This window comes from Panthera onca, chromosome C1 (genome assembly GCF_046562875.1).
Source record: "Panthera onca isolate mPanOnc1 chromosome C1, mPanOnc1 haplotype 2, whole genome shotgun sequence".
In the NCBI taxonomy this organism is placed as follows: Eukaryota; Metazoa; Chordata; class Mammalia; order Carnivora; family Felidae; genus Panthera; species Panthera onca.
This window is the reverse complement of record NC_138346.1, coordinates 134,920,961-134,993,049: the sequence shown is the minus strand read 5'-3', so window position 1 is coordinate 134,993,049 and position 72,089 is coordinate 134,920,961. Positions and strand designations below refer to the sequence as shown.

The following is a 72,089-nucleotide window of genomic DNA, read 5'->3' as shown; positions in this document are numbered from 1 at the left end:
CCCAGAGTGGGGCTGCGCTTGAGATCAGGAAGGGACATGATAGAGGCATTTTCTGACACTGATGATGCTCAATATTTTGACTTTGGTGAATGTTACACAAGGATCCATTTTGCTATAATTGTTAAATGGTGCAGTTTCTTATAATTTATTAAAGTGTATAGCAATATTTCATATATTTTATGCATGTCATATTTCACAATTAAGAAATATTTAAGTAGCTGTGGGATATTGAGGGTATACAAAGAAGGGAAGGGTCAAATGTATGGGAGGAAGGGATGAGGAAAGTCCTCTTAGGAGGTTTCCCCTGAGTTGAGATTTGGAAGTGGCTTAAGGAAAAGGACCTCAGTTTTTAATCCCAGTCATAAATGCTTATTTGTTTGTTAAAATGTCCAGATTGAAAGGACTTGTTCAACTCGGCTATATCTGGAGGTACAAGTTGGGGTGGTGAGATGCTGGTGATAAATACCCTGGCTAAAACATTCAACCAGTATAAGGTCCATAGGCAACAGATACAGTTAAGTGTTGTCCTGGGCAATATGGTTTAGTTGCATGACAATTATTAATCTATTCATTCAAAAAGTTATTTTCTGAACATCCACTATGTGCCATGCACTATTCAAGGTTCTGGGGATATAATGGTATATGAGACTAATGTGGTTTCATTGACCATGATTAGCATGGGTTATTGTGGGCATCTGCCTATTGCCCAGGGTAGGTTGAGTGATTTGTGATCCTAGAATCACTGTAGAGTAGAAGTGTGCTTCTTGATCTCCTCCAAAGTTGCCCAAATAAAATATGTTCTTTGATGTAAGGTCTATTAGATCAAATGGGTTTTCCTCAGCCCAGCACATGCTATCTGAAGCTTCGCCTTGTCCCAGATTTGCAGCCACAGAGCTCAGCTGAGATTGGCCAATGCTTTTAGTTTGGGAGTTTGGGGAAATAAGGTAATACTTATACATAGTACTTCTCCTATGTAAGTACTTAGATTTATCCACCACTTTAGATTCCTTTAGATTTTAACTTTACCTTCAGCAGAGTTCACTGGGACCACAATAGAGGGATTTTTTTTTTGTTTGTAATGGCTTTCTTTACAGAGGATAATTTCAAAAAATAGTGAAAAGTAAAATGAAACTAATCTGAAGACCAACTCTGAAGTAACTGCTGTTTTAAACTGTTGCTTTCATTCTAGAAGTTAGAAAGTGAATTCTCAGAACATTTTACCCTCCAATAGTATAACATTTGTTGTATGTTGGACTTTACCAGATAGACCTGAGGAAGATCCTGAGGTAGAATTCTTGAACAGAAATTGTTTTTGCACATTTAGGTTAAAATATGGATGGTCCTCAACTTATGGTTTGACTTATCATTTAAAACATTTTTTAATGTTTATTTATTCTTGAAAGAGAGAGACATAGAACATGAGTGGGGGAGGGGCAGAGAGAGAGAGAGAAAGAGAGAGAGACGGAGACACACGAATCTGAAGCAGGCTCCAGGCTCTGAGCAGTCAGCACAGAGCCCAACGCGGGGCTCAAACCCACAAACTGTGAGATCATGACCTGAGCCAAAGTCGGACACTCAACCAGATGAGCCACTCAGGAGCCCCTGACTTCTCATTTTTTGACTTTACAATGGTATGAAAGCAATGTGCATGCAGTAGAAGCCATTCTTTGAATTTTGATCTTTTTCCAGGCTAGTGATATGTGGTACGGTACTCTCTCATGATGCTGGGCAGTGGCAGTGAGCCACAGCTCCCAGTCAGCCGCACAATCACGAGGGTAAGCCACGAGTACCTGTGTAGCCATTCTGTTTCTCACTTTCAGTACAGGAGTCAATAAGTTACATGAAGTCTTCAACACTTTATTATAAAATAGAATTTGTGTCAGATGATGTTTCCTGATTAGAAGCTAATGTAAGGGTTTTGAGCATGTTTAAGGTAGGCTAGGTTAAGCTATGATGTTCCATAGGTTAGGTCTACAATTTTCAACTTTCAGTATTTTCAACTTACTATGAGCTTATCAAGATGTAACTCCATCATAAGTTGAGAAAGATCTATATATGTGTATAATGCATGATGTGTCTTTACTTCATATTTCAATGATGTACACTAATTCTTTATTTTAGTTTCAGTAACTTTGGCTTTTATCTGATCAAAAACAGGCCTCTTAGTTTGGTATACTGCTGACCTTCCCAGCATTTGATTGACAAGACAACTGATTCCTTCAGTTTCATGGCATATTCATTTCTCAAAGGTTACAAATACCCTTATCGTATTGGACCATATGTATTAACTAGAAGTGGCAATTTCTGAATTATTTGTCCTGCTATGGCTGTTTGTCTCAGCCTTAAAAGAAAGATCTTTTTCCAAAACCAATGGCTATTTTGTCTCAGCATTCTCTTGAAAGAAAGATCTTTTTCCAAAACTCCTTCTAAGAGACTGTAAACATACTAGCTAATTCAACAGATATTTACTGAGTGCCTGCTGTGTTCCAGACACTATGCTAGTTTTGCAAAAAAAAAAAAAAAAAGACAGGCAAGTAAGATGCAACACCTGACCCCAGGACTTCACAATTAGTTGGGAGATTGACAGACAGAAATTGTCAACAGTGATGCGGTGTGATAAATGTGATGGTTGGAAGAGAATGCTGGTAAGAAAATAGGAAAAACATTTAGCTTAGGTAGGAAGCAAAAATGAAGGTGTTTCTAAGTGGATGTGACCTGAGATGAGAACCGAAGATGGTTTAGGTCTGAGTCACTCAGGTAAAGTTGATGGGATGAATAGTGACCTGGGTGGAAGGAACAGAAGTCGTAAGACCCAGTGTGTGGAGGATGTGGTGAAGTCGGGACTGCAAGTCGTTTATGGTGGCTGAGGTGGCTGTGAAGTATGAAGTGGCTGTGAAGTATGAAGTGGAGAGGGAGCGAGACTAAAGGGGCTGGTAGAATCCAGGAAATCCAGGTAATTAAGGGCCTCATTCTGATGAATATTAACCTTATCCTGAAGATATCAGACAATGCCATGAAACAGTATTAAGTAGAGAAGTGAGAAAACATTTGTATTTTAGACAGATTTCTCTGGTGGTGATTTGGAGAACAGCTAATAGAGTGAAAATCTGGTGTTTGGGGATAAGGCCATCTGACCAGAAGCAAGGTTAAAACACTAAACTGAAGAAATTAAGTAGCATAGAGAGTTAATTTTATCCCAACTATCTACATAGTTCAGATTTATCTTTGAAAAATCTTCAGACCAGGGGCGCCTTGATTTTGGCTCAGGTCATGATCCCAAGGTCACAGGATTGAGCCCCATGTTGAGCTCTGTGCTGAGCATGAAGCCTGTTTGAGATTCTCTCTCTCTCTCACTCTCTCTCTCTCTCCCTGTCTCCCTCTCCCTCTCTCTCCCCCTCTGCCCCTCTCCCGCTCTCGTGTGTGCACATGTTCACACACACATGCACTCTCTATCTCTCTCTCCGTCTCTTGAATAAAAAAAAAAAAGAAAAATTTCCAGGTTATTGCTAACTCAATTTGCCTATAAAAGGTCAGCAGAATTTATGTAAATGAAACAAGATATATTCCTTCTTTGAATAGGGTACAAGATTTCAAAGACAAAAAATCTATAATGCTTTTCTAAGAATGTGAGATATAATGAGAAAAAACACAATGTCAAGAAAGCCCTGGCTTAAATTATTAATAAGCAAAGGTTAGGTGTTACTACAACCTGAATATTGTTTCAATAGTCACCAATATTTGGTAGCTAGTGATTTGTTCAATATTTTTCCAAAGATGAGTTAATGGCAATTTTGTAGATTATGGCAGGTGTTCAATCAGTTCAATCAGATTATGGCAGGTGTTCAATGTTGCAGGTGAGCAACATATAATGTTGCTGGTTCTGTTAGAATTAATGTAGGAAGAGTGAGAAGTTAAGTGAATCTTCAAAATATTCTATCTATTAAAAGAGAGGACTTGAAGAAAGATTCAAGGAGAAGAATTTATGTGTATTTTCAGCTTTATATATATTTGTAAATTAAAAGAGGGAAAGAAATATATATTGCTTATATATATAATATAGAAAGCAATATATATATTTATAAATTGAGAGGGAAAGCAATATATATTGCTTTACAGATATAATATATTTATAATTATAATATAATTAATAATATATTTATAATTATAATATAATTATGTATATAATATAAATATACTATATATAATATAGTATATAAAGCAATATATATATATATATATATATATATATATATATATATATATTATATATATAACAGATCTCCAAAGACAAGTTCCAATGTTTCCTCCTACTCTAGAACCATTAACTATTAACACTAAATTTCATGGTGATAGCTTAGGGTGAGATACCTAAAAGCATGTATATCTTAATTTTTTAAAAATGTTTATTTATTTTGAGAGAGAGAGAGAGAGAGATAGTAAGCAGGGGAGGGGCAGAGAGACAGAGGGAGACAGAAATCCAAACAGGCTCTGCACTGCCAGTGCAGAACCCAACAGGGGGCTTGAACCCACGAACCGTGAGATGATGACCTGAGCTGACATCAAGAGTCGGATGCTTAGCCAACTGAGCCACCCAGACACCCCAAAACATGTATGTTTTAAATGGGTGTCCTAATATGATATCTCTCATTATAAAACACAGAAAATATCAGGATTGTTTGTGAAGGCCTAGATACCACATATCTATGTTTAAGCCCCGTGTTGTCCAGCTCAACTAGTCAAAGCTGGAAAGAACCAAATGCAAGATGTCTTATTTTGAACAAACACTTGATATTGCTATCAGATAAAATTACAAGCTAGAATTCTATACAAAGTCACATTGTAATTAAGCTGTTCTAATTGAATACTTTATCTTTTTTAATAGTTACCCTTGCCTTCAGTTTATTAGTAAACATTATCTAATAAAGTACTCTATTATATAGGAAAGTTTGAGCAAAAGGGAAATTGTTTGGGGAAATGAGTAAGCAATGAATAGAATCTGAAGTGAAATGTTGTCTTGTGGCAGCCAGGCAATTATGTTCCTTCACAGAGTAAGTGCTTAGTATCCATTTTGTTCATGTAGAGGACATCTCTAGTGATTCAGAGGAGATAGAGAAGCAGTTCTTGGGTCGCTCCAGTTCCCTATAAAATGCTGAATTGAAAAGATTAATAGACACATAGTTGGATATTTATAGAATGAAGTGATTTTATTTCCACTGCTGGTGATAAGGTGATGAGTGAATGAATGGGCTGTACTTTGGATATATGGTTTTTGGCCTTTGAAAGACTACCTTAGGGTCAACTCTGTTACATTCTGCTTGACTGGGCTTTCATGTAAGGAGATAGACCAGTCCTTGACTACAATGATTCGCTTCCCCAGTTTATGTATCAGACAAAGTGTGTGGCTTCTAAGAAAGTGGCCTTTATTTCCATCTCAGGAATCAGATGACCTTCTTACACAAACAAAAATCAGGATATGTGTTTTGAAAAGTAAGAATGTATTTAATACTACAATAGAAGTTGCTAGATAATAATTACCTATTGATGTGCAACAAATTATCCCAGAACTTAGTGGCTTACAACAGCAAACATTTATTATCTCAACGCTTATGTGGGTCAGGAATCTGGGTGTGGTGTGGCCGAGTGTCTCTTGCTCAGGGTCTCTCACGAGGCTGAAGTGAGGGTGGTCAAGGTCAGTTATCTCAAGGCTCAATCAGAGGTGGATCTTCCAAGTTCACACAAGTGGTTTTTGGATGGACTCAGTTCCTACTGGATTGTTGGACAGAAGGCTTAAGCTCTTTGCCATATGAGACTCTCCACAGGGCAACTCACAACATGGTCCCTGGCTTCTTCAGAGTGAATGAGCAAAAGAATGAGGGAGTGCCGCCAAAGATGGACGGCCTAATCCCAGAAATGACATCCCATTACTTGTGCTGTAGCATAGTTGTTAGAAACCACTTACTAGGTGCAGCCCACACTCCAGAGGAGGGGTACTCAGAGGCATGAATACTAGGGGATAGGGATCCTTGGGGTCATCTTAGAGGCTGCCTTCTGCAAACTAGAAACCTGGCAAGTGTGAGTTCTTCTTTAAGTCCCCCTCTCTTAGTCAAATTCCTGCAGCCAAGATTCTCGATATTCTTTTTTCATTAGGATCCCTGTCCTGAATCTTCCAATATTTTCACTTTTTATTAGGGGTGTTTCACCTAGACTGTTTTTGAGTATCTGCTCCTTAAAGCCATTAGCAGTGCCTAAAATTAGACTGTTATGACCTCAGAGATGAGTATACTAGCTATGGCCTATGTTCTCTTGACCCAGCAATTTTGAGGATTCAGAAAAGCTTTAGAACCACCTTAGAACATTTAAACATTCATTATCAATTTTAAATTCAGAGGATATGGAATGTGGTTGAGACTCTAGGACAGAGGATTTGGAAGATTTAACCCCGGCTTTGTTTGACTTCTAGGCAAAACTCATTGTCCTTCAGCCTCACATTACTGTTGTTCTTGACCTGCTTTATGGCAGGATTGCACATGAAGAGGAAAAATGTCTTGGACCTGCTACCACCCAGGCTATTACATCTTTCTGATAAATACCAGGCTGCAGTAACTTGTGAACATTTCTCTCATTAGGTTTGGGTAATTAATTGCTGAGTCTCGCTGCTTTCTTTTGAGAAAGGGCCAGTATATAAAACACATTTTGTAAATAAAAATATGCTGCTGCATCTGCTTTGAGAATAAATGCTGCAATTTGGCAATGTGGTCTAAGTTTGTCTATTCTGTTATGAATAGAGCAAGGTCAACGGTTTAATTAGTTCAGCATTTATCAAGCACCAGGGCCGTCAAGCACGATGCCAGGGCCCGGGAGTATGAGGATGAGTTATACACATTCCTGCCCTTGTAGAGTTCTCAGTCTGTTGGGAGGAACGATCAGCTAAACCAATAATAACAACATAATGTGATAAAATAGAGCTGCACATGGAGAGCAAAGAGGGCATACAGAGGGCGTGTCTAACTCTGCCTGGGGATTTGTGTTCTAGAGCATCCCTTGGAATATAAACCTCAGAATATGTGATGTGTTCAGGAGGAGAAGCAGGTATGCTTGTAGGCTGTGCAGGCCTATCTTCAGGGGGAAAGGAGAATTATGTCTTCACTGAATTTTCCAGTGTTTTGTAATTACTAAGGTATTATCTCTAGAAGGTGGAAAATAGTTTAATTTTACTTTGGTGATTGTGTCTTTGAAATCAACTTCTACATGGGAAATGGCAAATTGAGCTTTTCCAAGAAACTATTAGCCAAGAAGCTCTTTCACGGGAGATGCTTTATTTACATCTCTGAAGGGGGTCCTAAAAGAGGGCAGAGGGTAGGTATGAGGAATATTTTGTGTTTAGCAGCATGCACAGTGATGTCAACTGCCTCACAATTTAATGCATTCACGTGTGCCTATAAAGTTTGTACTGACTTTCATGAAAAATAACAGTTATACTAGTATGAGTATAGTGTTACCGCTATGAGTACAGTGCTAGCGTTAGTTTCATAGGACTGCCAAACAAAGTACCATGTACTGAGTGGCTTAAAACAGGGTGTTAACAGAGCCATCCTTCTTCTGAGGTTTCTAGGGGAGAATCCTTCCTTGCCACTTCCAGCTTCTGGTGGCTCCCTGGTGTCTCTTGGTTTGTAAAGCATCACTCCAGTTTCTACCTCCATATTTCCATGGCCTTCTTCCAACCCTGTGTCTCTGTATTTTCTCCTCTTGTTATAAAGGCACCAGTCATTGGATGTAGGACTCACTCTAAATCCAAGATGATTTTGTTCTTGAGGTTATTAATTAATTTTATATCTGCAAAGACTCTTTCAAAATAAGGTCACATTCTCGATTCTGAATGGGTATGAAGTCTGGGGATCACTATTCAACTCAGTATAACTGGATTTATGGAAAAAGCAGAAGACATGTTTGTAGCTCAAGGCTAAAAGCATTATCCTTTTTCACACTTAAAAAAATGTGTATTTTTTCATATTGTTTTATACCTGGTGGTAAAAAGAAAACAAAATAGGGAAAGGCAGACTTTAAGGGCAGTTAGGAAAGATCATATAGAGGCAAGGAGATTTAACATGTGGAAGAATGTAAAATGCTTAGGACTGAAATATAAAGCACGGACTTAGCCTAACTAACCCAATGTTGTCCATCTAAAAATGTTTACAGATGTTTAGAATGAAAGTCAGCAATTTGATTCAAACAGGTAAGTTAGATTACATAGGGATGGGAGGGTAAGGGCCATTGAACTTTCCTAAACCATTGAAACTCTCTGTATTGACTTGGCCTTTTGAAAGTCTGTCCAATTTTTTCTAAGACATAAGTCTAATATGCCATCTGCTCAGTCTTATTTATACCCATATTTAATTAAATCAAACCAAATCAACAATTAGTTATTGAATAACTGCTTGCAAGGGAAGATACCATATTGTGTATAAAGAAATAGGAAATGCAGTGCTTTCTTTAAGAAGCTTAGCTGTAGAGATAATCTAAATACAAATGGAAAGGTAAATGGAGATATAAGCAGTAAATAGCTATGTTAAGGCCTTTATTGCAGTTCAGAGGAATGAAAGCTACTGTGGGTATTTTGAGAAGGAGTTTAATGCAGGAAGTTGGAGGCTCATATAAATAGTGGGAGGGCTGAGGGGTGCTGGCTTTTAGCACACCTGGAGGTGAAGGGGCTGCAGGAAACTACTGCTGAGGAGCTCAGCTGTCTGCAACTTTGGAGTGGTAGGAGTGGCAGGTCTCAGCATTCTCAGTGGTAGGTTTTTATTCATGTGGGGTTCTGAGTCTGCTGGGGGAAATAATCAGGTAAACCAAGAATCAGATACAATGCAATAAGTGATATGATAGAGTTATGTACAGGGTGCAAAAGGGGCCCAGGGAAGGGAGCACCGCTGGCCAAACGCCACATTTGCCAGCCAAGAGTACCCACTCATCTACCTGTAGATGCTGCAGGGGAATGGGGACCCATTCAAATCTGCCTTCTGGTTCTGTCCCTTATTGGTAGAATCCAATGAATCCTGCTGAAAAGAGCCTGGATGTGTAATTTCCAGTGTTTCATCCTCTTCTGTAGAGGAGAGGGCTTAGAAGGGCAGTGGTGTTTCTGAGAGTCAACAGAAATGTCTGCTACAGTGGCCAAGAAAAGCAACCTGGAAGAAGGACATAATGGGAGGCTTGAGGAAAGGTGAGATTTGGATTAAAAAGGAACAATAAATGTATACAGTTTAGGTGGAACTAGGGCTGCAGGTATCCCACAATGTGGTCAGGGCACAGCGATTATGAGAAATTGACTGGAGTGATATGGGAAATATGAGTGAATGACAAAGTTGTAAATGTAGGTTGGATCAGATCAGGGAAAACTCAATGCTGGGTTTGGGGTATTGAAATTGATTTTAAGTCAGTGGAGTCCAGTTTGTGGGCCTGAGATCTCTGGGGACTCTGGAGTTATTACTGTAAGGGGCTCTCTGATCCATATCTATAGCAAGCATAACCTGGACACTGAATAGATGGGTGTATTACATGTATCTGAGCTACTATTTGTACTGGACTATGAGTCACATGAAAAATACAAATTAATTGTATATGTCTAACTGATAGCATTTTATTGTCTATATTTTCACTTAAAGGGGTTAATAGTAAAACTATTATCATGAGGTGATCTGTACAAAATTGTTGATATTGTCAAGGGGCTTTCATACTTCAGAAGTTTAGGATCACTATTCTAGGTGATACGAATCCATTGAAAGCTTTTGAGCAGCGTAAAGACAAAGTGAAATGATGGTTTAGGGAAATCAATCTGATCGCGCACCATAGATTTCAAAGTGGAGACTAAAGGCCACTAAACCAATAAGAAACCTCCTGTGGAAGTTCAGTTTGGGAAAACCAGTGAGCTGAGAATAAGCAATTCCTAAGCATGATGTGATGTGTGACAGTGGGTACACATTAAGAATGGTGCACCCACCATAGATTTATTACTTCTCAGCTACAAATCCACACTGTAGTGTCTGCTCCGTGAGAGAGGAGCTGACTCTGTTTGCCAGCTGACAAGGTGTTACGATTTGTCAGCGAAGGGTGCTGTAGGGACACCAGAGGAAGGACTACCTTTTATTGGTCCCAGTGTGTGTCTCGCTCTGGATTCCTGCGGCACACATGGTTTCTCCAAGGTCTGGCTTTTGTCAGTGTGCAACGTCTCTAGCACCTGGTTCCTGTAGCATGAGTTCCTATAGCATGGTTCTTTTTTTTTTTTTTTTTTTGAAGAGAGAGAGGGTGCGCAAGTGAGTGAGGGGCAGAGAGAGAGAGAGAGAGAGAGAGAGAGCAAGAGAGAGAGACAAGCATGGCTCACTGATGCAGGACTTGAACTCATGAACTGTGAGATCATGACTTGAGCTGAAGTCAGATGCTTAACCGACTAAGCTACCCAGGTACCCGCAATGGCATGGTTCCCTAGGCACCCCTTCAGGTGGCTTTGCAGCACAGCCACCAGTGAAGAACTACCACAAGGATGCTTTCTCTCAAAAACTTCAGAGCGCAATATTCCAGCAAATTCTGCTGGCACAGCACTTCAGCAACTTCTCTACCATCCAACGAGCCGTGACTGCACCTTCTCCAGTGAGGTTTGGATCAGCTCTGGTGGGGAAAATTCTTCAGCGTTGCTAGGTTAGCCCTAAGGGTAGTGACTGCTTCTTTATCTGCTCTGTTTTCCTTAGTGTTTCTTTCTTCTTATTAGTCAATACCCTCTTGAATTTAATAAACATTTATATTAAGTGTCCCCAAATTCCTGTATTTCTGTCTCCTGCTCTGTCCCTGACTGATGTAAATGGTAACTAATTTTGCTGGACACCCATAATTAAGCAACATCTTTCACACCACTCTTTATTTGAAAATACAAAAAGCTATGTGTTATAGTCCAATAAGGTCATGTTATTAGCCATATATTTCTTGCTGCTGGGGAGCAGTAAAAGCAGTATCATATAAGCTTTTTGAAGGCTGCAAACATGATGAGTTTCTTGAACAAGTTCCTTATAAATAGAAAGGAACAAATTAACATTGTTTTTGAAATCTTTTCTATGGTTGATAGCAGGGTAATAGGAATTTTATTTATTAATTCTTCTAGTCATTAATCCATGTCTTCTCAGTTATATTGTGGCACTTTTTATTGTTATTGCGGAAATCCATCTGGGATTATGATGCTCAGGATTTCATCATTAAAACATATTTTTATACCCTCCTACTTTGGAGTTTTAGCAGCAAGGTATCAGGTATTGTATTTTCATATGTTTGATGACATTTATTTATACCTTATGGTCTCAGAAGGCCAAGAGACTTCTGAGTTTAACTCATTCACAGATTTGCACTTAAATACATACTTCTGCTTGAAAATTCCTGTGTAGCTGAGGCTTGTATAGATTGAAAAACACTACATATGAATATATATTGAAAATATCAGTAAATTGAGGTGAGTGTGTGTGTGTTGGGTGGAGGCTGTTTCTTTTGTTACCTGTTACTTTGATGACTAAAAATAGTCCAGATCACAAATTAGCAAACTTAGCGACATTATGCTTTTATTATGAAATAAAATGATACCAGTTCTCTTATGAGGATGAAGGCATGTACATATTATCAAACTTACACAGGTATCTCCTGCTTTCTGAAAGTTCATTGTTGCTCTACTTTGCTTTTATGAAAGACCTTCATTAGTATGGTAGTGGCTTTTTTCATAAAAGCAAAAATCCTCTTCAGATTTCTTTCAGTTAGAGAACACAGGTGCCAATCAATGTAGATCTTCCGTAAAAGGAAAGCGGCTTCACCTAAGGGGCGGAGGGGCACCTGTAGTTAACTGGTGTTCATTCTTTCCCAAGACACCATTCTATACTAGGCCGGATAAAATTGAAATGTGTTTTTTGGCCCTGCCTTTGAAAGGGCTATATATCAGTTTCAGAACGTTAGAAAATCTAAGGAATGCCTGAGTGGGATTTTCAAGACTGACAATGTAGAATTCGAGGACGCTTCACCTTGCTGTGTCAGATGTTATGTTGGTGATGTTACCCAGCATGTTTGCTAGATGGCGCTAGAGTTCATGCCTCTTACCGAGACTTGATTTCACAAGTCCTCTGTCTATGTAGAGGAGTTCCTTAGTTTTACAGTCATTATTGTAGGATTTGAAAACTTACCACCTTAAAAATATTATCCACAGAGTGTTACTTTGTCTAACATCATTTAACATGCTATATTCCTTTATTCTTTACATTAAAAGATCTGACAATACAATATAAAAACGCTTTCTTTGAATATTCATGTTAAGAGGGAGGCCTAAACATGTCCAAAAGGAGCTTTTTCAGAAAATAGTGAAAATTGAGCTTTCTGTATGGTTTATACTTGAAATTGAGTTGGGGAATTAAACAGTTACATGCTTATTTTAAACTTAAAAATATCAATTTTTTGCATCAATTATTTTAATGTTTTAGTTGAAAGGCCCCTATAATCCATATATGCATATAAACACATATAGGGGGATTAGAAATGAAGAAAAAAAATTAATTTTAAGGTGTAGTTTTTGTGTAGTCAAAAATAAATGCCACATTTTTGAAGAGGCAATACCTTACATTTGTTATTTTCTTCATGTTTCGATTTAAAATTATATTATAAAGATATATATATATATATATATATATATATATATATATATATAAAATAAGTCCCCTGCCCATTTATTTCACTTTCCCTCATCTAGGCTGACTTTGTAGAGGTAACTGCTGTTAAAAATTTGATGTCTGTTCTTTAATAAATTTTTTTGAACAAGACATAAATATATGTTTTTTCATATTTGTGGATTATCTCTCTATATCTTTATAGGTTATCTCTGATCTGTCTATAATACAGTTTTAATCTTAGAATACCCAACTTTAACCTTTGTATACCCAGTCTTGCACAAAAATATTCAAACAAGAGAACATTCCCAACACATCGTAAAATTTCTTTCAAAAACTTTTTCCCCTAAGTCCTTATTGTCAATATTGTTCTCACTTACAGCAATAATTTAAAGACTCACTCCATTCTTACCCCAAGCTTTCTAAATTTTTCCACGCAATTCACTCAAGACCAACCCTCTTCTCTGTCTTTTCTCCTCTCTCTGCTGTAGTTCTGTATTATGTCAGTAATTTTTTTTCTCTTTGTTCAATGTCTAGATTTTACAAAACAAATTAGAGTCTTCTAGCTGACTGAGGAAACAAGTCAGTCATTTTCATCTCTCTTGTAATAGAGACGAAAAGGGTAACATATGGTTAACATTATACCATCTTTTCTTTCTATCCCTCTCAACACACACACACATATATGTGCACACACACTGATGCTCACATATCCAGATTTCTTGATCTTTTTTAGTTACATAAATGAAAAATCATACTACACATATTGTTTTGCATTTTGCTTTTTCTGCTCAACAATTTATTATGGGCATTTTTAAATGTCCATATATATACATCTACTTCTTAGAAAACAAGATCATTCCTTAACAAACTAATCCATAGTATTCCGTGCATTGGTAAGTATGGATGCACTTTATGTAACTGTTTCCCTACTGGTATTTGAGTAATCTCTAATTTTATGGTATTATTCTAAGAATACTCTGCTAGACACATTTATGTATTTTCAAAAACACATAATTGGAATGGCTGGTGTGTAAATTTAAAACGTAATTGACGATGCCGTATTGCTTTCCTAAAAGGTCCTACTGATTTATTTGCCCATCAGTAATGCACAAGCATGTTCATTTTCCAGTTGTCTTGCAAACACCGCTTAGCATCAATTCGTAACATTTTCCAATATGAATATTAAAGTTATCTTATTAAATATTTTCTACATTTTAATCAAATTAATGAACGTATACATTTTATAAAGTAAAATAGGACCATAAATTTATATTTAAAAAAAGCATTTTGGGGGCACCTGGCTAGCTCAGTCGGTTAAGTGTCTGACTTTGGCTCAGGTCATGATCTCGCGGTTTGCGGTTTGTGGGTTCCTGCCCCTCATCGGGTTATGTGCTGACAGCTCAGAGCCTGGAGACTGCTTCATATTCTGTCTCCCTAGCTCTCTGCCCCTCCCCCCACTCACGCTCTGTCTCTCCCTCTCAAAAATAAATAAACATTAAAAAAATTTTAAAATAAAAGCATTTCTTCCCCCGTTCTTGTTCTGACATTCCTGCTAGTCAAATGTTGAATCTCCTAGATTGACTTTTACTTGGATAGGCCAGATTTTGCTATGATAAATTTCTGTTGTGAAGTCTCAGTGCTTAAGCCAACAACTGTTTGTTTCATATTCATGTTCAAAGCGAGCTGAGTGAAATTAGATCTGCTCCACATAGTCACACACGTGTCCAGCTGATGGAGGCTCCACCACTTGCTGTCAGTTGGTTATTTTGACAGGAAAGAGGGTGGAGAACTTTCTCTCTCAGCCTAGAGGTAACACATGTTACTCTGCTCACATTTCATTGGCCTGAACTAGTCACATGATCCTGCCTTTTCCCAAGGATTCTGGGCACATAGAGGAATATTTAATGAGTGTAACTATCTTTGCCACAAACCTAGAGGGCTCTCATCCTTTCTATCTAGTTTTTCAAGTCTGATGTTTCTTATGATATAGCCAAAATTTAATCTTTCCGCCTTGAAAAACTAGTTCTTCTAAATTTTTCAGTCACATTTTTAATTTCTAAGAATTCTTTTCTTTCATGGTCTTTGTTTTTTTTTAAACATTTTCTTCTGATTTCATGAATTAATTTTTTTTTCTTATTTCTCAGATTTTAATTTTGGTTTTAACTTCTTTGCTTTTTGCCACCTACCGTGACATTGCCATTGTTTCTTCAAATTCCCCCTTTCTGGTTTGTGGTGGGGGTGGGTTGATGGCGGTTTTTCTTTCCTATGGGAGGCTTTTCTAAAGTGGTGATTCTTGACTCTTTGTATCTAAGTCACTACAAAGATGATTAAAGTCTCCATGCAGCTGGGTGGGAGGGCTGGTGAAGGGGCTTGCTAAATGATGTGCAGGGCAGTCAGATGTGGGATATGTGTGGGAACCCCTGAATATTAAAGCTCTGTATCTGTGTGTCTTTTTTCTCTTGAACTTCTCAGTTCCTCCAGAAGACACTCTTCTAATCCCTGAATGTTTGAAGTGAAAAAGCCTGCCTCCAGTGTTCTGGTAGTTAATTGAAGAAAAAGAGAATGCAAACCTCTCATTCAGTACAAATAGTTTCACTTGACTGTCCTATTTTTAGTCTAGGATTGTGGCAGAATGACCAACTTGCCACCAATATTCATGCTTTCATATCCATGGTATATGGAGTTATTATTAGAAACAGCTTCCCAGCCAGACCTATATTTTCCAGCCCCTGTTATATCTAGGCACCTAGTCCATACAACTCTGCATGGGAGATGCTTTATACTCTTTCTTTTTTTAGTTGCTTGTAGTGGAGCTAAACCTCAGTCAAACTTTCAAATTTACATTTTGAAGATGGCAGTGTTTGCACTTGGACGCCTAGCTGACTCTGCAGAAGGTGTATTTATTAGTTTCTCGTTGCTGCTATAACAAATGACTGCAAATTTAGTGGCTTCAAACACTACAGATTTCTTATCTTACAGTTGTAAAGGTCAGGTGTCTAAAATGGGTCAGTAGGGCTATGTTTCTCTTAAAGGCTCTAGGGGGAGAATCTGTTTCCTTCTTTTTCAGCTTCTAGAATTCCTAGGCTCATAGCCCTTTGCTTGGTGACCTCTGTTTCTGTTGTCACATCTCCTTCTCTCACTCTGATCCCCCCTGCCTCCTTCTTATAAAGACCCTTGTGATTACACTGGGCTGACCTGAATACCAGAATACCCTCTTCATTTCAAGATTTTTAAATTGGTATTATCTACAGAGTCCCTTTTGCCGTGTAGGGTAACCTATGCATAGGTTTTGGGGATTAAAATGTCGATGTGTTTAGAAGGTTATTAGTCTGACTCCCGCAGAACAGGACTGTCTTCTTCACCGTTTATGCACTAACTCCTGTTACATGAGCAAAAAAAACAAAACAAAAAAATCCCAACCAACCAACCAAACAAACAAACAAAAAAACCCCAACATCTATCATGTAAAAGTAACAAAACTGGGGTAATTATCTGCTATAGCTTTTTAGCAATATGTTAACAAATACAGAATTGATGTGGGGTTATATCATAACAAAAACTTAAAATAGTAATATTGAGTTGGGGGTTCAATGGTGAATGGTGAGAAAACACAGATTTTGTGAAACTCTTATCTGTGATAACATGGAAGGCAGTCAGACGCAACTCCTACTGAGTCCATAACTCTGGTGAGAATGGCTGGGAGGAGCAAGAATATTAGTGTGCGTTGATCATTTATTGATGCATTTAGCACAGTGTTTAAAGAAAGAAATGAGTTTTGTGCAGAATTAAAGAGATTAGACAAAGTTCAGAAATTTGTGGCCTTTCAGACGTAAAAGAGGCAACTGCTTCTAGACACGAAACTTTAGGAAATAAAGACTACAAAAGGCTTTGAATGGCAAAAAAACCCATTAAGAGTTCCCAGTTAAACAAATGATTCATCCTGGCAGCAACTATCACATTAAGGATATTACTTTCCCTTTATTTCACATGGCCTCAAGGTAGATCCCATTAAGTTGGTAGAGAAAGAGAAATAGTCCTGAGAAGCAACAAATTATAGGAGGCTTGGATTTATGACTTTGGGGGTGGTTATGGGCACTAGGAATTGATCCGAAACAAATAGATCAGAAGTCTGTTAAGATTTTTGGAGAATTGTATAACTTAAGAAACTCTTATCTTGGCCTAAAAAAAGCATGTGTTGGTAAAACAACCACAGAAACCCCAATATTTCACCTCAGACTGAGAAACTGATGGCCAAAGTACATAATTCCTAGCATCTTTATTTGTATTCACTTGCCTTTGCATGCTACCCATCTTCCTTTGACACCGGTTCCAGTTAGTTTCCTGAGTTAAGGAGATTCAATTGCACTAAACAACTTTTTATTTGGCAAAAAATTACAACAGGCCAGACAAATATAAAACCTTACACTCCATTACATCTAAAAATGTAGGTTCCTCTTTAGCTCCTATGAAAGGTTCCTATGGAGACCTTTCATAGAAGCTAGACTTTGCTACAGAACTTTCATAGAATTAGAGCTTGGAAAGAGCTACAGAACAGATGGTATGTGTTCAGAGGTTGTCTCACTTTTTCAGACTTTATAAGAAATATGTGCCACTTAGGACGACTCTACGTACTTTTTTGCTTTAGAGTTACCTGATCTCTGTAAGACAGATTTCATCACCTGGCACAGGACCACTCCCAATGAGTGAGTGCTACTAAAACATTGCTATACTATATGACAACGCCATAAGGTATTGGGCCAAAAATAGATTAATGGTGGATTCCTAATGACTGGGATTGGACTTGTGTTCTAAAAGTTACTGATTATACCCACAAATTTTGTATAAAACTCTCATCATGAGTATCTGATGACCACCTTCAGAGTATTCCCTGACATTACACAAGGTCCGTCTAGCCCACTGGTTTCTCTACTCAGAAAAAAAGAGAGTTGTTTAGATAGTTAAACTTAAGAATAAGAAAAATTGGAGCCTAGTTTACATTCACACTGTTAGTCATTGAAAGATAATTTTGGACAGTTTTCTCCTATCCCCAACCCTCTTCAATTTATATTTTACAAAAGCCCCCAAAGATGTAAATAATCCTACATGCAGTGGTTCAAAGTATAGCAGAAGGGCTAGACAATGTAACTGAGGCTTGAAACCTACAGGAGAGGCTCCTGAAATTAGACAGGTGGTGGTCCAAAATGTTTAGGATACTGGCGTCTAGAGGTGGAATGTATGTTGTCTTAGGAGAAAAATGTTGTATTTACATCCTGACAGACCTCTCTCTAGGGTCTTTTATATTACTAAAAATATCCAGGAAGCCAAGAAATGATGACATCAGGTAATTTGGCTTTTACTTCCATATCTGGTTTTGTGGGCTTTTTGGTTTGGGGATGGGATCTTTCTCTTGGTATAATTTGGGCAGTCTTGGCTCCTGCATTATTAGTGAATTACACATTCTGATTACTATCCTTCAGCTAGTATTTGTCTGTTTTCAATGCACAAATGTATGGTTTTCAGAGCCTTAAATGCTGTGGAAAAGTCAATGTCCCAGCAAATGATCCAATTAATGCATTGTCCAGCAAAATAATAAGAAAATCTGACATTTATTAGTGTTGGAATGACTACCATAAGAAGTTCTACACAACCAAAACATGTCATTCAACCATGTAGAACTGGATTAATCATGTGTTTATATGATAATGGTCTATCCTTTATCTCAGGAGGCAGAATGATCTAAAGGGGGACTAAATTAGTTCTCTATTGCTATGTAACAATATTGCTATAAACTTAGAGGCTTAAACAAACACACACTTATTACCTCAGCTTCATTGGGTAAGGAATTTAGGAATGGCTTAGTTGGGCCCGTAGTACTTCAGAGTTTCACAGCATTGTAATCAATGTTTCAGCTGGGGCTGCAGTCTCATGTGAGGCTTGACCATGGAAGAACCCATTTCTGAACTCACATGATTGTTGACAGAATTCAGTTCCTGGTGGGTAGTTGGATTGAGGTCCTCAGTTTTGCTGCCTGCCCTCTGGAGGCCGTTGTCTCAGGTCCTTGCTGAGTGGGTTTCTCAACATGGTGGCCTGCTTCCTAAAAGCCAGTAAGGAATAAAATCTAGCAAGAGGGATGTTATAATATTTTTTTTAAGTTTTTTAAAAAAATATTTATTTATTAAATTTTTTTATACATTTATTTTTTTGATAGAGAGAGACAGAGCACAAGTGGGGAGGGGCAGAGAGAGAAGGAGACACAGAATCTGAAGCAGGCTCCAGGCTCTGAGCTGTCAGCACAGAGCCGGAGGCAGGGCTCGAACTCATGAGCTGTAAGATCACGACCTGAGCCAAAGTCGGACGCTTAACCAACTGAGCCACCTAGGTGCCCCCAATCTATTTATTTTGAGAGAGAGAGAGAGCACGCATGCAAGCAGGGAAGGGGCAGAGAGAATCCTAAGCAGAATCCATGCTGTCAGCACATAGCCTGATGCAGGGCTCAAACCCATGAACAATGAGATCATGACCTGAGCTGACACCAAGAGTTGGAAGGTTAACCAACTGAGCCACCCAGGTGCCCAGGATATTATAATCTTATGTAACATAATCACATACATCCCATTGCATTTGCATATTCATTTGATTAGGGGAAAATCATAGGTCATGCCCACACTCAGGAAGAAGAGATCATAAAGGCATGAATACCAGTAGTTAGGGATCATTGAGACCACCTCATAAAACCCAGGGGATGAGAATTAGAACCAATTAATGTCCTGTTTCTGTGTCAACTTAGACTATGATTGAGGATACTTCCTGCCCATGTTTAAGCCATAATAGGACTGGAAATATTTTTCTGCTTCTACCTTACATAAAACTGAGAACAAGTAAAAGTAATTTAACTACTTGATTCAGGAACTACTTGCTCCCGGAAGTTAAAACTCTGAGCCAACTTACTTACCAAAACCAGCAGTTTGTTTATCATGACTCTTAATTACAACCCTCACCTCTTTCTGCCCATGCATCTGGAACTATTATGCCATAAATGTCATTATGTCTCTCTTACTACCAACCAGATTCTATCAAGGTGTGGTTTGCCTTACAGCAGAAAGCCTAATAAACTTAGCTTTGTTTGATCATCTTTGTTCTGGTGGTCTTTTTTGAAGGGTTAATAATCAACATTATAACTTATGGTTGTTTTGGTGTCAAATATAGTATGTATCCCTTGTATTCTAAGAAAAAGACTAATATCAAAGCAATTTTATTTAGTCATACCTTAAAGATAAGGCCTTCTCTTCATGTTATCTTAGACCTTCAGGGTGACTAAGTTCCCTATCTTCTGTTTTGGGAGGAAAGCTTATAAATATTCTGAGATGGGGCATTGCCCTCATAGGAGAGGAATTAGGTCAGTGTCTTGGAATTCTTCCACATTGGTTGTCTGATAAAAGAAAGATCTTCTCATGACTGAGGTCCTTTGTGGGTGGCAACGAGGAGAACTGACTCAGCTCTCACACAGCCTCCCTTGCTGAGAGTGAACTGTGTCCCCGCTCCAGCAGGTGCTTGGTCTTTCACTTTACTTTTCTTAGAGTAATGGGTCTTGCCCTTCTGTGGTCAACTTTTTATCTAGTGCCTCAGACATAAAAGATGTCATTTGGAAAGAGGCATCGGACTACTTTTGCTTGTCTCAGAGTAGCAATGGTGTTTAATAGTCAGATGTTTCTGATGATGCAATGAGTCACTCAGGACTAGCTGTCTAAGTTGGGAAGCAGGATGGGGGACAAGGGAAGAGGCTCCAGGAGGAATGTGCACATTAACATTTCAAAATATTTGACCACACTATTTCCTCTCTACTACACTCCTCCCTCTTTATCGTGGCTGAGCATGTACATTTGAAGTCATGTAAGTTAAATAAATGTTCCATATGACTGTGTAGTTTCTTTTTTCTTTAACTTGAAGACAAATTTTTATTAAAAATTTTTTTAAGTTTATTTATTTATTTTGTGGGGGAGTGGAGAGAGAGGGAGAGAGAGAATCTCAAGTGGACTCTGTGCTGACGGTGCAGAGCCTGATGCAGGGCTCAAACCCACGAACTGCTAGATCATAACCTTAGCTGAAACCAAGGTCTGGATGTTAACCAACTGAGCCACCCAGGCACGCCTGCAGAAAAATTTTTAAACAAACTGCTTACTTAAAAATTTTTTTTTAACGTTTATTTATTTTTGAGACAGAGAGAGACAGAGGGCAAGAGATAGAGGGGCAGAGAGAGAGGGAGACACAGAATCTGAAACAGGCTCCAGACTCTCAACTGTCAGCACAGAGCCCGACACGGGGCTCTAACCCACGAACTGTGAGATCATGACCTGAGCCAAAGTCAGACGCTCAACCGACTGAGCCACCCAGGTGCCCCAACAAACTTCTTATTTTAGAACAATGTTAGGTGTATAGAGAAAGGGTGACACTAATACAGAGAGTTCCATTTATTCCAGACCCAGTTTTCCTTATTATACATTATTATTATGTGAAGTCCATACTTTATTCAGATTTCCTTAGTTTCTCCCTACTGTACCTTTTCTGTTTTGGTGCCCCATCCAGGATACCACATTGTACTTTGTCATCATGTCCCCATCTTCCTTGTTTTTGATGATCTTGACAGTTTTCAGGAGTAGTTGTCAGGTATTTTCTAGAATATTCCTCAATAGGGGTTTGTCTGGGGTTTTTGTCACAATTAGACTGGGCTTGTGAATGTTTTGGAGGAAGACCATAGAAGTAAAATGCCACTTTTAATCATTGAATGAGACAACTGTGTTTGTCAGGTTTCTCTGTTGTAAAGTTACTCTCCCTCATATTTCTATACTGGTTTTTATTTTGTTTTGTTTTTTGTTTTTTTGAGAGAGAGCACAGGTGGGAGAGAGGGGCAGAGGGAGAGAGAAAGAGGATATCAAGCAGGCTCCACACTCAGGGCAGGGACTGACATGGGGCTGAACCCATGACCCTGGGATCATGACCTGAGCTGAAATCAAGAATCAGACACTCAACCCACTGAGTCACCCAGGCACCCCTATGCTGTACTTTTTGGAAAGAAGTCAGTATGCTTAGTCCATTCCAAAAGGATGAGGATTTATGTTCCATCTCCTTAAGGAATACCTACATAAATTATTTGGAATTCTTCTGTCTCTTCTTGCTCATTTATTTATTTATTGAATTAATCATTTATTTCTGTCAGTATGACTCAGGGATATTTATTTTATACTTTGGGTTATCATCCAATGCTACTTAATTCATTTTGTTGCTCAAATGGTTTCGACTTTGGTCATTAGGAACTCTTTCAGTTGACTCTTGTGTCCCTTTGACATACTCCACTATTTTCTTTTTTAAAGCACTTCCTTATTTTCTGCTACTACAAACTACGAAATGCTCCAGGCTCATCTTGTATACTTCCTGTATTTTCTTTTTAATTAAAAAAAAAAAGATACTTGAAAGAGCTATCAAATGAGAGAAATTCAGAAATGCTCATTTTACCCCAACTAAACTATTTACCTTAATACATATACTTTTTCTTGTAGAAATTTTCCTATTCTCTCCATTTTAAACCATTATAATGTGAAATCATTGGTAACATCATAAAAATAATATGATAAATCAAATTCAATTAACTTCAGAATTTAGGAAACTTGGTGGATCTGATATAGTTTCGTGTTGGCTATTGGTGAAGTTGACCAAGCAACTAGCTTTGAGTATTTAAAGTAGTCTGTTCCTGACTATTCATACCCTGATCCCCTGTAACTTTTGGCATAAGGTTTCTACTTTCATATGTACCTAAACTTTCTTGCCAGGCAAACAGGTAGCCTAGGGCTCTGAGTGGCCTGCAGTATTGGGAGAGATGGCTTCTTCTGCTTGAAGGCATGAAACCATGGGAAATTAAAGTCACCATTCTGGGAAGAGACTGGATTAAGATGCTATGTAGGACAAAGAATCAAATCTAAAAAGCAAGACTTCATTCTAAATCAAAATATTTGCAGCAAAACAGTGCAGAAAATAAGGTAGCTCTGGAAGTGAGGACTGGAGATACTCTCAGTCCAACAGTGTGAAGGGACAAAACCTTTTATCAGGTGCTTGATGGCAGGAGATAACTGTTAGAAGAAATAGCCTAGAAATAGCCTGGTTTCAGATCTGGCTATTTCTCTTACTAATTATGCATTGTTGGGAATTCTATATACCCTCTCTGAGCCTCAGTTTTCTCAAATGTAAAAATGAAGCAAATACTGATACCTACCTCATTACATTGTTAAGATAATTAAATGAGATAATATGAAGAACGCTTAACAAGATATCGGACACCTAGGAAGATTTCAGTAAGTCAGCCATTGTTTTATTGTGTATTATGTAGAGTTGGAAGTCTTTTCCAACTAGCCCTTTGTATGATATAGCTCATTAAAAGAAATTGAAGGTGCGAAGATACAAAGGAACAGTTAGCTGAGAGTGCTAAGTAGCTTTTAGCATCTTTTCCATTTCCTACAACTTAGGTCTTGTTTATATGTTGAAAATAAGATGGAAATTCCATCATTCTTTAGTTAATTGATCAGTGTAGATAGGTATACTAGTTTTAGCAGGTTTTTCTGTAGTTGATTTATCTTATATATTATAAAACTTATCTAATTTTAATTTTTAGTTGATATTTTCTTCATTAGAAAGTTTCCTGTTTTCTTTATTAGAATGGTATTTTTTAAAGAAAGAAACATGGATTAAGGTAACATGAAAAATAATGGAGTGTACAAAGGACATTTAGTTTACTAAGCATTTTCATATAAATTACCTTAAGAGAAGCATCTTGGATATATGAGATCCAATGAGTGAAAGAGTGAAACTTCCTTGTTAAATTCCTGATAGCAGCCTAGCTACAAAATACAGAGTTTAATTGTGAATAACCTTTGTGTATTTAGTCAGGGTTCCCTATATATGTGTATGAATATATATGGAGAGAAGGAGAGGGAGAGATGTATTATAAGCAGTTGGCTCACATGGTTATGGAGGCTGAGAGGTCCAGACCCAGGAGAGCCATCTTTTATTCTATTTAGGCCTTTAAAACATTGCATAAGACCTGCCCACACTGGGAAGGGCAATCTGCTTTACTCAGTGTATGGATTCAAATGTTAATTTCATCCGGAAACATCCTCATACACACACTCAGAAATTACGTGTAACCAAATATCTGGCCACCTTGTGGCCCAGTCAAATTAACACATTAAATCAACCATCAAACTCAAGCACCAGCTCTTTCATGCTAGTGCTTTCAACAGAGCTTACTTAGCCTCGAATCTCAAGAGGTCAAGGAAATAATCTGTGGCAAGATGGTAAAGTACTATCATTTGTAAAGGAAAAAACAAATACATAAGCAGTCAACAATTGAAATATCGATGAAGACGTGTGACCCTTCAAAGTCCTGCTTTGGTTTAGCCCAACCCTTTTTCATTATGGGTAGAGAACATACCAACCAAGGCAGCTGACACTTGGTTGACATGGTGCAGGGTTTTGGACAGTATCCTCAATTTCCTCCTGGGGAGTTATGATTGTAAAGTGGGATCCAAAGAATCTTATATAATATGATTTTGGAGTACAATCAATTAATATCAGCTAGGTCTCATATTTCTTCTAGTTTCATTATCTCCCCCACCCCCGATCCCAGGATCCTTCTGTTAATTAGGATAATATAACTCCAGTATGGCTTAAGGACCCTAAGATTTCATGCCTATTTCTTCTCAGTGACTCCTAAATCTGTATCTCCATCTTGGACATCACTTCTCAGCTCAAGACTCTATACCCAATATCTGACCCTTTCTTGTCACACTCACTATGCATCATGTAGGTAATGCAGTGATCCTCAATGAAACTGAATTCTTGATTAGGAAGCTCCTAAAACTATTGTATAAAGTTCCAGGCAGTTCTAGAACACAAGAGACAGAAACTGCCCAAAACTTTGCCTGTGCTTTGGATACTTGAGATTCCTTTAGAAACAACTGTATTTGTGTTCTGGGAAAATGAAGCACAAGTATTGAGCACTTTTAGATATGGTGTTGGATGTGCCCTAATGCAAGCCCCTAGTGATCCCCTCCTCTTGAGTGTGCATGGAGACTGTGACTTGATTGTAACCAGTAGAATATGGCAAAAGCGATGGGAGTTAATTGTATTTCATTCTTTATGAGTCCATTTCAATAGAGTCTGCTGGCCTGGAGGAAATAACTGCCATGTTGTGGGTCACTTGTAGAGAGGGTCACATAGTAGGGAGCTATGAGTTGCCTCTAGAACTAGAGGGGGACTTCCAGATGATAGCCAGTAAGAAATGGACGTTCAGTCCTACAAGAGCAAGAAAATGAAATATGCCAACAACCTGAGAGAGCTTTGAAGTAAATTCCTCATTCAAGCCTCTAGATGAAGATACAGTCCCACCCATACCTTGGTTGCATCCTTGTGAGTCTCTGATGGAAGGACCCAGCTAAGCCATGCTGGACTCTTGATGACACATGAAAGCTGTGAGATAGTAGGTGTGTGTTGTTTGAAGTTGCTAAGTTTATGGTCATTTTGTTACTCATCACTAGAAAACCAATACACACATGTAGCTCTAAAGAAATTTCCTATCTTATGTTCCTGAGAAGATTTTTTTAAAAAAATTTATTGACTTATGAATGCACATCACAAAAATACAGTTCAGTAAAGTTATGCAAACTGAACACATCAGCACCCAAATCCAGAAACGGAACATTACTAGTCCTCCAAAATCCCTTGAGGAAGATTGGAATGCCAGGAACTAACTGGATGCAGGTGTTTCAGATGGAGAAGTTAAGTGCTGTGTGTATCGATGCTAATTGGGTAAAACTTTTAGTCATCTGTGTCTATGGAGTTTATATTTAGGGAAGATATTTTATAATCTGTATTTATTTTTGAGAGATCACAAGGGGGGCAGGGGTAGAGAGAGGGGGAGAGAGGATCTGAAGTGGGCTTTGTGCTGACAGGCTGACAGCAGTGAGCCCAAACCAGGAGATCACGACCTGAACAGAAGTTGGAGGCTCAATCGATTGAGCCACCCAGGTGCCCCAAGGAAGATTTTTTTTTTAAATGAAAATGTAGACTGTGTTGAATCTGAAAGTTGATGCTTGTTTTTGGGAGCTGTATGTGTTTGAGGAGCACTGATTTTAGAGTCTGTATACTCTTCCTTCATCTCTGTAATGCTTTATTAGCATGCCATCCACTTTCTTAGTCATTATTTCATTGTATTCTCCCAACAGCCCTGCTAACTAGGTTTGTCAGATATTCACCCTGTAAGTGAGCCTCAGTTATTCATTAGTGCTTAAACATGTTTGGTATGAATCTCAAAGTCAGTACTGATTCCCACTTGGTAGGTGGGGACATAGGTTAGGTTGGTTTAGGCTGACAGATTGATACCCATACTGCGTATGTTAAATGTTTTGACTACCACTCTTTTTCTACCTAGAATAAATACCTAGAATAAAATAATTTCAATCTGAACGAGTCCGCGGAGATGATGTATTTCACATGTTTTCAGTAGTGTTCCCCAGATTTCATGGAGGAAGCAGTGGTAACAATGAAGGTGAAATGGGAGGTAAAAGAGAACGTTGGAGAGAAGAAAACACCACACTCCATTCAGCTTCAACTTGAGCCATTTCAGTCTTGGCTCTTTTAAATATTGGTTTTGGGTAAGTTTTTACATGAAATAAAGGATTCTATTCCTTAAAAAAAATCGAAAACCACTTAAGTATTGTAGCTCTACCATCTTCCAAATTAAGAAATTGAAACTTACAAAGGTTAAGTGACTATGAGAAAAATTACACAATTATATCATTAGATTGTAGCAAAATTTGGATACGAACTCAGGTTTTTGAATCTCAGACTTTTTCACGTGCTCCATCTTTGATGCCTAGAGAGCACAGGATAAAGAACTATAAACATATAAACATATATGTAAGCATATATAAACATAAGTCTAATATTATCTTAATATGTTTCTTCATGAATATGTATGCATTTTTGCAAATTATTTGTTTATAGTGACCCTTAATTCGTGAAGAATTGACATGGCTTACAACAACAAATTAGGAATTTGTGGGAGGGAAAGAAAGATGGACGTAAAGGCACAAAATACCAGTACTAAGGTCTAGATGGTTGTACGGGTGGGCTATGGGTGGATTGTGAGCTTGGTAGAGGTCTGTGCCTAGGAAACCAATTCTGCACAACCTAGATTGGGTTTCTGGCATCTGGAAAACACATGAGATCAACAACTGACAGAAAAACACTTTCAGAATCTGGACAAACAAAAGTAACTGCTCCAGACTGTCAGCTCTTACCGTTCTTGATGTGCATAAGGCTTACTTATTTCCCTTTGCTCTAACATACTCAGACTCCAAGTGCCTGAACATAATGTGGAGAGTTAAAATAGGAGTGCCTCAATTCCCAAAGTGCCTTACATCTGTCAGTTTAAGAGGAAACCATGGTATTGCTTTAATGTGTGTGTGAGTGTGTGTGTGTATGCGCCTGCACACACTTTTATTAAACATATGCTTCCAGCCACATTCCACTTGGCAATATCACAAGTACATAATAGCTACAAGCTGTAAAGAAAAAAATAAAAGAGAACTTAACCAGTGTTCTTAAAAATAAGATAAATACGACCTCCCCAGCTACTTTAAGCATTCATTTACACATTCTTTGAGTGTGCACACTAGCTTTTCTTCTGTCTCCAAGTCTCTATTTATTCACTCCTGCCCAAAGATGAATATTGCAATTGTACATGGTGCAAACATTGGAAATCTGTGTTTACGTTTGTGTTTCCAACTGAATATGCTAATGGTGTTTAATCAGCAGTGATGTTGCTTTATATCAATGTTTTGTGCCACGTACAGCCTCAGTGATAATGTTGTGATAACCAAAATTTTCCCCACATCAAAACTTGGAGACCATCCCAGTTTTTTTTGAACAGCCATTTGATTTCAAAATGTGATGAAATCCTTTAATCGTCTTCAGGATTATTTCTGTGTTTTCAGGAAGCATTCAATATCCCCTTAGTTTCAGTAAGGGGTGGAGGTGGGGCTTGAAACAGATTTGCCCTTGCAGCAGTTCAGAGATTTTGGTATTCCAAACAAGCTCACCAGCTGTCTCAGAGGACCTGCAGGAGGAGGCTCCAAGGTTGGTGATGCCGTAGAAGGAAATGGCTGCAGGCTACTTGGAGTGCGATTTGGGATACTCTGTGGTGAAATCCAGCAGCACACTGGCCAGAAAAACAAGAATCCAGGGGCAGTTGAGTGCGATGGAGGTGGGAAGTGACAAGCTTTTAGTCACGAATTTACAGAACATATTTCTAATCCTCTAATAATCTAGCTAAGGCATGAGAGGGCCTGCACAAGATTTGATGAGTGTCTGACCCTAGGCAAAGAGCTACTCTGAAGATAAAGTATGTACTCTTTTTTTTTTTTTTTTTTTTTTTTTTGGCAAATATATTCCCTTATTCAATCTGGGCCACAAAGACAGAAGGTACACAGAGTTTTTTTCTTTTGTATCCTAATGCAAACCAAAAGAACAACAGCAAATTATTTAAGGTCTATCAGTAAATGCAGTAAAGGGTCATACTCTTGAGTCTTAAGACACACACATATCCCTCTCCTCTCAAAAAAAAAAAAAAAAAAAAGGAAGAATAGAAACCCCAAACCCCAAACTTCCTTTTATAGAGTAGAAGTATTTCTTATTCTTTGTGTATGTTCAAAGTTGGGACTGCTTTTTTTTTTCCCCCCTCAGTGAGTCTGTGAGAACCCTGCTGGGCTTTTGTTAACAGAAACATGACATACCTTTTAAGGAATACTGTCATCTGGAAAACAACCCACCCTTTGCATTTTAACCTTGTTAAATTGTATCCAGATTCTCTTTAGTGCTGCTTCTCTCACAGGACATAAAACATTTTGGTTCTTAAACACTTATGAGAGGTACACTGCTTGAGATGTACAGATAGCTTTCATTAGCACTAATGGGAGCTATGCTTCTACAGGAGAGAATAGAGCCCGAAGATTTTAAATTATGCTTGATGCAGATCTTCCAAATGGAATAAATTACGAGGGATGCTTAGGGGGAAAAGGTCTAAATATCCCCTAAAGCCATAGTTTAATAGCAAAGCAATACTTCTGAGTAACGGAAGTGAAGTCAACAGTAATGGCTTTGCGCCTATCACCATGCTAAGTAGCTGATATTGACTCTTGAAAATTCTTTATTGGATTAGTACTGCACTTGAATTCCATTATTTTCCAAAGGACCTGAGAGATAGTTGTCTGTCTTGAATAGTCCACTAAAATGGATTCAGTTCAGTGCAGTTTTCAAGGCCATTTATCTTAAAATCAGTAAGTTTCCAATTGGCGAGCATAATACCAAGATCTTTATTTTTGTTTCTTAATGACCCATTCTGAAAATAGTGCTCCCTGAATCTTTCTTTTTGGGGCATATCTTTTATTTTGTTTTTTAAAAAATGTCTACATTTCATTTTTCTTTGAGAACTATTGCCCACATCCCTGAAATCATTGGAATTGTTTCCTATATTGTTCATTTTGTGACATATCTCCTGTCTTCTTATTTTAAAATTTGTCACATTTTCTTTTATTTGAGACTTTTTGTTTTGTGAATTATTACCTCCCTCCCACTCCCAAAATAACTGAAAAATTGGAGTTTTTTTTTGTTTTTTTTAAATTTTATTTTTATTTACTTTTTTTCAATATATGAAGTTTATTGTCAAATTGGTTTCCATACAACACCCAGTGCTCATCCAAAAAGGTGCCCTCCTCAATACCCATCACCCACCCTCCCCTCCCTCCCACTCCTCATCAACCCTCAGTTTGTTCTCAGTTTTTAAGAGTCTCTTATGCTTTGGCTCTCTCCCACTCTAACCTCTTTTTTTTTTTTTTCCTTCCCCTCCCCCATGGGTTTCTGTTAAGTTTCTCAGGATCCACATAAGAGTGAAAACATATGGTATCTGTCTTTCTCTGTATGACTTATTTCACTTAGCATCATACTCTCCAGTTCCATCCACGTTTCTACAAAGGGCCATATTTCATTCTTTCTCATTGCCACGTAGTATTCCATTGTGTATATAAACCACAATTTCTTTATCCATTCATCAGTGGATGGACATTTAGGCTCTTTCCATAATTTGGCTATTGTTGAAAGTGCTGCTATAAACATTGGGGTACAAGTGCCCCTATGCATCAGTACTCCTGTATCCCTTGGGTAAATTCCTAGCAGTGCTATTGCTGGGTCATAGGGTAGGTCTATTTTTAATTTTCTGAGGAACCTCCACACTGTTTTCCAGAGTGGCTGCACCAATTTGCATTCCCACCAACAGTGCAAGAGGGTTCCCGTTTCTCCAGATCCTCTCCAGCATCTATAGTCTCCTGATTTGTTCATTTTGGCCACTCTGACTGGCATGAGGTGATATCTGAGTGTGGTTTTGATTTGTATTTCCCTGATGAGGAGCGACGTTGAGCATCTTTTCATGTGCCTGTTGGCCATCTGGATGTCTTCTTTAGAGAAGTGTCTATTCATGTTTTTTGCCCATTTCTTCACTGGGTTGTTTTTCGGGTGTGGAGTTTGGTGAGCTCTTTATAGATTTTGGATACTAGCCCTTTGTCCGATATGTCATTTGCAAATATCTTTTCCTATTCCGTTGGTTGCCTTTTAGTTTTGTTGGTTGTTTCCTTTGCTGTGCAGAAGCTTTTTATCTTCATAAGGTCCCAGTAGTTCATTTTTGCTTTTAATTCCCTTGCCTTTGGGGATGTGTTAAGTAAGAAATTGCTACGACTGAGGTCAGAGAGGTCTTTTCCTGCTTTCTCCTCTAGGGTTTTGATGGTTTCCTGTCTCACATTCAGGTCCTTTATCCATTTTGAGTTTATTTTTGTGAATAGTGTGAGAAAGTGGTCTAGTTTCAACCTTCTGCATGTTGCCGTCCAGTTCTCCCAGCACCATTTGTTAAAGAGACTGTCTTTTTTCCATTGGATGTTCTTTCCTGCTTTGTCAAAGATGAGTTGGCCATACGTTTGTGGGTCTAGTTCTGGGGTTTCTATTCTATTCCATTGGTCTATGTGTCTGTTTTTGTGCCAATACCATGCTGTCTTGATGATGACAGCTTTGTAGTAGAGGCTAAAGTCTGGGATTGTGATGCCTCCTGCTTTGGTCTTCTTCTTCAAAATTACTTTGGCTATTCGGGGCCTTTTGTGGTTCCATATGAATTTTAGGATTGCTTGTTCTAGTTTCGAGAAGAATGCTGGTGCAATTTTGATTGGGATTGCATTGAATGTGTAGATAGCTTTGGGTAGTATTGACATTTTGACAATATTTATTCTTCCAATTCATGAGCATGGAATGTTTTTCCATTTCTTTATATCTTCTTCAATTTCCTTCATAAGCTTTCTATAGTTTTCAGCATACAAATCTTTTACATCTTTGGTTAGATGTATTCCTAGGTATTTTATGCTTCTTGGTGCAATTGTGAATGGGACCAGTTTCTTTATTTGTCTTTCTGTTGCTTCATTGTTAGTGTATAAGAATGCAACTAATTTCTGTACATTGATTTTGTATCCTGCAACTTTGCTAAATTCATGCATCAGTTCTAGCAGACTTCTGGTGGAGTCTATCGGATTTTCCATGTATAATATCATGTCATCTGCAAAAAGCGAAAGCTTGACTTCATCTTTGCCAATTTTGATGCCTTTGATTTCCTTTTGTTGTCTGATTGCTGATGCTAGAACTTCCAACACTATGTTAAACAACAGCGGTGAGAGTGGGCATCCCTGTCGTGTTCCTGATCTCAGGGAAAAAGCTCTCAGTTTTTCCCCATTGAGGATGATGTTAGCTGTGGGCTTTTCATAAATGGCTTTTATGATCTTTAAGTATGTTCCTTGGAGGAGTTTTTTTCTATGACCCAAAGAGTCATTTCCTTTATTTCATTTCCTGTGACAGCACTGTCTTCACTTGAAAATTTTCTTTTGTCTTCCAGGGGAAATCAAGCATTATTTTAAATCAGTATTGATGACTTTTATGGGTAGGAAAAGGGTAGGGCATAGGGGTAGTGAGAGGAAGACAAGATACCATGCACCAGGAGAAGACGAGGTGACCGACAAAAGACCAAATTGGCTGGTGAATTCATTGTGATTCACATCACCTCTGAGATGTTCAGTATCCCAGCATTCACAGGACTCACATAAGTAATGCCAATCAAACTTAAAAAGACTGAAGTAGAGAACCCAGATAGACAAGTCACGAATATACAACAGGAGATACTATTTTCCAGAGTGGGATGGTGGTGCCTGCTCTTCAGGACACTTCTTTCACCTCTGGAATCAATGTAACCAGAAGCCAAATGAATAACCAGAAAGTTGTTCAGTAAGCATGAAATCAGCATAGAGGAAGAGGAAATAAAGGAAAATGAAGGATAATTCATCCAAGTCAGTTGATGCCCAGTGAATCATACCTTCTCTACAACAGGGTAATCTATGTGAGGGGTTCACATGCTCTGTATTCCTGATCACTCTCCCCAGGGTAGTCTGGAAACTACTACCAATCTCGGGGATGTTGGTTTCTATTTTTTTCTTCCATCTGACCATCTTCCTGTGGTTTATTCAGTCTTTCTTTTTTTAAATACTCAGTCTTTCTTTAGACATGGTACAAATTCAATTGCAATGGCTCTTGCTTGTCAAATTACAGTTACTTTGATTTCACTTTTGAGCTTTTCTAAATTATTTTTTAAACATTTATTTATTTATTTTTGAGAGAGAGAGAGAGAGAGAGAGAGGGAGAGAAGACGGTGGAGGGGCAGAGAGAGAGGGAGAGAGAATCCCAAGCAGGCTCTGCATTGTCAACACAGAGTCTGACAGGGGGCTCGAACTTACAAGCTGTGAGATCATGACCTGAGCTGAAATCAAGAGTCAGACACTTAACCAACTGAGCCACCCAGGAACCCCTAAATTTTTGAGATTAGTTAAAATCTATAGTGAGTGCAACCATCATATGTGCATTTTTCTAGTTCAGAGGCATATTCATTTTCTTCAGTTTTAAGTTCACGGAAAGAGAATGCCTCTCTGTTAATCACTGTATACTGCCACACATCTGCATTATGATACTCTAATAATTTTTTTGAGTGCCTATGATGGACTGGATACTCTGCTGGTGTTCTATGAAGTTCTAAAAGCAGTCTATTTTTATAGGTTAGGAAACCGTGGGTCACAAGAGGCTAAGAAACTTTCCCCCAAACCTTATAGGTATGCAAGAGTGAGAGTTGGGATTCACAGCCAGTTCTTTCTGGCTCTTTTCACTGTGTCCCTCAGCCTCCCATACTTTGTTTTTGATGTTTTGTTTGAAATTACTAAAATGGAAAATGGCATGAAAGGTGGAAGAAGATACTGCTTTACTGTTTTCTTTTTAGTTCTTTTTTGGGAAACCAATGTCATCTATTCCCTGAGCCTTACATTTATTTTAATTTTGTCTAGGATTTGGTTAGTATCCATGTCTGCAATCAAAGAAAACGCAATGGAAAAATTCTGAAAAGATGAGGATGCAAGTTGCATATTTCCAGATGAAGTAGGCCAATCTGGAAAGGCTACAAGCCAAATGATTCCAACTATATAACATTCTCGAAAAAGCAAAATTATGGAGACAGAAAACGATCAGCGGTTGCCAGGGGCAAGTGGGGGAGGAAGGGGTGAACAGGCAGGTAATTTTTAGGGCAGTGAAACTGCTCTGTATGATAATATCATGGTAGATTCATGTCATTATGAATTTGTCAAAATCTATAAAATGTACAATACCAAGAGTAAGCTCTAATGCAAACTACAGACTTCGGATGATAATGATGTAACAATACAGGTTCATAAATTGTGACAAATGTACCATTCTGGTGGGGATGTTGATAAAGGGTGAGGTTCTGCATATATAGGGACAGGAGGTATATGGGAACTCTCTGTACCTTCTGCTCAATTTTGCTGTGAACCCAAAACTGCTCTAAAAATAGAAGTTATTTTTAAAAAGTGCAGTGGAAAGTAGCAAGAGGAAGTGGGTGTTCTTTGGAAATGTTGCCTGCTCCCTCTTTAAGTAGATGTAGCACATTCAGTTACACAATCACTTCTCTACCCTCATGAGCTTCCTTTCTCTTCTTTCACTCACCCATCCTCATCCATTTTCCTCACAAAACCTTCAGCAGAGAGTAAAGCATCTTTGTGTGCGTTTGTGTGTTGATCTGCGGTTGTGGAAAGGAAGGGAAATATGATTAGTGTTTGGTCTGAATAAAGAAAGAATCGTTCTGGTTTCTCCCCTCTCTCCACGTCAAGGTTGCCTTGGTAGAATTGGAGATCATGAGGATGAATTGGAGGGGCTAGTAGCATAAAAATAAAATTCTTGAAATAACTGTGAAGAGCTACTTTCTTGTCACCTGGTATTTTTCTATCTCATAGTATCTGTTATATTTCATAAGCATTAATCATCAAGAAATACAACTCCTAGGAAGGTTTTTTTTTAATCCCCCAAATAACTCAGTCCTAGAATTTAAAGGCTCTATGTGACATTTTATATGTCAAAGATTGCAGCTTCAAAAATCCATCAAATCAGACAGCTCACACTGTTACTGGAAAGGAACATTCGAATATGTGAGCAAGCTTAATGGCCTCTGCTGCCTTTTAAGAATATAAATGGACAATTCTTCACATGCACAGTGCTAAAATTAAATTAGCAGCATGGGATGGCAAATGGGAAAATAATGACATGAAACACCCAGGGTGCCTGCTACTTGCTCAGTGGGGAGGTGAAGACTCCATAGGAGGCAGAAAGAAAAAAAAAATAGGCTGGGCCATCTAGAGCATGTTCTATGGTTGGCATGGGCGAGGCAGTTGGGCAGCACTGACAGCTGGCCTGCAAGTTGAAGAGGATGGGAGAGTAGGAGGAACAGGCAGGCTTGACTTCAAGCTGTTTTGTGTGCATATGGCCACAAGCTGGCTCCCTGTCAATCTACTGCCCACACCCTCCTCTCTTCATCCTGAGTAAGTATCCATTTTGGAATGTAGTCTGTCAGCCAAAGCCACTGGACATTAAGTAGTTGATCTGCTCAGACAGAATTTGTTCCAACTATAGAAAAAAAAAAGACAAAGGATATAGTGCTCTGGCGGTTTTTCCTTTATTGAGATACTATATTTCAGTCTTGTAATAAAACTGACCTCTTAGGTCAAGGCTGGTGAGGGACATTCCAGGATAGACAAGGATGGATTTCAGGAGAGACCTAGAATTTAAATCCATTTTAAATCTGAATTTAAATCTACCCAATCCATTTTAAACTAATTGTTTGCTGCTATTTTGTTAAAGATTATTTCTGAAAGCTATTGAGGAACACTGGGAATCACTAGGAATTCTATCTATCTCTGTGATACTATTTTAACTATGCATAGAATAGTTTCTTAACACTTTAAAAAGAATAGTTGAAGAAGTAAAAAAAAAAATAATTGTTCAAATGGGATTTAACTAAACAGCTACAGACATCTGTACTCCATGAGAAGTATTAGAAAATTTTGTGCACGTGTGTATATGCATGTGTAAGTATGTGTGTGTATTTGTTTTTGGTGGAATGATTGAAAAAGAAGCATGCCAAATAAATATGGTATTTATGTTGGTGACCTGTTTTTTTTTTTTTAATTTTAAATTCCAATATAGTTAACATACAGTGTTGTATTAGTTTCTGGTGGACTGTTTGTTGAAAGGATAATGGCTGTGCACATGTTTGGTAGAAGGCTGTCAACATTTTTACTTGTGGTAATAAGACCACAGATTTGTACATTTTAAAAACATGGCTTTTATCATTTTCTCAGGATCCACATGAAGGAAAAAATTGGGATCATTCACCAGTCATAAGCCAAGTGACTATTCATCTCAGTTCTGAATATATCGGTTTTACAAATTCTCTTTTACACAGGAATGCTACCCAAGAGCAACCCTAACTTTTCCCCGCCACACACTTCCAGAAATTCTTTTGAGATCCATAGAAAAGGGCCTTCTGTATTTACAAATAAACAAATTTACAATATATATTGGAGAAACAATTCAAGCATATATTTTGAAAATGGGGGAATAACAGTAAGCAAAGGTAAATTATGAATCTAACTGGAAATAGATATATATTTTAAAACCAGAGGATCACACTAAACAGGTGCATTTGGTAAGAGAGGGCATGACAATATCAGAAGTTCAAAAGGAGAATGGTATTAAAATTGTAAATCATTAAAGATAACTTTTATTATTTGAACTTTTAAGTTTCAGAATATGTAGCATAAGGTGGGGATGTGCATTTATGTGGATTCCCTTAAACCACCACACTGAACATTTTTAGGCTGGCATAATTTAACTTTATAATTTAAAATAATTTGGTTTATTTTTCTCCCTGTTTCAGATCAATGGATCAACATTACTGCATTTATTTTAAATGGTGGCATGGGGAGCTCAGGTGATCTGTTAGCTGGTTCCAGAAAGAGTATTAGACTTTGAGAGAAGCTATGAATAAAAACTCCATTCTGTTGCCTCAGTGATTAGCTAAGCCATATTGTAATCTCATGGTTTACTACATGTGGGGCTGAGTGCTTACTGCTTAAAAAAATGAGAGTGACTAAAATGTCTTTAGACAAGAACTGATTGGAGGGCACTTGTTGGGATGAGCACATTATGTAAGTGCTGAATCACTAAATTCTACTCCTGAAACCATTATTACACTATATGTTAACTAACTTGGGTTTAAATAAAATGAAAAAATAATAAAAGAACTGATATTTTCAAACATTGTGATCTAATATTTACAAAGTGTTGGACATCCAGGAGGTGGTAGTAGTGAGTAATGATTAAGAGTATGGACACAACCCAGGCCGAGAAGATTGATTACCTTTCCAAAACAGGAGGAACCTAAGTGGTTCAGATGTGGCAGATACACGAAGGCATCTAAACAAATGAGAGACATTTTTCACAGACTGATAATGTTAAAGTCAGCTGGAGGAGGCTACATCTCCTCAAACCCTAGATTGTGTCTTTGATTCATTGGAACAATATGACTATTGTAAAATATGACATCATGGAGACATTTTCTGAAATCTGCAAGAGAGGGGTAAGGCATGATAATAGGATTAGTCAGGCCAGATTAGTCTCATATTGGCCTTACTGGAGTGACTGGTGCAATTTAATTCAATATTGTCAAATGGTCAATCTGATTACACTTGAGTGTGTGTGTGTGTGTGTGTGTGTGTGTGTGTGTGTGTTGCAGGAGCATTTGAAGGGAGATGCTGGCCAATGTATTTATGGGAATTAGCTGGCAGGTAAAAACACTAAAGGAGAGGGTTATATGTGATTGTATGTGTGTTAGTTATCTGTTGCTGTGTAACACATTGCCACCAAATTTAGAAGGTTATAAACAACCTTAACCATTTAGTATCTATCACCTTTTCTGTGGGCTAGAAGTATGGGAACAACTTGACCAAACCGTTATGGCTTGAAGATTCTCATGAGATAGCAGTCAGATGTCAGGTGAGACTACTGGGATATGAAGACTTGACTGAGGCTGGAACATCCTCTACAAAGGTAACTAACTCCTATGATTGGCAAATTGGAGCTGACTATTGGTGGAAGTTCTCAATTCCTCTCCCGGAGTGCCTTTCCATGTGGCTCGTTGACTGTCCTTATGATATGGTGGCTGGGTTCCACCAAAGTGAGCCAATCAAAGAAACTGAAGCTTCAATACCATTGGTAGCCGATCGTTGGAAGTCACACTGTCATGTCTGCCTGTACTTTAGTTATCACATAAGCCAGCTCTGATTCATATAGAAGGAGACTAATATACAGCATGAATACAGAAAGTGAGGATAATCAGGGGCCATTTTGGAGGCTGGCTGTCACAATCCATTAAGAGAAATTCCCTGTCCTTTTTCAAGTAATTGGGATAGAACATGTTTTCACTAGGAAGTCCTTGTGAATACTTGTCATCAGACTGTGATGTTGAATCATGATATTTATTATATGCAGGAGTACTGACAGAAAGTAGAAGTACATTGGAATTACCCTGTGGAGTAATTATGGTAGAACTGGTATCAAATAGTGGTAAGAGAGAGAAAAAAATCTGTCCCCCAGTCAGATTATCACATTAAAAGAACAAACTGAACACAAGCAAACAAAGCAAAAAAACATAATGACTCTGGAATGGATAAAAAAAAAACAAAAAAAAACTGGGCTAACTTTTTGTATTAGAGACCAATCTGAAAAACCTGTCCTTTTTTGAAAAAATATATATTTTCTACCTCAAAAGAGAAAGGAAGAAGCATATAGTCTGCGAACATTCAAGAACATGACACAAGTGGATTGCCAAGAGGCTTTCTTCTGTTTTCTGCCAAGTACCTCAGTGATTGAACTGTACTCCTCATTTGAGTTTACTGTATTATTGAAATTGTCATGTTGTGTTAAATGGAACCATTTGTTTCTCCACACTGGCTGATGAGTGTTTTAGGTTGGCATTGTACTTGGCTGGCCTATATTCCAGTGTACGATGACTAATTAGCCTGAACTTGGGTGACAGAGTTGGGAAGGGAGTAGTGAGTGGTTAGCGAGATGTCAATCCACTATTGCCAACTCCTACCTCAAAATTTCTTGTTCTAGGTCTCCATTTATCATCCATGTCAACTTTTCTGCTCGTTGGCTCCTGCTTGACATCTAAATCACAATTTGGGTGACCAAAGGCATTCTGATACGTAAACATTCCTTTGACCAAGTTGAGTATGTAATAAAAATAAGTCCCATAAGGGATTCTAGCCGCTGTGATTGATTGGAAACTATTCTAGGGCTGTAAAACTTGTGGCATTCAAAATAATTTTTAATATGGGAGGACTTCAGAAATGTTGTAAGAGAACCCTGCAAATTCAAGTTGTATTGATTCATGGGTGAATAACAAACCCAAGGACCATAGTATTTTCTTCCTCTCTACATCTGTGCTGTAATGATATCCAAGTTTCAAAATATTACTTGTCTTGTAATCTACCCAGATTCTTGGCATTTTAGCGGCTGTGGCCTAGATTCGCATTGCCCATCCTAATATCCATCTCCTCTTCTTAGAACTCTAAGGCACGTGATTGGAATAAGGACAACATTTGCAGTTAGATATGGTCGTATGCCTAAAGGTCTAGCCAAAGGCATATAAATGGAAGTGCATGACAGTTTCTGGGAAACTTCTGTAAGATAGATTGTAGGTGTGCTTTAAACCTGCTTCCCCCTTACTTGCTTCCTTCTGTTTAGAACTCAGATGTGATGGTTGGAGCACCATGTTGGACCAAGTATAAGTAATCATGAAATGGAACTGAAAGCCGTCCAAGTCCCAGGTGATGAGGAAGCCACCATATCAGCTCTTGCTTGCCTATCCTGGACGTCACGTGAGAAGGAAATTTCTATTTGGTGAAGGTAAGTTACTTTGGTAGAGCTCCATTGCGGGATCTTTATGAAGTCTTAGATTTAAAAGTGGTCATCTACTATGCTGGTAAACATGTGGCATTGCCAGTCCCTTTGTAAGCTGTGTAGAAATAACAATGGCACTTTCCATGTGATAGTCAGAGATACATCGCTTTAGTAGCATCGCAGGGGAGAATCACAGTACCTCAATGCAGTATGCCTACACAGAAGCTCCAGATGCTGTCACTTCTGTTGCCAAGAAAGCAGCTGCCTCTCCTGATTCCCTGTTGGTTCCAGTGCACATTCCTGGGTGATTCATCTTGGGACACATGTGTTCATTCTGTGCCAGAATGAGGAACACCAATTTCAACTTTTGCAATTCATTAATGTTTTCACACATGTGAGGTCATGGAAAGTTTTTGTAACGGCTGTTTTATGGCATTATGACTTCAGTGATAAAATACTAATTTTTTTTCATATTAGAGGATAAAAAATATGAGAAATTTAGCGTCCTATATGTGGCCAAATGAGTCCAAATTTTTTGCAAATAAAAGATAGAAAACAGACTTGGAAATAAATATTCAAAACATGAAACCTGTAATTATTTAACTCACAAGCTGTAATCCTTTCTGAATTAAAGCTCTGGCTTAATATGCATGTTTCAATAGTATCATACCCTTTAAAGTGAATTCATCCACAGTTTGATTAAAGAATTACATTCGTGTTAACTGTGGCTATTTTTGTAAAGTAATTATGGACTACTTATTATGAATAAAACACTGAATTATACCCTATGAAGGGGGGAACACAAGTGTCTAAAGTAGAGAAAACAGCATGAATATGTTTTACTTAGTATGGTATTAACGGTATACACATATCGTAATTCATTGAAGACCTGAAGGAAATGTGCTGAACTTTTAGCATTAGTTTTGAGTATTGTGCAGGGTATTTGGTGAATCTTTAGTATCCCTTGGTAGCTTCAATAGGTGTTTGATAAAAAGCTAAGTTTTTCAAAATCATGGCTATTATTTGATTATTCATGTTTTCATCACTAGACATTGGATATATGATGTATCTTATAGTCTCTTCCAATTAAAAAAATGCTGCTACTGTAAACATGGCTGGCAACTCCCTTTATGTGCACGTTTTGCAAGTGTGAAGAATGGCTGTTCATTTGCAGCTGTAATCAGTTCACTGAAAACATTTGTTTCTCTATAGCTGACAGTTCTGAAGCCTGTGTTAAAATAGAGTCAAAGTCGTTCCTTAACAGAAGTGCAAGAGACAGTTTTCTACTGTTTCCTATTATCTCTCAAATGTGTTTTCTACTCAGCTTACATGTTCTATACAGGTTTGCAAGAGAGCAGCCGCTTGGGAATCCTGATGCCGAGAGTGATAATAATGCCTATTAGACGTCAGGTATTTTACATATATTTTTTGTAAACTTCATAATAATTTAAAGGGCAGTTATCATAGTTCCCATTTTGTTAATGATAAAACTAAGACACAGAGGGGCACCTGGCTGGCTCAGTCAGTTAAGTGTCCGACTCTTGGTTTCAGCCTCAGGTCATGATCTCAGGATTCATGGGATCGAGTTCTGCGTAGGGCTCTCACTGACAGCGCAGAGCCTGCTTGGGATTCTCTCTCTCTCTCTCTCTCTCTCTCTCTCTCTCTCTGTCCCTCCCACACACACACACACACACACACACTCTCTCTCTCAAAATAAATAAACTTAAAAAAAAAACAAACCTGAGACCCAGAGATTTAAGTTAACCTTTTAAGATCAAAATACTGATTAACGGAAAACGTTGGCTTGAACTCAAGTCTGTCAGCAGCAAGATTGTGGTTTCCACTGTATGATACTACTTCCCATGTGATACTAGACTTTCACTATTACAGTCCCTTTACAGCAGTTGGGATATTGGAATGAATCTGCTTCATTTTTAGTGGGTTGAAATATTTCATGACTTTGTTGTGAAGCCCAGTTGATTTACTGCTTAATGTCAGGTAGTGTCCACTGACAACACAGGTGAAATTACCTAAGAAGCCAAACATACACACCATGATTATGACCGTTTACCATCTCTTTTCCCCAACGATGCTTTTATTGTTAAAGAGGATGTGCTGAAATGTGATGTTTTAAAATTAAGCTCATTGAGGAGAGAGATATATATATATACATACATATATATACTATTTCTAGGAATAATTTATTTCTAGGAATTCCTGGTGATGATATTTTAGGGAGTCTCAATTAAGAGAAGAGGATGAATATTCTAGTCAATGGATGCAAACAGTCCTGTAGAGATGGGTGAAAATGACCACATGATAATAGACTGTCGGGGGATGGTTTGTAATGCATGAACTGGTTTGTGGCACAGGCCGTTCAGCCGGTAATGAGGCAGCAGATACTGCCTGTGGCTTGCACGTTTAAAGCTTTCTGCCTAATTTGCAGAATATTAAAGGGAAAACCTGGTAGAATGTTAGAATAGTATTCCTTTAAAGGCAAACCCCAAAGAAGTCAGATCTACTGCCTGTTGCTCAAGGTATGATTCAGGTCTGTTTAGAGACATGCCCTTTCCAGGCCCCAATTCATTGTATTGTGTTGCAAATATAAGGCAAACGACGTGTTCCTTCCCACTACTAGAGAGCAAACTTCACCCAAAGGCTCCATTTCTCTCTCTTGTATAAAGCCTAAACCTTTTGATACCTCCCTGAGGCTTTTAAACACAGTTAAACAGGTGATCTCATGGTTCCTGAGTTCAAGCCCCCACGTCGAACTCTGTGCTTACAGCTCAGAGCCTGGAGCCTGCTTCAGATTCTGTGTCTCCCTCTCTCTCTCTGCCCCTCCCCGACACATGCTCTGTCTCTCCCTGTCCCCAAAATAAACAAACACTAAAAAAAATTTTTTTTTAAATAAATAAACAACAGTTAAGCATGGCAATGTTGGGAATGGGTTGTCTAATGAGATACTTAGAGATGACAAAATCCTGGGATCCTAGAATTCCTTGAGCTCGGAAAAAGCATCTGAAAGACTGACAGTTTTACATACATAGATTTTTAAATCTCACATTTTGTAAGAGACAAGCCATTTAGCTCTTGTTTTATCGCCAGCAATTTGAAACTATCATTGAGACAGAAAATATGACCCGTGAAGTTTCATGGCATATGTAAAACCTTTCCCATTTTTCAAGTTACTCTCATTTGCTTAGTCATTTACTGAAATAAGATTTCTTGTGAGATAAAACACCACAACCACCACCTACACAAACAAATAAATCAATAACTAACTCTTCCCTCAAATACCTTATCACAAGAAATTCATTTGCTTCTTTCACAAATCAATTATTTGTATATTTGGAACTTGATGTCTTTGCAAGTTAATAATTGGTTGTTTAAATCAGGAGTAACTGCATTTGAACAAAGTTATTCCCATATTGGACCCATTCTTTTTTGAAGTTGGAACTTCAGGCAGTAAGGAGTTGATTATTCTTTGTTTGTATTTTGCTATTGTTAAATAATTTAAACAAGGAAGCCTTTGGATTGAGATGGCTTTAAGGTCCTAGCAGCCTACATGCATAAATGAAAATCTAAGCCTGTAAATGCCTCAAGGTTATGAATTTGAAACCTAAGGACAACCAATCATAACCAACCGAGACGTTAAACTACAGCCAGTCAAGAATTTCCTTACTTTGCTTCTACCTTTGCTATAAAGTCTCTCCCCCAGCTGCTGTCGGTAGATCTGCCCTAACCACTTCTGGTTTGTTGCTGCACTGATTCAAATCGATTTTTGCTTAAATAAACCCTTAAAATTTTTGGCATGCCTCAGTTTCTCTTTTAACAGTATGAACTGTTTCCCACTCCCCACTCCCCAGTCGGGTTAAGAAGGCGTTTGCAAAATCATATATTCTTAGAATTTCCCCATGACTTTGAACAACGATTCTGAGTAAGAGATGAATTCTTGTGCTGTGTAAGGTAATAATAATACTTACCCTATGGCACTGACATAAGGATAAAGTGAGTTAGTGTGGGTGAAGTGCTTTTTAAAAGAGTTCCTGACACATAATAGGTGCTCAGTGTAAGGTGGTTATAATTATTGCCTCATTGCTTTAGTCCTGATCATCATCACTTTTCACCTAAATAACAGCAATAACCTATTAATTTTTTTTTGCCATCAATCTTATCTGCCTCTAGCCTTTTTCCACAGAACAAGCCAGAATTATCCTTTTTGAGGTACAAATATGCTGCTCCCATTGCTTTACTTTAGTAGCTGCCTGTTACTCACAAGATATAATCTAAACTCTTTACTATTACAATCTGGCTTCTCCTTAGTTCTCTTGCCTTATCTTGTAATCCCTCAACCTCAAAATCTACATCTTTTCATTTTATTTGTAAACCCAATGTTTAAAAAAAAATGAATTAGAAGCTTCAACTTGGTTTTCTTTTATTAATAATCAATTCATAAATTAGTGGATTAAAATTTCCCCTGCAATTCACTCCATTTATAAATTGAGTTATTTTATATTCCCTTGAGTGTTTCAAACCACATTAAAATTTTTTAAATCTCTTGATCTTAGGCACCTTAAAAAACAAGTAAATGTGCTTTTTTTTATAATGGTAAAAAATACATAACATAAAACTTGCATTTTTACCATTTTTAAGTGCACAGTTAGTTCAGGGTCCTTAAGTGCATTCACACTGTTGTCCAGATATACTTTTAACTAGAGCTTTAAAAATAGTCTAAGGGCTTAAGCATATTTTGTAAGTTTGGTTAAATCAAACTTATAAATGTTGAAAATTGGGTCTCCAAAAAATTCATATTCTGTCCACAATTTAGTTATTGTATATCCTTTATGTTAAAATAAAAATACCAATTAGATATTTCAATGTGAAATCACAAGGCTTTTATGTCATATTCTCTTAAACATTTGGAACATAAAAAATACATTAAAGAAAACATTTCAAAAGTTTACTTATGAAAATGGGTAAGGTTTTATTACTATCTTGATGCAAAGGAACAGCATCCTAGTAGGCCAATTAAAATATTCATTTTCTGCAGGCACATCATACAGGAAATGAGAATAGTCACATAACCAATGTTAGACTTGTCAAGAAAAAAAATTCAAAGATTTGGAAATGGGCAAGAGAGATGATTGCCCTTTTAAAGGAATGTTAGGGATTTCCTTCAGAGATTATCTGACATTATAGGGCTATGCACCTTTGATTGTTTCTCTGTGACAATTTCAAAACCATAGGGGTAGAAATTAAGTTATAGACAACTGGTATTTCTCAAGTGATTCTCATGCATAGCAATACAAGTGAATTATGTCATGTAGAGATATAACTTGTTTCTACTATGTGGAAAAAATAATTTCAAATATTATGTTTTAAGTTATTAACCAGTTTTCATCTATTAGCAAATTCATTTTAGCAATCTTGATTGCCTACACATATATATCTATCTGTGCTTTAAATTCACCTTTCAACCAGTTTTAACACCTTATTGATTTGCTCATTAATTAACGAACTAAAATAAAGTGTTTGATAGTATTCATTTCATACTTTTATGAGTCATGTTCTTAATTTTGTAAACATATATACTTCAGAAAATTAGATTTTTAAAACAGAATGTCTGATTAAAAATATCCTGGGGCGCCTGGGTGGCTCCATCAGTTAAGCTTCCGACTTTGGCTCAGGTCATTATCTCACGGTTCCTGGGATGTGACGGGCTCTGTGCTAACAGCTCAGAGCCTGGAGCCTGCTTGGGGTTCTGTGTCTCCTCCTCTCTCTGCCCCTCCCCTGCTCATGCTCTCTTTCTCTCTCTCTCAAAAATGTATAAACATTAAAAAATTAAAAGAAAAAAATTGACTGACAATTGACAGCATGCTGAGAGTGAACTATTTACTAGTTGAACAAGTCATAATCCCTATGTTCTTTAGAAAATTGTTCACACAGTGGGGATTTATTCCCAGAAGAAGTCATTAATTACTGCATGGAAAACATTTCTGTTCTAGACCAGTGTTGAGAAAAGTTATAAACTTTTAGAATGTTTCCGAAAATTATTCACAACATTCTTGAGGTTACAGAACTACTTACCATTTCTGGCTGTCCTTGGAGAAGAGACCCAGGATGATTCAGCCAAGCCGCAGGTAAACATGCTGAGTATTCCCATCTCTTTCCAAGGAATTTTTTAAGATATGCTTTTTTGGTGTGTATATGGTATGCATCTTTGCTTTTTTCCTTCCTTCTTTCTTTCCTTCCTTCCTTCCTCTCTCTCTTCCTCCCTCCCTCTCCCACCCTTTCTTTCTCTCTTCCTTCCTTCCTTCCTTCCATCCTCTATTTCTTTCTCCCTCCCCCACGCTTTCTTTCTCTTTTTCTCTTCTTTTCTTTTTCTTTGTCTCTCTCTGTCTCTTTCTTTCTTTTGCCTTTCTATTTTTCATCCTCTGATTTTGATGGATAGAATCAAAATCTTACTCGTTTAACTAGGTAGTGCTAATCTCTTTGCTGAATGTTTAAATTCAACAAATCTTTTTATTGCCTGATTGGTTTCTATTTCTCTTGCTCATTAGACACCATTCTTTCACTGACACCCATCTTCGCTCTTTTCCAGCTCGTACAGAGAACTACAGACATTGCCCCTAGTACACTAGGTTGTCTCTTGTCTTTAGATCTTTGTACCTAAACCTGCAATCATCCTGCCCCTACTTCTGAGATGAACTTCTCTGGGAGGTTTTTCTGCTTTGAAACTCAGGGTTAGGTTTCTTTTGTGTGTGTGTTCTCATCACAGATGTATCTATCTCTCCTGCAGTGCTTATCACACTACATTGTTAATACCTGTTGCCTTGCCTGCTATCTCTATTAGATAATCTTGAGGATGGGGACAACATCTTGTTCACTGTTGGAGCTTTCACACTAAAGAGAGGCCCCATAGAAGGTGCTTAGTACATACTTATGAGAAAAAAAACAGATGAAGTTCAGGGAACAGCTCTGAGACTTCAACACTATATTCTGATGGTGGAACAAAGATCAAACACTAGAAAAAGAAATCCATGTTGTCAAAGCTCCTAAGGAATCTAAGTCCACTTTAGTAGCATTTTGCTAGTCTTGTCACTTTACTGACCTTATCTAATTCATTCTTCATCAACCACTTTTATAGAAATATCCTGAGAGGACCAATGGCTAAAGGTACTTGTGACCTTATTAAAAGCGCTTATGGTTGCTGGATGAGTAACTTTAAAACAGAAATCAAGTTTTCTGTTGTCATAGAGAATGACACCAACTCTCCTCTGCTCATACAAAAGATTTAAGCCGCGATAAATGATGAAACAATTTTAAGACATCATATTCCAGCAGCTGCTAGTTTGGTGTTTTCTACTGCAGGCAGACACGGTTTCATAGAGTCTTTGGTGGTGTTAAAGGGAAGCCCTGACTCCAGGCCTTTTCCATAGGTGAGGTCTCGTTCCTGTCTTTTCGTTTTGTTTTGTTCCTTAGAAAATTTTTTTGTAAAGTTTACTTTGGACTGTCCAAGATTTCCAGTGTTTCTGTTGCAATCCAGTTGGCTATGACCTAGAGACTTATAAAGAAAACAATTAGAATTTTATGTTTAGCTGCAATTTTCTGTGTATCAACCACATGTGATTGTACCATATTTCTGCTCAGTGACTCCCTAATTAGTGACAGTCACAGATGCTCTTGCTGCATTCTTGGAATCACTATCTGAACAAAAATAAAGTTAATGTGCTCTATTTTAGTTATAATAAATTTTCAGGTACCACACAAATCATGAAAATAGTCAATGACAACAGATGTTACCAATTACTTTGTAGTTCTGTATTTGGTGGGGGGGGAAAGAGAGGGTTGAATATGCATACGACATTTCTTTCTTTCTTTTATATTTATATTTTGTGATAAAATGGTAGCTAAAAGAAGTGAGATAACATAAAATTATTAACAGTATGTGTGAAATTGTACAGAATACTTCTATAATTCTAATGTTAAGGAAAGAGTTGATACTAATATATTACCTTAGGTAATTATGACTTATGTTTATTGTGTTTCAAGGGATGTGATTTGCTTTTAAGAGCCAGACAGATGCTACAAATCTTTCTTCCCAAGAAAAAAACATTCTGAGATTCCTCTCAACAATGGTGAATTATTTGTTTTGAACATTGTGGATGTCTGGCATTCATTTTGTGTTATCCTGACCCTTTTGTAGCCAGGCATCAAAATCTGTTTTTCTAGTACTGTGGTTAGTCTGCCTGACAAGGATTTTAAAATGCATTTTAGTTTGGAACCATAGCTAATGTAGTTAATGAAAGTACTTTCTTACTTTCTATTCTGATGATGAGGAAAATGTGCAGTGAAAGTAGTTAGCTAGTAAAGAGTATCATCTCATAGCCCATTGATATGTTATTTTATGAAATTAAGTGAGGTTTTCTTCTTTCTTGTAATTACTGTCTATCTTATTCCATATAGAATGTCAGATACTAGGAAGAATAATAGATACTTTAATTTTACTTTTTTAATTATCAAGACTTAAAAAAAATATGACCTAACCCTTCAAGGGTGGGTATGATAAGAATGTTTACATTAAGTATTCCAGGTACTAGAAAAAGCTAATCTGAAAGTTAACAACTACTTTTAGAAAGAATTATTGGGTTGGGGCACCTGGTGGTTCAGTCAGTTAAGTTTCTAACTTTGGCTCAGGTCATGATCTCACAGCTTGTGAGTTCAATCTCTACCCTGGGCTCTGTGCTGACAGCTCAGAGGCTGGAGTCTGCTTTGGATTCTCTGTCTCCCTTTCTCTCTCTGCCCTTCCCCTGCTTGTGCTCTCTCTATCAAAAATAAACATACAAAAAAATAAACATTAAAAAATTGCTGGATTTATTTCAATTTATATAATATAGATGTATATTACACATATAATTAATGTTGACTTTTAATGTACCTGACTTCACCCATGAGGGGTTGCCAATTAGGGAATTGTGTAACAGTGTCTAAGATGACAAGAGTAGCAAGGGTTTTTGCTTTTTTTTTTTTTTTAACTTATCATTTATTTTGAGAGAGAGAGAGAGAGAGCACGATGAGGGGAGAGGTAGAGAGAGAATCCCAACCAGGTTCTGCACTGACAGCATAGAGCTCAATGTGGGGCTCGAAGTCATGAACCACAAGATCATAACCTGAGCCAAAACCAAAAGTTGGACGCTTAACCATCTAAGCCACCCAGGTGCCCCTGTTTTTAAATTTTCACCCCTACTTTAGTTTTTTTTCTTTTTTCTTTTTTTTTATTAAAAATTTTTTTTAACGTTTTATTTATTTTTGAGACAGAGAGAGACAGAGCATGAACGGGGGAGGGGCAGAGAGAGAGAGGGAGACACAGAATCGGAAGCAGGCTCCAGGCTCTGAGCCATCAGCCCAGAGCCCGATGCGGGGCTCGAACTCACGGACCGCGAGATCGTGACCTGAGCTGAAGTCAGCCGCTTAACCGACTGAGCCACCCAGGCGCCCCAACTTTAGTTTTTTTTCAAGACACTAGTCAATTTGGGGACATTGTGAGCCATTGTGGTATTGATGTAAGCTTCTTGCTGAAAAGGAGATTAGTTGGCTATAATAGGAATCTAGACATACCTTTTTAGTAGATTAATTGCATCAGTGGTTCCAGATCTTTACCCCTCCTCTAGCCCATGAATTTTGCTTTGTGACTTTGAAGTTGCCCTTACTTAAAGAGGTAAAGTTTCTCTCTGTCCCTAAATTCTGAATTTGGCCACGTGATTTGCAGATTTGGTATGTGTAGATGTTTGAAAAAGTGCTTGTATACTCCTGTTTCTGCTCTTGACCCTCTGCCTTTTCCACAGGAACACACCCAAGCTAGGCTGCTGGAGGAATGTAAGGGACATGTAGACAGAATCAGCCACTGACAGCCAGTCAACCCGACATGCAGGTGAGTCCAGTTGTTAGCAGAAGGCCCACTTCGTCTAACTTGCTCACATATAGACTTGTGTACTAATTAAAGGCTGATTTCCGGCATAGTTCATTCATAGTATCATTGTGGCAACAGGTAACTGATATAAATCTCATTCAAGATTTGTTTCTTTTGGGGGGAAATGAGAATTCCCAACTAATGGCTTCAGGGACACTTTCTTTTTCTTAGATTCAGACAGTTCAACCACTGGATAACAGAGGCCTGATAATTCCAGTTAGATAGGATTATAATTGTAGCTTAACCGTGAGGATCAATAGAGCATGTGTTTTAGGCCCCTGGTGCCTGCCTCAGGTGCAAGAAGAAGTATTAGGCTGAATGCAAAGTATTAATTACCAGAGAACACAGAGTCAGGCATATATTTTTTGCTAATGGAATGTACTAAAACCTGATTACAAAAAATCCTAGGGGACTTGGGAAAAAAAGCTATAAGGGACATTTTATAATGTCTCACTTGCACTGAGTTCTAAGTTAGGTCAGGGGGATTTAAAAGCTTAACATTATCCAAAGACTTTCTTGGCACATCAGGTGTTTATAAGGAATTTTCAGCATATTATCTATTCACTATATAATCACACACATAAATATATTTTTGCCCTCTCTAGAAAATTTTAGAGGGAGATTTATTTTATTTTTTCTTTCTTTTTAGTTTCTTAATACTACCACTTTTGGCTTTGGTATTTCCTTCCATTAAACAAAATACTAAGCTCCTACAGTCTATAATTTAAAAAAAATTTCAATGTTTATTTTTGAGAGAGAGAGAGAGAGAGAGAGCATGCGAGAGCATGGGGGAGGGGCAGAGAGAGAGGAAGAGAAAGAGAGAGTGGGAGAGGGGCAGAGAGGAAGACGCAGAATCTGAAACAAACTCCAAGCTCTGAACTGTCAGTGCAGACCCTGACTCAGGGCTGGAACTCACAAACCATGAGATCATGACCTGACCCGAGGTCGAGTGCTCAACCGACTGAGCCAGCCAGGTGCATCTACAGTCTACAATTTTAACCTCTACTTTTAAAATTAAAAATACTCTAGAAATTTATCATAAGCGTGATATTTAATGGTTGTATAATACTTAGTTGCATGAATTTAAGCATAATTAACCATTTCCTCTTCTTTTCTACTCTATCACTATTCAAAGTTTCGTTGTAGCAATATTTTTTGTTTGTATTTCTTTCTGATTACCTTTTTATGATGGATTTCCAGAAGAGAGGTTACTGATCCAGATGTTATCAGTATCGTAAAGGCCTAAACTGAATACACGTAGCCTAACTTTTTAAGAAAGGTTATGTTGCTTCTTGAAGTGTGTGAAAATGCTTTTCTTACAACAGACTTGCCAGCATTGGGTACATTCTTGAAAAATTACCCTATGATAGTACACATATATTATGAAATTTACAAAGCTCAATAATGCTAAAAAAAATAACAAAAGTATAATTGTTTTCAATTGCAAAAAATATTAACTTTTCTCAGATTAAAGATTATTATGTGGCTTTGAAACTGTGATAGAGCTAGAAAGGCAACATTCTTTCCCCCCCACCCCATGCTTCTCAAGGGACCTAGAACAATGATTCATGATAGCATTCTAATTTCCAGCTAATTGAGGGCATGTCTTGAGGCTTTTAGTTTTGGAACTCTAGGTACATAAAGAAAAGGGAATGAGGTGACAACTGCCACAGGGAAAGTAGCAACTGGCCCCAAGAGTGTGTGTCTGAAACTTCACAGTATAGGGGGAGGTACAGTTGTGGATATTCAGACCATATTATAAGGCTTGAATGCTTGGATGTTGTGATGCTTGAAAACAGGAGACGGTGAGATAGAGTGAGACTAGTAGAAGATTGAGGATACAACAGGCCTTGTTAGAATCCTGTCTCTGACACTTATGAACAATGTTGTCTTGGGCAACCAATCTGAGCCTTATTTTTCTCATTTTCTAAAAAGAAGATAATATTTTTCTTATTTTCTAAGAAGAAGATGATTGTTTCTAAAAGAAGATAATAATAAAGTGTTCTGATGTAAGTAAATAACAACACAGTTTAAAAGCACTTAGTGGGGCCCCTGGGTGGTTCAGTTGGTTGAGCCTCCAACTTTGGCTCTGGTCATGATCTCTGGGTTTGTGGTTTCGAGCCCCGCATCAGGCTCTGTGCTGACAGCTCAGAGCCTGGACCTGCTTCAGATTCTGTGTCTCCCTGCTTGTGTCTGCCCCTCCCTGCTTGTGCTCTGTCTCTCTCTGTCTCTCTCTCTCCCTCTCAAAAATAAACATTAAAAAATGAATAAATGCACCTAGTAATAAGTTATCAAAAGGAAATGATGAATGGATTTAGTGTCATGGCATAGATTTAATGATGGGGTTCTGTAAAATTTGAAGCATCAGGAAGCCGAAGAATAACAGAAATTTGGGGGGACCTGCAAAATGTTGTGGACTAAGTGAAAAAAATTTAGGGCTCTGGTGGGCACTTGGGCATTTTTCCTTTTATCTGCATGATAACTCAGTCTCCCAGTGGTAATGCTTAATGGAGCAGTGACCAGATGTGAATACCTGGGCTGCCTTGCCTTGCTACATCTTTAATTTTATCCTCTAGTGAAATTACTGTTATCAGAAACCGTGTGTTTGGAACTACGAAATTAGAGAATTTTGGGCATTTATTGGGATTGCTCTAATTGAGGGCATCTAGGAGAAAGACAATAACTTGGTGTGTCAAGCTGATATGGAGGTTGGGTCTGAGGGACACCTGGGTGGCTCAGTGGGTTAAGCATCTGACTTCAGCTGGGGTCATGATCTCATGGTTCTGTGAGTTTGAGCCCCACATAGGGCTCTCTGCTGTCAGTGTGGAGCCCACTTCACGTCCTCAGTCTCCCTCTCTCTGCCCTTCCCTTGCTTGCATGTGTGTTCTCTCTCTCTCTCTCAAAAATAAACTTAAAAAAAAAAAAAGTTGACGCTGAGATATGGCTATGGCCAAAACCTGGTTTCAGAGAAATTCTGCATCTGTATTTGGGAGGCTAGAAAACAACACAGATGGTCTTTGCCTCAAACCCATTGTGGCTAAGAGACTGTTAAAAAAATCTTTGTGGTTAACAGTTATCTAAGAACTGATAGAGAGGTAAGTTGTAATGAGACACAAATGGTTTGAGTTTTCTAATGCCCATATCCCAGGTCTAGACCTATCATTTTATATTCACAAGAAAAGAAATGTAAAACATGTGCTGGCATGTAATGCCACATTTGATTAATTTTGACTATTATTAGGATTGTCAGTAATTCCTGCAGCTAAATTTACTGTGTAGACATATGCATTGATTATTGAGATGGGCACATTGATGTGTCAGCTATGCCTGCCACTGGCAAATCATTTCAGCTCAATATAGAAAGGCAGAGTTTGATATCTTGTAAAAGTCTTTTAATAAAACCCTCTATTGGAACTAGCCCTATTTAAATGGACCATTATGATTAGGAAAGGGACTTTGGTTTCCCCAAAGAGGAGTCTTCTACTAATGAGGATTAATTTGAGAATTAGGGAAATTACTTAGAATCAGAAACAGCTGAGAGGAAATGGTTTTAAAGATTTGAATTGGGTTGAATGACTGTGGCTCAAAAATTGGAATTGTTCTTTGTAAGAAATGCCATTAACCCAAACTGAAGGATTAGCAGAGGATTGTGAAAAAGTAAATGAGGCAGTTCTCATTAAGATAGTTTCTTTGGACTGAGTAAAGATGAACGAAGCACTGTTCTTGTATTACTCACTGGTAAAGTGTTAGTTGGACAGAAAGATCCACACAGATTTAATTTGTTTTTTTCTTATTTTTTTCTCTTGTACATTACATGTATTTTTCATTCTGCAAGGGGATGTTTATAGGGCATCACTAAAAATGACACAGGAACTAGGACCATGTACTTCTAGAGTGGATGGGATTTTCATTTGACTTTCTACCCTGTGACAGTCTTCCTGATAGTAAGTTGGTGTCTGTGCTGGAATACATCCAGGTCGGAGAAATTCAGGATCTCACGAATCAGTCCATTTCCTTCGCTGATAGCACCAAATGTTAGCAAACTCTTCTTTGTGGGGCAAGAAAAATGGTTGCTGCACACCACCTGGGGTTTGCTCTAGGTAGCAGGAGAATCAATCTTCTGTTACATATCTACTCTGCTGTTCTGGGAGCAATAGTGATGGAGGAGAGCACAGTGACCTTAGAGCCCCTCTAAATTCTTAGAGAATTTCATTAGGAATTTGTGAAGTCCTAAATAAAAGCTTAAAAGTTAGGATTTAGGTGATTCTTTGAATAGTTAAGATGAAAGTCTGGCTAGCAGGCTTTTTTCTTTAGGAAAACAAATTTTCAAAAATTATGAAAGCAAGACCCGGGCTATATTAAAGGGGAGGAAATGCATAAAAGAGAATAAAACTTAATAAAGGAATAGGGATTTGGCTTTGATCTGGGGTGATCTAAAGGCTGAGTTTGAGGTTCTGGGACTCAGGGAAGAAATCACTTTATAAGTGGTGTCCAAAAACATGGTGTGGGCAAATTAACTCTAAGAACATTGGTTTTGATATTTAATTACAGGTTTTTGGTTCAGTTGGTTAGTTTCATACTGTAAAGCTTCTCAGCAAATGGAAGATTTCAGCAAAAGTATGTTTTGTAACAACAATAGATGATGGTGCTTTGTGAAATGAAAGGGGGATGGCATGGGGCAAAAAAAATCCAGGACAGTTGTGGAAAGAGGGTGAGGCAACCAGAGTAGCCTATGAGAAAACATCAGAGCAGGGGCGGCAGGTGAGAGCAGAGAAATGGCTTGTAGAATATAAGCACCTTCTTCGTCCCTCCAAGAAATCATGGAATTGTGGGGATGGGAGGAGTGTTATTTTGCTTGCCTACTAAAGAAAAATAAGAACACAGAAGCTCACAGAGGACTTGGAGTCATTTGGGTTACAGTAGCCAATGATTATATAGCACTAATTGATTTTAGTTTTTAGAAGCCTTCTCGAATAAGTTTAATACTATGTGCACAAGGACTTTTCTCAACCAACTGAGCCACCCAGGTATCCCTTGCACAAGGCCTTTTCTTAAATATTTAAAAGCTGCCCTGCCTGTCCCCAGTTGGACAGATACAGCTCTATCAAGCATTCCACAAATACTTGGACTCCAGATCTTCTCCCCTCACCATCTTGGACTTGGTTCTCTGGACGTGCATTCTTTTCTCAATATCTCTCTTAAAATGTCATACTTAAAATGGAGCTTGTATCCCTAAGCTAGGAATAAGACTAGTCTATCCAATGAGATTCAATGAGAGAAGAAGCATGTGACCTCCCTTTTTCGGAGCTTTGTACTTCTAGCTTTGCATACTGAAACAGAATCAATTATAATTATGGACCCCTTATCACACTACTGACCCATATTCAACTTTGGTTTAACAAAACACCTAATTTTTTGACACAGAGATATTTTTTAAAATATTTTTTAATGTTTATTTATTCTTGACAGAATGAGAGGGAGAGGGAGAGAGAGAGAGAGTGAGCGGGAGATGGGCAGAGAGGGAGAGGGAGACACAGAATCCAAAGCAGGCTCCAGACTCCGAGATGTCAGCATAGAGCCGGTGCAGAGCTCAAACTCAAGAACCATGAGATCATGAACTGAGCTGAAGTCAGACGCTCAACCAGCTGAGCCACCCAGGTGCCCCAACACAGAGATATTTTTTATTCATATCTCCATTATTCTACAGTTGTGGAGTTCATATTTTTTAAGACTAAATTTTATTGTGCACATGTGGTCCATCTTGTTTCTTGAATTCACTCTGGGTCTTGATTTATGCCCTGTAAAGATTTTATAAGGTTGCAAGATGTATATGCTTTCTTTTTCCCTTTTCCAGCTTTATTGAGGTATAATTAACAAATTGTAAAATATTTAAAGTGTACATTGTCGTGATTTGATGTACATGTACATTGGGAAAGGATTCCCACCATCTGGTTAATTAACACATTCATTACATAATTATGTAATTACTTAATTGACTTATTGGTGAGAATATTTAAGTTCTCCTCTCTTAGCAAATTGTAATGATAGAACACAGTGTTATCAACTATAGTTTCCATGTTATACATTAGATCCTCAGATCTTACTCATCTTACAGCTGCAGACTTGTTCCTTTTACCAACCTCACCCTATTTCCCACACCTGCCACATTTTGGCAACCACTTTTTTACTTTCTGTTTCTATAGGTTTGATTTTTTTTTTTTACCATGAAGTATTTGTCTTTCTTGGTCTGGCTTATTTAACCTAGCATAATGCCTTTAAGTACCATTCGTGCTGTTGCAAATGGCAGGATTTTCTTCTTTCTCATGGCTGAATAATATTCCATTGTATATATACACTACATCTTCTTTCTCTATTCATTTATTCATGAACACTTAAGTTTTTCCATATCTTCGTTATTGTAAATAATGCTGTAATGAACATGGGGGTGCAGGTATGTTTTCGAGTAGTGTTTTCAGTTCCCAAATATGAGTAGAATTAGTGGATCATATAGTAGTTTTATTTTTAATTTTTTAAGGAACTTCCATACTGGTTTTCATAGTGGCTATGCCAATTTATAATCCCATCAAGGGTTCACTTTTCTCTATGTCCTTATTGACATTGTGATGTCGTTAGCTCATCTTTTTGATGATAGCCATTCTGACAGATGAGGCAATACCTCATTGTGGTTTTGATTTACATTGCCTTGATGGTTAGTGATGTTGAGCACCTTTCCATGTATCTCTTAGCCATTTGTATGACTTCTTTGGAAAAACATCCATTTGGTTCCTTTGTCCTTTTAAAATGGATTATTTTGCTCTTGAGTTATATGAGTTTCTCATATAGTTTGGGTATTAACCCTGTATTTGATATATGGTTTGCAAATATTTTCCCCCATTCTGTGGGTTGCTTTTTCACTTTGTTGATGGTTTCCTTTGCTGTACAGAAGCTTTTTAGTTTGATGTAGTCCTACTTGTTTATTTTAATCTACTTTCTTGTCAATGTTGAAAATACTGAAAAGAACAAGGCAGAAAATAAAACATGGCAGGCCATTGTTTAGACACAGTTACTCAATCAACTACACATCTGTGTAAACATGCAACATTTGGCTCTCATGGTCTCTCTTAGTCATCTAGAGATTCTGGAGAATAAAACAGCATCCATAATCAATAGAATCTCATGCCACATATTCTACAGTTTTTTTTTTTAATTTTTTTTTTTTTAACATTTATTTATTTTTGAGACAGAGAGACAGAGCATGAACGGGGGAGGGTCACAGAGAGAGGGAGACACAGAATCTGAAACAGGCTCCAGGCTCTGAGCTGTCGGCACAGAGCCCGACGCGGGGCTCGAACTCACGGACCGCGAGATCGTGACCTGAGCTGAAGTCGGACGCTTAACCGACCAAGCCACCCAGGCGCCCCTCTACAGTTTTAATTTCAATTAACAAAGAGATATAATGTTTCGTTCAAATGAGAATATACTGTAACCTGCTTATGGATCTTCAATTTCTTACAAATACTATGACCTCTTTCAAATTTATGGTATTAGGATTGTTTTTAAATAGCTTTTTTTGACATTTGCCAACTGAGGACTTGGAGGTTTATTTTCTTCTCTCCTCTGAGTAACAAGAAGTTTCACCTTCCCTGAATGTCATGAGATCCTTTCTCCCCTCTGTTCTCAAGACAATTCTTGGAAGATGTCTCAGACTGTGCTCTTATACTAAAGGAATTTTGTAATTTTAGTTTGTGAAGAACTAAGATGTGGTGTTTGCCCAGCTTCTGTCTGTGATTACTTTCTTCATCTTGCATTTAAGCCTTCAGTAAAATATACAATCTTATTTAAAGAATTTTTAAAAAACTTTTTACCCCCTCCCCATTATTTCAGGCCAAGAGAACATTTTAACTTGCTTAATATAAATTTAATTTAAATGTAATTTACATACTCTATGTTGTATAAGCAATATACAAACATGGTCTTGTAACAATATAAATGTTATATAAACACAGTTTTATTCTGTCAGAGTCTCAGCTATATTTACATCACTATCTCCTTGTATTAGTCAGTTTTCTTAGGTATAGTCAAATTCACTCTGGTGAGTTTACACGAAAAGGAATTTGTTACAGCATGTTAGTGGGCTCAGAGAATTTCTAGGTGTACGTTGAATCAAGGCTGTATTATACAGACAGGAGCAATGTGAGTAGAAGAAATGCCCAAACACATCACGGCACTATTCCCAAAGAAAGCAAGAAATCTTACTACAGTCTTCTGTTATTCTATACCTATTCACCAAAACCTCCTCTAGAGATACTGATAAAAATCTTAGGGCCTTCTTGACCATGAATGTCAGATCTGTGCAACCCCTGCTCACAATGTCTCTGTCAAAGTCTCGTTAGTGAGTCTGTTAGTGGAATATAGTCAAATAAAGAACCTACCTACAGGCAACTTGGGAAATGCAGAAGTAATTTTCCCACCCCTAGGGAGCAGGGAGATACACTGTAAGGCTGCTGGAGTGGTGTGAAGTGAATCAATATGCAGTATCTGCTGCGGCCACCTCTTGGGTCATCTAACATGCTTATGTACTCTTTTTTCCCAGAGTACAACTTCCCACACCAATGGGAGCCAGCAGCATGCTCTATGTATAAAGAACCTAATATAAAGGAACAATTCTTTTTGGAATTGAAGAAAGGCTGACCTTCTCCCGAAAGGGGAGGATCACTATATCATCAGTCATTAAGTGATGTTCATAATTCTTGTTCAGTCATTATTCTGGCTTAATATTCTTAATTATGTACCAGATTTATAAAGTTTATCATGGTCAGCTTATCTTATATAAACTAGTAGGAGAAATGTAAAGGCAAAAAAAAAAAAATAGTCAATTGGTAAGGGAAGGGAAATTCTTAATTCCTGATTCATTTCCCTGTGTATCCATTATCTAATTTTGTCACCCCCAGCCCTGTATTGAGTTGTAGCTTTTCTAAAATTTATTGCTGGATAAGGTGGTACTAGGAGTCCATTGGTTTCATGCTTACTCCTCCTGCCTCCCCTGCACAGCAGAACCTTTATTTCCTCGTGAAAATCAGCACTGGGGGACCTGGGTGCCTCAGTTGGTTAAGAATCTGACTCTTGATATCAGCTCAATTGTGATCTCATGGTCATGAGATCAAGCTCCATGTTGGGTTCTATACTGAACATGGAGCCTCTTTAGGATTCTCTCTCTCTCTCTCTCTCTCCCTCTCCCTCTCCCTCTCTCTATCTCTCTCTCTCCCTGTCCCTCTCTCTCTCTCTCTCCCTCCCCACCCCCCTTCCACATTCTCTCCCTCTCTGTCTCACACACACACACAAAATAAATAAACATTTAAAAAAAAGAAAATCAGCATCAATTATCCTAGTCTATATAGTAATTTCCAGCCTATTGGTCCAGGACATCAGAAAAGAAGATTGGGCAACTGCCGGTTCAACATAGATTTCAGTAGAACTAATAATTTCCCGGAACCTGGACAGCTAATATTTTCAGCAAGTCAAATAAAATATTTGTTATATTCTCTGAATTGGCCTGAATAAACTTCCAGCAGATGAGCAAGAAGGACCTTGAATCAGCTTTTTATATGTTTAGAATCTCTGCTAATCATATTATGATTACTTCCAGCTAGGTTTATGATGATGTAGTTTTGTTTTTCTTCTCTCTCTCCACATGTTCTCTGTCATTCTCTTCTCAAGTCAGTGAATCTTCATGTAGATGTCACTCTAGCAAGATATAGTGCTTGGTAAATAATAGGTGATCCATACATGTAGAACATTGTTTTTTTAATCCTGACTTCAAATTAGGTTCACTTGGACAGAAGTTAAAGAGAGAGAGAGAGAGAGAGAGAGAGAGAGAGAGAGAGAGAGAGAGAGAGAAAGCATGGAAAAAACTTCCTCCATCCTGGACAAAAACCCCCAAACAAAAACAAGTAAAACTCATACTGGGGCTCTACTTAAGACCATCTATAGGGCATCTGGGTGGCTCAATCAGTTAAGTGCCGACTCTTGATCTTGGTGCAGGTCATGATCTCATGGCTGTGAGATTAAGTCCCTCTGGGCTGAGCATGGAGCCTGCTTGGGATTCTTTTTCTGCCCCTCCCCTGATTGTGCACACTCTGTCTTCTCTCTCTCTCTCTCAATAATTTTTTTTTTTTTTGAAGATCAACTACATGAGGAGTTCTTTGAATGAGGCCCAGGCATCAGTATTTTTAAAAACAGTCTATGTCAGGGGCACCTGGGTGGCTCAGTTGGTTAAGTGTCCAACTTTGGCTCAAGTCATGATCTTATGGCTCGTGAGTTCGAGCCCTACATTGAGCTCTCTGTAGTCAGCATGGAGCCTGCTTTGGATCCTCTATCTCCTTCTCTCTCTGCCCCTCCCCTGCTCTCTCTCTCTCTCTCTTTTATCACTCTCTCTCAAATAAATGATTAAAAAATAAAAATAAATAAAAATAGTCTATGTCATTCTCATGTGCTGCCAGATTTGAGACATGCTATACAATTGTAGGCCTGGAGACAGCCCCCAAATCTCTTATTATCTAATTTCACCTTTGGGTAGAAACACCTAAAGCAGCTCAGCCAATGAACACTAAAACCTTACAAATACACAAACATACTTTAACTGTTATGTGTGTGTTTAATATTATCCATTTGTTGAAGACAATTTTTTTTTAATTTTTTTTTAACATTTATTTATTTTTGAGACAGAGAGAGACAGAGCATGAACGGGGGAGGGTCAGAGAGAGGGAGACACAGAATCCGAAACAGGCTCCAGGCTCCGAGCTGTCAGCACAGAGCCCGACGTGGGGCTTGAACTCACAGACCGTGAGATCATGACCTGAGCTGAAGTCGGCCGCTTAACCGACTGAGCCACCCAGGCACCCCAACAATTTTTAAAAATAGAGGTAAAAAATGAAAACAATATCACTTGTAATCCCCTCACATAGAGGCCACCACTGTAGACATTTAGATTCATATCCTTGTTTAGAAACCCATCCACAAGTAATTGGGGATCGTGATATATACTTAATTTTTATCCTGCCTTTTCTCTTTATGTTGTTTTGAGCTGTTCTTCAGGTTACTAAATGTTCTTTGAAAAAGGGGAGTTTTAGAGGCCACAGAATACTCTACTATGTGGCTGAACCAAAATATATTTATCTTTAAATATTTCTCATGGAAATTTTCAAAGTAGAGATACAGTGGAAATGAACCACCACATACCCATTATGGGACTCAAACTTTACCATCCTGATTTAACAGCTTAATTATGGTTTATGTCCCCCTGTAGATACAGGGGAAGAGTTAGTTACAAGGCTGTCAGTCCTAAATGATCACTTTGGTTTGTCCTTAGGACACCTTCCTGTCAATGGCCACCATGGATGTTCGTACATAATTTAACCTCCAGATTCAGTTTTGTATTTTCATTGCAGGCCTGGGGAAGTTCAAAGCATCCACCCCCAAATGTTGGACTCAGCCTATCTTAATGCCTTTGGTAGTTTTTTCTTTCAATTATTGTTATGGCTTTATGATTTTTGAACCATGTATCTTTACCTGGAATTTTTGCAAACTGATGGATTTTTAAAATAGCTTTATAGAGATATGAATGATATATAATAACATGCACATATTTAAGCTATACAATGTGATAGGAATTTAAGAAACAAAACAGAAAAAATAGAGAAAAAACAGACTTTTATTTATTTCTTTTATTTATTTCTTTTTTAATGTTTATTTGTGAGAGGGAGAGAGACAGAGCGTGAGCAGGGGAGGGGCAAAGAGAGAGGGAGACACAGAATCAGAAGCAGGCTCCAGGCTCTGAGCTGTCAGCACGGAGTTCGACGCGGGGCTCAAACTCACGAACTGGGAGATCATGATCTGAGCCGAAGTCAGATGCTTAACCGACTGAGCCACCCAGGCACCCCTTTTTTTGTTAATATTTTTATTTTTATATATTTTTTAATGTTTATTTATTTGTGTGAGAGAGACAGACAGAGTGTGAGAAAAAAACCCAGACTTTTAAATATAGAGAACAAACTAGTGGTTGTCAGAGGAAGGTTGCTAGGGGGATGAGTGAAATAGGCGAAAAGAATTAAGGGTAAATTTATCATAATGAGCACTGAGTGATGTAAAAATGAAAATAAGAAGAAAATAAAAATAATAAAGTGCATAATGTGATAAAATGTGGAATATGTATATGCATGGTCTGAATGTTTATGTCCACCAAAATTCATATGTTGAAATCTTAACCCCACAGGTGATGTGGGAGGGGGTGTGGACTTTGGGAGGTGGTAGTACCTTTACAAAGAAGGCTCCAGAGAAACGCCTTGCCCCTTCTAACATGCAAGGGCACAGCAAGAAAGCACTGACTATCAACCAGGAAGATGGCCCTCATCAGAATCTGACCATGCTGGAGCCTTCATCTTGGACTTCTCAGCCTGCAGAATGGTGAAAAATAAGTTTTTGTGTTTTATAAGCCACCCAGTCTATGGTATTTTGTTATAGCAGCCCAAATGGACTAAAATATGTGCACTCTTGAAACTATCACCAAAATCAAGACAATGAACAAATTCATCACTCCAAAAAAATATCCTCATACTGTTTGTAATATCTCTCACTGGACTCATCCCTGTCCCTCTCAAGTTTCTGGACAACAGTGATCTGCTTTCTGTCCCCATAGATTAGTTTGCATTTCTTACAATTTTATATCAGTGGACTAATACTGTATGTACTCTTTTTTGTCTTTTACTCAGCATTATTATTTTGAGATTCCTCCATATGGTAGTGTGTATCACTAGTTTATTCTTTTTTTATTGCTGTGTAATACTCAATTACATGGATAGACCACTTTTGTTTATCCATTAACCTATTGATGGCATTTGGGTGGCTTCTAGTTTTTAGCTACTATAATGAAGCTGCTACAAATATTTATGTACAAATCTTTTTTTTAATGTTTATTTATTATTATTTTATTTATTTACTTATTTATTTTTTTGAGATAGTGCCAGTGGTGGGGAGGAGCAGAGACAGAGGGATACAGAGGATTTGAAGGAGGGCCTGTGTTTACAGCAGAGAGCCTGATGCAGGGCTGAAACTCACAAACCGTGAGATCATGACCTGAGCCAAAGCTGGAGGCTCAACCAGTTGAGCCACTCAGGTGCCCCTCATGTACAAATCTTTGCTTTCATTTCTCTTGGGTGGAAAAGCAAAAATGAAATGATAAAGTGAAATGGCTGAATCATATGATAGTGCATATTTAGAGAAATTGCCAAATTGTTTTCCAAAATATTGTACTGTTTTATATTGCCACCAGCAGTGACAATGTCCTCCTTATCTTCACCAACATTTGCTATGGCCATTCTTTTTAACTTTAGCTATCTTAGGAAGTATAAAACATGTGTAGTATATCTCAGTGTGGTTTTAAACTTGTATTTCCCTGATGACTAATGACGTTGAGCATACTTTTTTATGTGCTTATTTGTCACCTATGTATTATCTTTAGTAGGTGATTGTTCAAATCTTTTGACTAGTTTTCAATTAGCTTTTTTCTTATTGTTGACTTTTGAAAGATATACTTATATATATATATATATATGCATCTGTATACAGGTCTGTATACAGATGCATATATATATATGTATATATATATATATACACACATGCACATACATATTCTAGATTCAAGTCCTTTATCATATGTAAGTTGTGCAATTATTTCCTTATGGTCTATGGCTTGTCTTTTATTATTTTAGTAGTGTGTTTCGAAAAGCAGCTTGAAATTTTGATGAAGTCCTGATGGATTTTTGACAATACTGAATAATCTCTGTGTAAGATTTGCTTTAGAATTTGTTATGAGCCAGCTATCAAAGTTATTACCAGTGACTGAGAATGTTCTGTGTTCTTTGTGAGGAAAAACAGAATTTTAATGAAATGTTGAGTTTTTTCTCTGGAAAAATACCTTGATCAAGAAAAAATTATTCTGTATAATAAACATTTCCTTATTTGATTAGCATCAAAAAGGAAGCCATACTTTGCCTAGAGATAACACTGAGCTTTTCCTTCACCCTAAGATGAGAATACACAATGAGAAATTTTACCCCTCCTTGGATTATACCTTTTGTCATGTGTATCAACTAACAACGCATCCTTCTTGTCTTTGTTTCTTGTGGGAGACTTGCCCCCTAATCATGATGGCCTATGAAGTCATAAGTAAGAATGTTTTGGATCTATTCTACGCACATGGATCTAAGTGGGCAAATTTATACTTGTGTGTGGTTTCCTGTTCTGTTCCTTAGCATAGCTTGGCCAATGCCTCCCATTTATAGTCAGGATTCTATTCAGGACAATACTCTGCATTTTGGGCCAGTTTGTATACATATGGCAATGGTGATGGTGATGACAGTAGTGTAGAGAGATGAAGATTTGTAGTATAGAGCTTATTTGCCTTAATTTTAACATTTTCCAAAGTGTGTATTTATGGAAAATTCCCAAGGAAATTTTTTTTTGAGGGGAAAAAGGGTTTTTTTTTTTACTCTTTAGTCTCTCTGCCAAATTAATCCATTTCTATGTTTGTAATAAATATCTGATATTTTTGCCTTCAAAACATTTCTTTTTCTCATGACAGCAGTCTGAATTTCCTTTGGGGGAACTAACTGCCTCTTCTTTATTCTTAGTTCATGTATTTTAGATGGCTATGGTTTCTCCTTCTGGTTCTAGGTGAAGATCCATCACCCAAAGCCTGGACTGTAATAACCCTGCATCCTCTTGACCACAACGATGGGTTCAAGGGCAGGAATCTGATTCTTATGACCTTTGAAAGCCTTCTTCTTTTTAAAAATTGAAGTATAGTTGACATTGAATGTTGTATTAGTTTTGAGTGTACAACATAGTGACTTGACAGTTCTACACGTTGCCATTGCTCATCACAGCAAGTGCAGTAAGTGTGGTTACCTGTGTCACCACATTATTACAGTATTACTGACTATATTCCCTGTGCTGTACTCTTCATCTCTGAGCCTTATTTATTTTGGAACTGGAAATTTTCTTAATGGTATTATTGAAAGTGCCTGAAAGGGGTCCCCAAGACATGCCGAAAAGTTAGAAAAGAAGTATGCAACTGCTCATGGCCATTTTGCCACCATGTGGGAGGGGTATTCCTGAGAATGAAACCAACACAGAAAATGGCAAAGCCAAGAGGTGGGTGAGATAGAGGTGGTATGTTCCAAAGGTTCCAGAGGTGGTATGATATTTTTTGAGACTGTGAACTCTGCCTTCATATTAAACTGGTTTTAATTTTTGAACTCAATAAATTATCTCTTACTTAAACTGGTTTTAGTGGATTTTTCTCACTCTAACTAAAGGAATTCTGGCAGAAACAGTGTTTGAATAAAATTAAGCCCTTGACATAGAAGTCTCTTATTATAGAGAGTTCTGTTGTATTCTCGTTCTCTGTGACCCACTTCCACTAAAAATATTTGTAGGTTCTATTAATAGGATTTAATTTTTTTTTTTGGAATCCAAATAGCCTAGAACTCTAGATGGATTTAGCTATTTATTTTTCTTCCTGTGACTATCTTCTTTCTCACTTTTTGAGTAAGTAGGAAGATATGGATGGAGAGAAATTAATACTTGGGTTAGGATAAGTTGTTGGAGATGTTCAAGTATAGTCTAGATTCTCCCTTGGCAGATCTGTGGAATGCAGCTGTGAACTACCTGTGGTCCTCTGCCCTGATTATTGTGTTCCTTGTCTTCGTGCTCACATTCAGGTTTGCTCTTCTAGTTTACTATACTCCTAAACTGATTTATAAAAAATTATTTTGAATGTTTATTTAGTTTTGAGAGAGAGAGGGAGAGAGACAGAGCACAAGCAGAAGAAGGGCAGAGAGAAAGGCAGACACAGAATCAGAAGCAAGCTCAGGCTCTGAGCTGTCAGCACAGAGCCTGACACAGGGTTCGAACTCATGAACTGCTAGATTATGACCTGAGCTGAAGTCAGACACTTAACTGACTGAGCCACCCAGGTGCCCCTACTCCTAACCTTATTTCAATTCACATCTCAAACATCTCTTTCAAGAAGATTTTTCTACCCTCTGTAGATTTTAAGTGCCTTTCTTCTTCTGTAATACTCCTTTGATACCCTCTGCTCTTTGTTAATTCTACATCTTATGTCTGTATCTTTTAAATGGCGAGCTCTTCAAATGCAGCCATTGTGTCTTATTCATCTGTATCCCCAGTGTCTGGAGCTATTTATTCCTAGTACAGAGCAGATGCTCCATAATTGTTCTTTCAAAGACAAAACAGAACAAAAAAAAAATGAAACAAAGCAAAAATGAATGCATAGATAACTGGATTTAACTTCTGGATGGTGGGGTTGATCTAGATCTGGCCAATTATCAAAATCACCTGGAGACATTTTTTCCTTAGCTTTATTGAGATATAATTGACATATAGTATTGTAAAAGTTTAATGTGTATAATATGTTGATTTCATACACTTAGATATTGCAAAAATGATTACCATCATAGCATTAGCTAACGGTTCTATCTGTCATATAATTACCATTTATTTTTTGTGGTGAGAGCACTTAAGATCTACTTTCTGAACAACTTTCAAGTATATAATGCATTATGGCTAAGGGTAATCGCGATGCTGGATCAGTAGATTCCACAGAACTTATCTTATTTATCTTCTAACACCAATATGTTTCCATTTCCTCCATCTGCTCAGCCTCTGGCATCCACCATTTTAACTCTCTGTTTCTAGGAATCCAGCATTTTTAGATTTCACATATAGGTGGTATCTTACAGTGTTTGTCTTCCTCTGACTTATTTCATCTAGCATAATGCCTTCAAATTCCATGTCTGTTGTTGCAAATGGCAGGATTTCCTTCCTTTTTTGTGGTTGAACAATATACTCCACTGTATCTATACATACATCTTCTTTATCCATTCATCTTTGGCAGATACTAAGTTGCTTTCGTATCTTGGCTATTGTGAATAATATTGCAATAAAAGTAGATATCTTTTGATATCCTATTTCCATGTCATTTACATGTATAAACCTGGAGATATTTTCAAACAGAAAAATTATTCGGCCAATATGTAGAGATTGTGATGTAGTGGGCATGTTAGTCTTCTAGGGCTATATGAACAAAGTGTTACAGACTGTTATTTAAGCAATAGAAATTCATTTTCTCATGATTCTGGGAGCTAGAAGTCTGAGATCAAGGTGCTGGCAGGGTTTTTTTTTAAATTTTTAAATGTTTATTTATTTTTGAGAGAGAGAGACAGATTATGAGTGGGGGAGAGGCAAAGAGAGAGGGAGACACAGAATCTGAAACAGGCTCCAGGCCCCGAGCTGTCAGCACAGAGCGATCATGATCTGAAGTCAGATGCTTAACTGACTGAACCACCCAGGTACACATCAGGGTTGGTTCCTTCTGAGGCCTTTCTCCTTGGCTTTCAGATGGCTGTCTTCTGTTTTCACAGGAACTTTCCTCTGTGTCTGTCTGTTTCCTAATCTCCCATAAAGATACCAGTTGTATTGCTTTAGGACTCACTGTAATGACCTTATTTCTCCTTAATCACTTCATTAAAGACCCTATTTCCAACTACAGTCATATTCTGAGGTACTGACAGGACACACAAATTTGGGGGGGATATAATTCAGCCTGTAACAGTGTGTCTGCCTGGCCTGGGAAGTAGAATGGTGAAATAGCTCCATAATAATTCTGAAGATTAGTCTCGTTTGGAGATCCTGGATCTAAATTGTCTTCAACATTGCTGTTTCTATTAAAAGTCACACGTTTCACTCTTCTTGCAGCTATGAAAGCCAACATTGGTGTTCTATTTCTTTGTTATCTTGAGACTCAGGTTATGCCAAAATATCCACATGCAAAATGTACCTATTTATTCAATCTACAACAATAACTATGACTCTTATTTAGTGTATAAAATTATTAATATTTTTGACAAAGCTTCTCTGGAAGACCAAGACTGATTATATTAGGGAACTCTTTTGTCAGAAATGCTATGGGTCTGGTTTCTAGGGGAAAATCATTTGCAAAATCAAAGCTTTTTTCAATTACAAACCATGAGAGCCTGTGCATATATCTGCCATATATGCTTTTTGAGTCTATCCAATGCCCACACAATGCTATGTTTCTGAAGGGCTTACTTTCTCAATTGTCATTTATTTGCTTTGTCATTCCAGAGTGATGTATTGTATGGATTTAATTCCCAACACCACACATTAAGCCCAGCTATTCATAGGAAAGGGGACTCTGTCCTTCACCAGGGCAGCTGGAGCCATTATCCCCCCACGTACGCTTTCTTAGAGTTTTTTTGTTCATGGAGTCTAGTAAATGTTTGCCTCCCCCATTGCTTATTCAAAGTCATTGAATATTGTAATTTCTTTCCATTAATCAGCATTATACCTATACGTATGCTGTATGAACAGTGGAAAGGAGTAATGAGGCATGATGTTTTACTCTGACGCTTTTGGTGGGAATGTTCATCTTATGAAGAAATGAACTGAAACCTAAAGCATTCTCCCAAGGAGCACCTATTATGCATTCCACTGAATTTGCTTTTTAGTTTTCTTCTCCTTAGGAGAGAGGGCTTCCCCCACCCTTTGGTCAATCGAGTATGGCACAAGGGTAATGACAAGTCTAATAGATGCTGTAAACCACTACTTCTAATGCACAATGTAATTGAGTCAGAATATAGTGTCTATACTGATGGAGTCCCTGGTGCTTTAACGGCTGAAATTATGATTAGAAAGATCCAGATAATGCTGACTTCTATTACATTAAACCACAGTATTATATGATTTTCCTTGCTGAAGCATATCCTTTTCTTTTGAATTATGCAGTGTTGTCTTAAATGGTTTAATATTACTTTGGAATAGAATTTTAAAAAATTGCTGAGAGAATTTAACATTTTTGGTAAAACAGATGCAAGCTCAATTTCCAGCAGTGTTTTTCAACAATTTCTTTCTGGAACTTTCACGGGAAAGAGCCTTTTTAAATAGCACTCTATGGCAAACCTTCCTAGCCAACTAAAAGGGGATCATGTAGGGGGCAGTCCAATGCCCTGGACATGGAAAGATCATTATCCTAATTGCTGTGTTGCATGCGGAAGCTGTATATGCACTTTTCACGTTGTCAAGGGTGCAAGGTGAGAAAACACTTTATGGATGGTAGTGAGGAGTGGGAGTTACTATTAAAATAATGAATGCTTCCATAACTCAGGCCTAGTGAGGTGTGAGTGAAATATGTTGTTTTCTCCCTTTGTGAATAAAGAACATCAATTACTGCTGTGGACTAAGACACTTTTATGTGTGATGTAAAGCCACCCAATGTAATACTCTAAAACTGTTAGTTTCACCTTGTCTTTACTCAATTGTTTATAATTTGTTTTAAAGGACATTCGCTATAACCATATGAATAATAAATAACAAAAGCGATTTTGTGTTGCTGTTAATGGTGTTAAGAGTTACCATTGTTTGGTTCTTTGCTGAGCATTTTACATATAATAAAATTCAATCCTCACATGATAAAGTTGAAAGAGTTTAAGAAACTTGCTGAATGAACAACAGCCGGTAAGTGGCAGAGCTGGGATGTGAACTCTGGTCTTTGTAAAGCCACTATGCTTTATGACATCTCTTGTGAACCTCTTAGAGAGATCTACCTATCTGAGGGAAAAACAAAAATCATTACCAATGAATTCTGTAAGAATTGGGTTGTTAACCATGACCCTATATGTACCTATCAAGTAAATTGGAAACATGAGGACTCCCTGGTGCTCCAGGACGTCTACGATGCAGACAGAGTAATATCAATCTGGACAAGGAAAATATATGTTTATTTAATAAGAAAATAGTTTATATTAAACTAAACAATATTAATAGGATCTTGCAGTCAGTTTATATAGGGTGTCATACACAATCATATTTAAACCATTTTCTAAAAAAAGAAAAAAAATTCAAAGGAAAAAGTAACAATAGTAATAGCTGACATTGAACACTTACTTTTTACCCGGCATGGTTTTAAATACTTAGTATGTTTTTTTTTCTTTAAAAAAACTTTTTTTCATTTTTTCATTTTTGAGAGACAGAGTATGAGCAGGGGCGGGACAGAGAGAGGGAGACACAGAATCTAAAGCAGGCTCCAGCCTCTGTGAGCTGTCAGCACAGGGCCCAATGTGGGGCTTGAACCCATGAACCGTGAGATCGTGAGATCACGACCTGAGCTGAATTCAGTTCCCTTAACCAATTGAGCCACCCAGGTGCCCCAATATTTCACTTTCTTCATCATGACCGTTAAGATATTATGGAAATAGGAAGCAAGAAAAAGCAACTACAGAAAATACCAGTAATTTTAACAGAGCAATTAACTTGTCTGAGTGGTAGGAGCAGAATTGAAATGGCCTTGGTGATTTCAGTGGGAATGATGGATCCCAGAGTGGCAGAGGCAGTCATAGTTTCCATTACTGGCAGCAAAAGTAGAGTCATAACCAGAATTATATGACCTTTAAGCATATTTGGGGGTGCCTGATTGGTTTTGGGTTCACTGGGATTGAAATAGGTAGCTTACTAAAATCTTACATGAACTGGAAAACCAAAAATAAGCAAACAAAGAAACAAACAAAATACAGATTCTAGGTGTGTTAAAAAGGAGCTTGTCTTGGGCCACCATGATGGAGAGTCATAGGAATTCTTGAATTCCAGGAACTAAGTCAGTTTACAAAAGCAGACACTCTGGGGAAAAAAAAAAAAAAAAAAAAAAAAGCAAGAAAAAGAGAAGGATTGTATACTTGAGGAAAGGTTCTGTGATAATATCGTAAGACTTTGCTGAAATCTGCCTCCTAACTTTCCCCAAACTTGCTTTCCTTTATAGGGTAACTGTGTCCGGTGCCTTAGACACTGACTTTAAGCCAATACTAATCAATGCAAACTTCATTTAACTTATCTGTTTGGCCATTTGGAAGATATACTGGTCTTGAAAAATGTGACATGATTTCATCAGCTTATTCAGTAACTAATTTTCAGTTGCTGCTTCAGATGTTATCTCTTTATTGGAACAAATTAGGAAAGTCTGTGGCATCTACTGTATAGCTCTCGATTTTTATCTATTCCAATATGCAGAGAACAACAGAGGCAGTTTTCTTTTATAAGGAAAGCAATATGTTTTCCTCTTCTGGTCTTAGGGCCACGTTAACTCTTTAGATTCATGAAGAAAAGGTAGTCTTCAGGCACTATGACTTTCTCACCATTTCACAGGACATTTTGTATCTTAACTACACCGATGTCATCATGCTGAAAGGATGAGCAGTTCAGGGAGTAGCGGTTATTCTACTCTCTTGGGACATTTTGAATGAACTGGTACTTTCCCTGGCAAACCAGTATATGCTGAAACATGGCGGAAAGTAAATTCCTTTAGCAAGTGGTTTACATTCTTAGCACTCCTGTGGCACCTGTGTGGCTCAGTTGGTTAAGCTTCTGACTCTTGAGTTCGGCTCAGGTCATGATCTCACATCATGGTTTCACAGTTCATGAGTTTGAAGTCTGCATCAGGATTCTCTCTCTAAGAATCTGCTTAGGATTCTCTCTCTCTGTCTCTCTTTCTCTCTCTCCCTCCCTCCCATGCACTCTTTCAAAATCCTATCACTCCATCATCATCCTATGCCAGTGACCTTTGACTGAAGAAGGCAAAAATTAGAAGTAGATTCATTAACACTATGTTGGCAATAGCTGAAAGCGGACTGCTGCGGCATGGTAGTCGCACTTTGAGGAGGGTCTGAAGACTTGAGGCAAGGGAAATGTTCCCAGTGTATAGCTGGTTGAATAGTATGCCTCATGTTCGTTTCATCTAGAAGAACAGATACTTGAGGTATGCATTTGCAATGATTCATGGGGAGATGCTAATGCTTTGGCTGGACAACCCAGGAGCATTGAGTCAACAGATAGGAGGGTTAATGAAAAGAAGATCTGGAGGAAAAATATGTGGGTTATTCTTTCAGATTAGGTAGTGTGAGAATATTTGAACATCTAGCATATACCCTCCACTATGGAAGAGGCTCTTGATAATCAGGTATGCATGAAAGACCATTTCATCCATAGGATTTTCCCAGCCAAACCAGTGCTTGCTCAGTGTGATATCAAATAAAGTGGCTGTGGTGGCAGATGATGGTGGCATCCCTTATTTGACTAGCATCACTGCTGAACGTAGCAGAGAAAAGTCTTTGCTAATAGGACTCTACTGTTAAATGTTTAGGAATTACGTGTTAACTGATTTACCCCTGTTTATTTGATTCCTTTGCTATTTTACCTATTTAATTTTATTATCCCTGTGGTGATGGTTGACTTCTCAATCTTATCTATTTGTTGCAAGCTATTAGGATGAGGTCATTTGGTTCCAGACTTGGAGTTGATGCAGCAACCAGTGATGTGGATAGTTCTCCTTCTGGGGAAACAGCAAGTGCACTTTCATTAAAAATAAATAAATAAATAAATAAATAAGTGCAAGGGCACCTGGGTGGCTCAGTTAGTTAAGGGTCTGACTCTTGATTTCTGCTTAGGTCATGATCTCATGATTTGTGAGATGGAGCCCGGTGTCAGGCTCTGTGCTGATAGTGTGGAGATGCTTGGGATTCTCTTTCTCCTTTGCTCTCTCTGCCCCTCCCCTGCTTGTGCTGTCTCTCAAAATAAATAAACATTAAAAAAGGGTGCATTAGGTAAATATAAATATAAAAATATAATGTAAATATTTGTTGTGGTGGTTGCTAATGTTTGGAAGTTTAGGCATAGAAAAGTGGGATTTATTGATGGTAGGCAGAAACCATAGTGAACATTTATCTTATTTATGGTCTTCCTAGCACCTTCTGAATACCCCTCCTAAAATTTCTCACCTAATGATATATCATTCTAAGTCAGAGGAC

General features: G+C 37.9%; 1 protein-coding gene and 1 non-coding gene across 7 annotated transcripts; one reads left to right on the top strand and one right to left on the bottom strand.

The window, feature by feature from the left end:
* Positions 1–28,170: 28,170 nt before the first annotated feature.
* On the bottom strand, positions 28,171–28,294 carry LOC132674097 (small nucleolar RNA SNORA31). Its single transcript, XR_009608408.1, has one exon. It is a non-coding gene; the product is annotated as a small nucleolar RNA SNORA31 (small nucleolar RNA).
* Positions 28,295–32,529: 4,235 nt separating this feature from the next.
* On the top strand, positions 32,530–62,033 carry LOC132672170 (uncharacterized). Of its 6 annotated transcripts, none has more exons than XR_009607394.3 (7): positions 32,530–39,173; positions 40,510–40,577; positions 45,238–45,307; positions 46,539–46,606; positions 47,220–47,305; positions 49,013–49,098; positions 61,409–62,033. XR_009607394.3 is itself a non-coding variant. In XM_081796412.1 (7 exons), exons 2-5 carry the CDS (start codon positions 39,098–39,100, stop codon positions 47,286–47,288), a joined length of 348 nt encoding a protein of 115 aa, XP_081652538.1. In that variant the 5' UTR covers positions 32,530–37,310; positions 39,012–39,097; the 3' UTR covers positions 47,289–47,305; positions 49,013–49,098; positions 61,409–62,033. The 6 variants fall into 6 exon arrangements, 5 of the variants coding, with proteins under 5 accessions (XP_081652538.1, XP_081652541.1, XP_081652539.1 ...); XM_081796412.1 differs by lacking the exon at positions 46,539–46,606 and having other exon boundaries at positions 32,530–37,310; positions 39,012–39,173; positions 45,173–45,307; XM_081796415.1 differs by having other exon boundaries at positions 45,245–45,307.
* The last annotated feature ends 10,056 nt before the right edge of the window (positions 62,034–72,089 follow it).

What these genes read in the sequence shown, in the direction of transcription:
- LOC132672170 (XM_081796412.1), top strand. Translation starts at nt 39,098, where the DNA reads ATGAGGAAGCCACCATATCAGCTCTTGCTTGCCTATCCTGGACGTCAC. An exon ending in GAAATTTCTATTTGGTGAAG is followed by an intron (nt 39,174 to 40,509) that starts GTAAGTTACTTT and finishes TGTTCTATACAG; the next exon opens with GTTTGCAAGAGAGCAGCCGC. An exon ending in TAATGCCTATTAGACGTCAG is followed by an intron (nt 40,578 to 45,172) that starts GTATTTTACATA and finishes TTTCTGTTCTAG; the next exon opens with ACCAGTGTTGAGAAAAGTTA.